This window comes from Microchirus variegatus (genome assembly GCF_963457635.1).
Source record: "Microchirus variegatus genome assembly, chromosome: 3".
Classification (NCBI taxonomy): domain Eukaryota; kingdom Metazoa; phylum Chordata; class Actinopteri; order Pleuronectiformes; family Soleidae; genus Microchirus; species Microchirus variegatus.
Window position 1 is genome coordinate 13,361,096 of NC_139804.1, and position 69,554 is coordinate 13,430,649.

The 69,554-nt window shown below is 39.8% G+C and overlaps 3 protein-coding genes across 3 annotated transcripts; all 3 read right to left on the reverse strand.

The window, feature by feature from the left end:
• Positions 1-6,609: 6,609 nt before the first annotated feature.
• On the reverse strand, positions 6,610-25,026 carry zfr (zinc finger RNA binding protein). The gene is made up of 20 exons (XM_083886155.1): positions 24,946-25,026; positions 24,695-24,776; positions 23,048-23,327; positions 20,519-20,660; positions 20,206-20,424; positions 16,397-16,638; positions 16,095-16,298; positions 15,435-15,750; positions 15,117-15,310; positions 14,905-15,024; positions 14,460-14,605; positions 14,197-14,362; positions 13,041-13,381; positions 12,786-12,936; positions 12,039-12,180; positions 10,011-10,108; positions 9,062-9,157; positions 8,399-8,510; positions 8,114-8,211; positions 6,610-7,768 (listed from the first exon to the last, which is right to left on the reverse strand). The coding sequence occupies exons 1-20, from the start codon at positions 24,980-24,982 to the stop codon at positions 7,586-7,588; spliced, it is 3,369 nt and encodes a 1,122-aa protein (XP_083742281.1). The 5' UTR covers positions 24,983-25,026; the 3' UTR covers positions 6,610-7,585.
• Positions 25,027-31,239: 6,213 nt separating this feature from the next.
• Positions 31,240-54,757, reverse strand: LOC310924966 (multiple epidermal growth factor-like domains protein 9; the record flags this gene model as incomplete). Its single annotated transcript, XM_083886832.1, has 6 exons — positions 54,286-54,757; positions 47,665-47,869; positions 36,805-36,944; positions 35,462-35,611; positions 32,019-32,288; positions 31,240-31,736 (listed from the first exon to the last, which is right to left on the reverse strand). The coding sequence occupies exons 1-6, from the start codon at positions 54,740-54,742 to the stop codon at positions 31,240-31,242; spliced, it is 1,719 nt and encodes a 572-aa protein (XP_083742958.1). The 5' UTR covers positions 54,743-54,757.
• Positions 54,758-58,378: 3,621 nt separating this feature from the next.
• Positions 58,379-68,611, reverse strand: ppp6c (protein phosphatase 6, catalytic subunit). The gene is made up of 7 exons (XM_083886118.1): positions 68,507-68,611; positions 65,573-65,668; positions 65,180-65,245; positions 64,936-65,077; positions 64,774-64,853; positions 63,544-63,753; positions 58,379-59,360 (listed from the first exon to the last, which is right to left on the reverse strand). Exons 1-7 carry the CDS (start codon positions 68,579-68,581, stop codon positions 59,112-59,114), a joined length of 918 nt encoding a protein of 305 aa, XP_083742244.1. The 5' UTR covers positions 68,582-68,611; the 3' UTR covers positions 58,379-59,111.
• Positions 68,612-69,554: the final 943 nt, after the last annotated feature.

Consider the following 69,554-nt stretch of genomic DNA (forward strand, 5'->3'; position numbering starts at 1 on the left):
AAAACACGTTTCCTTTAAATAACACAAGTGTAAACTGTAAATTGTATTATATTTATTGAAGGCTTGCACATGAAAACACGTCAATGCATAATTAAGCCAATTAAAAGATGACTAGTCTATCATCAGCACTACCAGCGCAGCTGCAGCTGAGGATTCCACTGAAAATTAAATATATACCGTCATTTCTGGACTATTGAGCACAGCGTAATATAAGACATATATATATATATATTTTAAAATTAGATGAAATAAAAAAAAATATTTTCCCCTTATCACCCCACGGGCTGGATGGGACATACAGTCAGGCTGGGTCAGGCCCGTGTGCCATAACCCTGGCATCCCTGGTCTATTGTGTAATGTATTACATAAAATATTTTTGATCGACAAAAGAAAGTGAAGCTAATAAAACTGGTACAACTCAAAACTAGAATTGAAGGAAAACTGAACTAACTAACTAAAAAAATATACTACTTTGAGTTCTACAGCTGAAAAATGTTATTGTTATGTTATTATTAGGATGTTTTTGCTGATTAAGGGTAAAACCAATAGTTAGGTTTTAAGGGGCAGGAAGATCAGTGATTCACGACTTCAACTAAAATACATAATTTGATCGGCACTCGATGTAAAGAGTGTGAGAAGTTTACGTTTTTTAACTGCGGTGAAATCAGCTTCAGGTTGGATATTCAACGGACATTCGCTCCAGATCCAACAGCACTCTCCTCCTTCTCCACCCAGAGATAGGTGCACGATCATGGCTTGTTTAATGTCCATCACTCTTAACTACTCATTTAGGGAGCATCAACAAATTACCGTTTAAATGACAATAGTTACATTAAATGGAATAAAAAGAGGTCCTAATGTTTGGCCTCAGGAACACTTCCTTGCTAAGGGTGTGTGGTTACATCTAAATATTTAACATCCTCGTTTACAAGTAGCAACATATTTTGACAAAAATGGAAGACGCTAATTGTCAAAGAATGAGCCCCAGTATTGTGCTGAAATAAATGTGCATTAAATACAGCCATACGTGTCTGTTGCGTGTGAGCTTCCCACTGACAGTTTGTTGTGGAAGGGTGGAGATACGGTGTTGTTTACATAAACAGTCTGTTTATTGTTGGCAAACAAATGAACACAGCTGTTTCTGCCGCCGTCTGCACCCCGCTTCTCTCTCTATGTCCATACCCACAATCTTATAAATTCTTTCAATACTATAAATAAATAGGTATCTAGACAATATATTATATATATATATATATATATATATATATATATATATATATATATATATATATATATGTAGTACTTGTGGGACTGTTACAGTGTTAGGAGATTTGACAGCCATAACTGACAGCTGTGGTGCAGAGGCATCTTGTATCAGCAAAAAAGCTCAGAGATGCTGATTTTGTCCACATACCGGTCACTGGCTTCCCTATTTAACGTATCCCGGTAAATTCCACATCCATTTCGGGATTTTAACATCTTTTTTCTTTATTTTCTTTCTCCCAACTCTGCATCTTCTCCTCCTTCACTTGCTGTTTTTAACATTCACGAAGCCATCAACATGGCCGCCACGTCCCAGAATGCAACGCGGCGCCCAAGTACTGGTCCGCAAGTACTGTGGTCCATGCATCGTTTACCAGTTAGCGTTAGCTGCGTTAAATAGCTGCTATTTATCACACTGGTATGAGATGTGTGAACGAAGAATAACGTCCGTGGTGGAGGTGTTTCACGAGTGACAGTGTCTTCTGACTCCGGGTCACAAAAGGGACTGCGGCGGGGAGTCGTGACGAAGCTATTTTTAAACATTGTTAAATCAATGTTTTGATAATGAGTAGCAGTGCATCCACGGTTCCAGAGGGGGGAGCTGCACTTCTGAGAGCGGGTGTGCTGATTATGTCACTTCCGGGTACTGGCCAATCACAAGACAGTTGGGAAGCCTCTATGCTGGCTGGCCAATCACAACACACTCTTTCTTCTGGGGGTGAGATTTATGTCTGAAATATCGTGGCTCAGGAGAGCGTCGGAAACGGCAAATTTCGGCTCAGCAACTAGGAGGTTTTTGACCATAAAAACAAGTTCATGTATGTAAGTAGACCTCCATAACTAACATATATGTGCAACAGGACCACTCTATGTGAGCTTTAAAAGAAGAAAAAAAAGACAGATTCAGCAGGTAAGCGACTAGGGAACCTAATATAGCAGGTAATATAAACCAGCTATGTGTATGTTGTATCAAATTACTTTTATTTAATTGTTTATTTATTTTTATTTCAGACCCACAATGGCTTCTCTTGTGAAAGGAATTTGTGCTTTTGACAAATATTGTGTTTATGAGCCCAAAAATAATAATAATGATGATGAAGATATATTTAAAATGACACACTTCTGCGTTCCTTTTGATTAGGGCTGAATAATTAATCGACATTTAATAGAAATCGCAATAGAGGGTCGTGGTGGTTCGGCTCAATGGGTGGGGCTCAGCACCCCTAAAGCTCTGACCCTAGAATTACATTTTTTTAAATACAAGGATATTACTGTGTGTGCCGTGTTGTTGTTATGTTGTACAGCCGTGGCCAGAGTCTGTCACGCTGCATACTGTTGCTTGGTTATGTTTCCCCCCCTTCACGAGACAGTTTAATTGTAACCAGAGAGGCTCCTCACCCTGCAGTCCTGGGGTCCGTTTCACAAAGCAGGTTTGGTGAAAACTCTGAGTCTGTTAACCCTGAAATATGGGAAACTCTGAGTTTTCCGTTTCACAAAGGGAGGTAAGTCAAACCAGAGAAAGAGGAGTAACTCTAGCCTGTTTCACAGAGAGAGGTAACTTAACCTCTCGGTCAGTTACCATGGTAACATGCTCTTTGAAACTAACCTGGTCGGGAGCAGGTTTTTCTCCGCAAACCTTGAGTTTCTCTCTGTCTCCGCCCTCTTTCAGACACACACGGTTTTTGATTTCCTCATTCATTCAGTCAGCAGAGTTTTAGCGTAGTATAGTTCTGCGTCTGTTCTGCGTTTACATTAGAAGTTATATTAGGTGGAGACTATTTTCACTACCATGTCCGTGGATGAAGGTGCAGCATTACTGCGCAGAGAATTCAATATTCGTCAGGAGATTATTATTTCCAGACACGGTCTCACATCACAGCAGAAACTTTGTCGCGCTGCGGTTTTTTAAATTATTTTTTTTACTTACAAATTTAAATGTTTTTCTTTTATAGAACGTCATAGATGCAGAGCACTTGAACGTGATATAAATGATGAGAAGTCATTTATGTGTGAAAACATAATTATGTTGGGGATAAAACAACTGTTCAATCAAACAGCCACTTCATATTTACTTTATGTAAAACATGATCAAAATGAGGTTAATCCCATGAGATTATACCGAGGTTTTACCTGTTTGAACAATGTTTTTATGTTTCATCTTAAACTGCTGCCAACTGCGCTTCTCCCCCGCGGGATTACAGCTAAATAAATAAATTAATAATCTACAACTCAAGCAGTTTCCCGCTGTAATATTATTGTGATTGTGCAAAGGACGACATTCAAACTTCCTCATCAGCAGCAGTGTTCTCTCCGACGTCGTCCGTCTCTCTTTTGCAGCTGTGTTACACTTCCTTCTAAAAACTTGCTCAAACTCACGCATTAATATTTTCCAACTCCAGTGGGTGAATAACGTCACCCTCCGCTTCCCCGTTGTCATGGTGACTCGTCGAAACGGAGCTCCATTCATACTGTCTTTTTATACTTGTGGCGCACGCGCTTAACTCAAGGTGAAACTACTCTGAGTTGAACAAACTAACTCAAATCAGCTGTTCTGAAACCGAAAACTCAGAGTTTCCTATCTCAGAGTAGATCAACTCAGAGTTCAGGGTTAGACTCAGAGTTTGTTGAACCTGCTTTGTGAAACGGACCCCTGGAAATAAAGTGCCGTGTTCAACGCAGGACAGGCCGTGGAAAGGTTGTAGATATCCCACAATGCACAGCGCTGACGCGGTCGCGTGTTGCTAAACTTTTGCATTTGTTTTGGAAACGTGGTGTTGTAGGTAGACCGCCTGACATCGTCTTATTGAATAGTAAGTATATGACTCGCGTGAATCCAAAGACAATGTAGTTTAAAGTGTGTTTGGAAATTAAACCGTAACTGAGGAAGGTTTGACAGACAGTCATTATAGCCGCGGTAACGTGTGTCAGGCAGATCACTCTTGTTTCTCTTCAGATCGTAAAAATCTTTCGCCTTTTACTAAAGATTTCCGTGGAGAGGAGCATTATGAGTATAACTCAATTTTTTGATGCCCTGCTCACGTGGGGCTTTCTGACTTTGTGAAAAATAAATTAATCAAACATAGAAAAACTATAGTTAATTATTAGTTGTGTCGTCCTTTTATATATGACGTTAATTATGGACAGAAAATAAAAGCCGGGTGTACATTTTGACCTGTTTGTCTCTTTATTAGTGATAAAAACATTTAAATTAAGCACGGGCCTAAAAGGCTGCAAATATAAACCATCAAATACCAGATGAAATCTAACTATCGACTGTGGGTGATGGGGACCTCTGCTGGTGCTCTTTATTTAGGCAGGGTAACAGTTTTCAACAATATGCATTCACAGACTCAAAATAATTATACCCTACATCTCATTCTCTCAAACAACCAGCTGTTATAGCTTCACTTGCCAAAAATATATGTACTACATTCCGGTGTATAACGAGAACGGAATATGTATGAAAATACGTTAGCGCTTTTATTTTGAAGGTTTTACGCGCCACTTCCGCTTCCGGTATTTCCGCCGTGATATTGATAATTAACACACGAAGAACGAAAAAAGGAATTTGCAAAAACCAAGATTGGGTCGTTTATTTGAATGAGATTTTCTCGTTTCTCGAGAAAACGAAACAAGCGTGGTATTTACGTTTCTTGTTCATTGGTTTAAATGAAAAAAACAAACGATCAAAACATACACGGACCCCTCATATCCCACAATGCACAGCGCTGACGCGGTCGTGTGTTGCTAAACTTTTGCATTTATTTTGGAAACATGGTGTTTTAGTTCAACCACCTGACATCGTCTTATTAATTAGTAAACATTTAACTCGCGTGAATCCAAAAACAATGCCCTTTAAAGTGTGTTAAATTGAACCGTAACTGAGGAAGGTCTGACAGATAGTCATAATGGCCGCGGTAACCGACGTATGGTAGATCACTCTTGTTTCTCTTCAGATCGTAAAAATCTTTCGCCTTTTACTAAAGATTTCCGTGGAGAGGAGCAATATGAGTATAACTCAATTTTTTGATGCCCTGCTAACGTGGGGCTTTCTAACTTTGTGCAAAAAAAAGAAGAAAAACTAACATTAACTGACACTTAGTAGTAATTTAACACATGCATTGCATGTGTATCCACCATCATAATGTACGTCTACATTTCAAATTTCTTTATGAATGTAGAGTAAAGGGTCAACAGTGAAACATATGGTATGTTCGCTCTGCGATATGGCACATTTTGATATTCCAGTAATTACAGAGTCAGTATTGCTGATACCTATACTTTATACTTGAAAATGCCTGATCGTTGGTCGAATGGTTTTGTACTTTTACGTTTAATTAATTGATTATGATTATGATAATAATAATAATAATAATAATAATAAAACATAGGACAATGATTTAAGCCAAGGAATACTAATCTTCCTTCAACAGATACACAAAAAGGTTATTCTATTCTGCCATATTCATACTTGGCTGGAAATCTTAATATAGTGTATATTTTTGAGTTCTAGTAAAACAATTAAGACTTATTTCAACTGACTGAATATATGATAATAGTTTAATCTCTCTGCTAAATTACATGTCTGACCACCAATTACACTTTGAAAAACATCATTAATTAATGCTGGAAATAACTTATAATGTTGTTGTTGAGGTTCTCTGTGCCAGGGGTCTGGTTTGGGTTTGGGGAGCTCCATCCTCCTCCCTCTGTTTGCTTTGCAGCTCAGCATTTACATTTGGGTGCTTGGACAGGTATGTAGTGTTACATGATCGTATAGCTTCACTGCATATGTCACAGCTAGCAGTTTCTGTCTGACACTGTAAAATAGCTCCACACAGCACTCCTCTTCCTCTCCACCATCTCACCAGTCTGTCTCTGCTCTGACTGGCAGGCAGTGGGGGAAGAGGAGAGTTGGGGAGGGGCCTAGTGGACTTGAGAGTGGACTCAGAGGTGGAGAGGAGTGCTGTGAATCACACCAACTCTGTGAAGAAATATGATTTGCTAAACTCACCATGGTATCGATACTATCACTTTTTTGGATCGATCCACCCACCCCTAATGGTATGGCAATAGTAGAGTTTCAAATCAGCCAATATTGCATCAGTGATATATGGACAGAAAACAAGCACCTCACATGTCTGAGGGAAACCAGTTTTTAGTGTACTGTTTTTTTTTTAATTCATGGCTTTCTTGCCATCATTTATGAAGCACATTGGAATAGTGCTGGATTAATAAAGTTTATTACCATTCCTGTAGAACAGGCTCAACACAGTCCTCAGCCTGAAATACTGTAGATCAGTTGTTCACCATGAGAGAAAATAAAGACAGTACTTCAATCTGGAAATGTATTTATTCTGCTAATGGAAATGTTAAAGCAGAACTCGGAGCACGGCAGTCATTCACAACAGGAAGTGATTCCTTCCACTGACAATAATAACCTGCTTTTCCTTGCGTTTTCAAATATTAAATTTAAATTAGTACCTAAACAAATTAAAAAGGCAAGCAAGCCAATACAGATCTTTAGGAACCAGGAACATTATATATTTTAAAAGCCAAAAACTGTACGCATCATGAACATGGCCATGTTTTCCACAAATCAAAGCATTTTCATCTAATTGATATACAAATACTATCTTATATATATGAAAATAAAAAGACTAAACGACACGGAGGGCGGACAACATCACTACAAACAAAGATCTAACAACAGTTACAGTTCTTCAAGTGTTGTGCAATGCCCCACATAATCTTTATCATATTCTAGCATGTTCCCCAGAGGATGAACCCCAATGACTTCAATGTTTCAAACTTTTTTTTTTTCTATTTTGTCTTTAGCATCAGGACACAAAAGCACAGCATCAACATCACTTGCGTTAAGTACAGTCATTATTTAACAGAAAAAAAAAAGGTAGGGCAAAAAAAAAAAAAGCTTCACAACAACAACACAATACCGAACACCTGTGATTGCAGCTGTACAGATGAATGAAGGCCTAATAGTCACATAGCTTTAAAGTCTGATGCTAAGTCATTTCGCCTTCCCTTGCAAACTTCAACTGAAACAAACACAGGTGAGAGGGAAGCAGTGGCACAAGCTCGTGTCAACAGTAAAGAATCAGGTTCAAGAACTGTTTCATCGTCTGTGCCTGAGAAGCCAAAAATAAGAAACCTACAACTAAAACAGTACACCGACACGTTTTCTTGTTTGTGTAACAGCAAATGAAGCTGCAATTAAAACAGAAACATTTGTAGCTTATAAAGAAGAAAAGAGACAGTGCATACAACAAGTTATTACTTTTTAGTATGTCGTGAACACAGAAGCTTACACACTGTCATAATCTTTCTTGTCTTTTTTGCCTTCGCCCTCAAAGCTGTCCGTCCCGTCGCTGTTGTCCCGGCGACGTTTGCGGCTGTTGCGGATGTTGAAGCGGGGGTTCATCTGCGGCAGGGGGTCCATGCCCAGAACTTTGTGGATCTGACGGAACGCGAGCAGCCTCAGTGCAAACTGTGGGAACACGGACACAAAGGAGTCTGTTTTTAGAGGAAGATACAGTAAATCTCCAGCAGAGGGTGATTCAGCTTTATAAGAAGAGCACAAAAACAAGGCTACTTTCTTTTCTATCATGATGGATTTTTCTCTTTTGACCAGACTAGATGCTCGTTGGCCATCTCATCCTTTGAGTACGACACCCCTGGTATAATCCTTGTTCTTACTTCATGAACTAGTTCTGCACATTCTTATTTCAGATCTGTCTGGATGCAAATTGCTTAAGCTTGAAAAAGCGGCTTTAAAGCAAACATGTAGTACTACTTGAAGGCGTCCTATAATGTATCATTCAAGAGCTTATACTTGGGCACTTGAGGTGATGTCCTCCCTCTGTTGCTCTTCCATGGGTACCAGAGTGTCCACAGCTTTCTTCTCACATGGATCGACCAATCCTGGGCCACCTGTACAAACGGAGAACACTTCATCAGATCATTCATTTCTGTGCCCCCTCTTTTCAGGCTCAATGAAAAGTGGCATTTCATGAGGTATCATGACCAAAGACTGCAGACTTCAGTTACATTTAGATAAACAACTGCATTTGTTATGTCTCAATATCATGACGGGTATAAAGACTAGACAGTGACTTACCAGGGAGTAAAATCCCAGAGGAAATACATTCAAAGATTCGTCTCAGTGCGTCGCCGGGGCTGAGCGGGGCGGAGCCGCTGCTGATGGCCTTCTCTACCAGCAGCTCCATGGCCTAGACAAAGAGTGAACAGTCCCACAACAGTACGATTAAGCATTTTCTATTCTCAGTGCAGCAGTGTTAAGATCTCATACCGCCCAGTAATATCCACCTGTTCTGCATAGGAAAAAGTGATTTTGTTTCATGTCACAACTAATGGAGGAAAACAGCTATATTGTACTAGTGATGAGACAAATGAAAACACTGACAGTCATGTGCAACCATATAAAACACATATGTATCCCAAGTGTTTCAGCCTCAAGTCTTCAGATGGTCAAACAGATTATATGAAACAAAATCTTACCAGGTGGCCTAGAAAGGGTGTAAATAAACAGAACTCCAGCAGATGGTGAAGCCTAATAAAGGTTTAACATGACCATGCTACTACGCTCAAGGCATTTTAAGAGTCTCTAAGAGCGAGTGACTGAGAATGACCTTAACACATTGAAGACGACCTAAACCTAGTGCGATCTGAGCACTCAGGATCGAAGAGGATCAACAGCTTGATCTAGAGCTCATCTTTCAATTATTTTATGAGCTAATTTGAAAAAAACACCACCACTCACCCATCCTGGAAAGGACGACCACGTAGGGACTCGTTGACAGAGGTCTCGCAGGATTCGGATGATGATCACACATGACTGAAGTCCGTTAGCTCTAGCCTTTTGGTGTAATAAAAGTTAGGTTTACAGTGCAACCAAGCAAGACAAGATGACAATGGACTTAACCAGTAAAACCAGCTCTGTTATAGAGGTCCAAACACTACTGTGAATAATGGAAGCTTGAGTATGGTTTGAAATGTGCACCATTTTGCAATCAGCTGCCATTCCCAGTAGTCTTGTACCTCATAGTTAGTAAGGGAGCTCAAAGTTTGCAAGATGCACAAGAAATGAGGACGTTTCTTGCCATCTTCTAAACCCTGAGCCCAGGTTTATCCAGGTATGTCACAAACGGGTACTTCAAAGTACAAGAGTCCACCTGAGAGGAGAGTACAGGGACTGAAAGAGCAAAGGACATCTGTGCTACTTTGCATGTGCTTCTGCTCAGTTAGCAGGATCACAGGAAACTACACAGATGGTCCTTTTTCTCTCACTCCCCATTCTACAAAAAAATATATATATAGAATATAAAAACAATACAAATGTCGAACATGAAAGCACTTTTTGATGGCACAAGTATGTGCAAAGTGTTTGTGCAGCCTTATGGAATTACATGGAATCATAGCCGTTGAAAAATTTAAAAAAGAGAATACAAGGATGCCAGTTCTTGATGAAATAACTTTTGTTCCATAAGAGCTTCAAATAGATTTAGAATCAATACATGTGATGGACATTGACCAGATTGTTGTAAGTGGCATCCTTGAATATGTTTTTTTTTCCTTCTTTAAATAATTTTTTTTTTTTTTCCTCATTATAAAACGAAAACCAAATGTGGAACACGAATAAAAAGAATAAACAAATAAGAAAGAATGCATCTCATAAGGCTACAATAAGAAAGTAAAATGATGTTCCGAACCTGGAACCACTTAGCGTGGCGCAGAGCAGCCAGAGCGTCAAGGCATTTTTGCCTTTCCAAGACGTCCGCTGGGTCTTTCACCATACCCGAGGTTACATCTAAAAATGGATTTGAAGTGTCAAAATGTTGATGGGGAATGGGTGTTTGACCAGGTCAGTGAGGCTGGCAGAGAACAAACACAATGCCACACATACCAATGTTCTTTTTGTCCTGTGACAACCAACAATTGGTTGCCCATTTCCTGATTGTAAAAGAAGATGGTTGCGTTAAAAAAAAGCTAGAAATCAACACACTGCCCAGAGTAAGAGTGTTCTGACTCAGCATTTTAGACAGTCTAAGCTAGCAAGTGTAGGTTCATAACTGTTTTGTAGCCAATACCATTTTATCAGGTAAAATTGTAGAGCTCATCATTGACAAGAACTAAAGTCATTGACATTTCAGTCGGCTTCTGTGCAGAGGAAGAAGGAACAAATGGCTCATAGTCAGAGTGACCTGATAAAAACGTGGCATGGCAATAGTAGGTGTGGCAAAGTTTTTGGGATGTGAGACAACCTTGGTCAAAAATCCTTCCGAAGCTGTTGGGCCGTTACTAAACCTCAAATGGGAGACAATGTACTGAAATTGTTTTCCTCGCTCTCTCTTTTTGTGTTCAAAGAAAAAGAGTCTGTGCTGAATAATATACATATATATATATAAATATAAATAAAAAGGAGGAAGCAATGGGTGCTAAAGAAGAGAAAACAAACATGAGAACTAACAGCAAACAAAAAGGGGTTAGGCTATCACTGCATGCATACCTAAAAACCAGTAGAGGTTGGAATAAGAGCCCAACAATCATCATATACCAGCAGCTGCACACAGGTCCAACCACAGATTCCTCAGGCAGCCATCTTACCTGAACTCTAAACAATACTCCCCTAAGAATCATTTGAAATAATCAGATTTCAAAGTCATTAATGCACATAATTCACATTGTCACATTTTAAATGATCTGTGCTCATCTTTCCATTGACAGAAATAGAAAAGATTATTATGATCTACCATTGAGCCCAATTGAGTCCTATGTGTGCAAAGAAAGAAAAATAATAAGAATAAAACAAATCAACTCAGGGGAGCACTTCAGAACAGTGGACCTCAGTATGGTGAACTGTTCACCAGTACATAAAAGGAAGATTTGTTTCCTGTGGGAACACAACATCCAATTTCCTCTGCCTCAGGTCAAATCAACGTCTTTCCACAACTAATTCCAAATTGCAATTTGAGGAATGGAAGGAAGGGTCTCCTGTTGCCCATTTCATTCATCTTCTGCAGGAAAGATCATTTGTCTGCTAATGACAAAGGGAAATTTGGAGAATGGATAACTGTAATGCAGGTCTCCTATGGATTGTAGCCAACAGTTAAAATGGAAACAGAATACCCTGGAACACAGGAAACAAAATAGAATCTCACCTGGGAATAACTAGACTTAACACAATGCAAACACTGATCATGCTGGTTTCGAAGGATAAAGATAGCATTTGAGAGGTCAAAGAGTTACAGAGCAAAAAGCACAAGAGCAATACTGCTGGCACTAAAATAATCTGCTTCACTTCATTATTGAATTTGTTGAGGGTAAAAAAAAAGTTAAAATATGAGCAGATTATCCAAATATGTTTTCATTGAATGGAAAAATCCAATCTAGTGATTTCACGCCGTTTAAGTGAAGGTGGTAGGAAGAATGACATTTCTACAGGTCACAGACTGAGCCTAACAACCTCACAGCTGATGTCCAGAAATATGAGCTTGCACTTCCTCTGTTGCCTCTTCATTTCTGATTTTGAGAAATCAAAATGAATCACGTATGAAGTGCAAGTTGCCAGAGGGGATTTGGATTTTAAGGCCCAGCATGACAATGATTGTGGAGCGCCAGCAGGACAGTGCTCTTCAGGGTGTCAACCAACATATTGAGACTGATTTCATAGAAGAGAGAGCAGAAAGACAAGTAAAGGAATGCAATGGGGAAAAAGAGGCTGTGATGGGATTCCCAACCTCCATCCCGGCCGGTATCCTCTCTGATACTGGGGGACGTCAACGTGATCGTCACTTGCATCTTTGGCTCGGTGCAGGATGTCAGGATGATGGCTGCCTCCTGGATCGATCCCTTCACCTCATATTTCTCTGGTGTTACAATCTGGAAGAAATTGTGACAGATGTCAGTCTTCTGAGTAAATAAAAATTGAAGACTGGGTAAAACTGTAGTATTTTGGGGTTGAGAGTTGAGTGTGTGTCGAATACCACTGCCTTCGCTGTTGACTGTGTATTGAAGAAACACAAAGCATGCAACAAATGAATTTAACTGATGATGTGTGCTGATGTTGATTTAACTGTCATGCCCAAAATAAACAAATCATTCAAAAGAGGAATTGTGCTGTCAGATTTTTTTTAAATGTTGGGTTTTTTTCCCCAAAAAAATTAATAATAATAATAATAATAATAATAATAAGTTGATGGGAGGAATAAGCTAGCCTTCAAAAAGCCTCAAAAGTGCTGGCTGGCATTTTTTGTTGACTTTTGTTGTCCAATGAGCAAAGAAAATACGTTAAAAAAAACTGTCATAATGAGTCTGTTATCTCACCACACCATGGCTCTGGCTACCATAGTGTAACAATAGATATAGGTCATATAGATAAAAACAGGCAAATATCATTGCAATCATATCAATAAAAATTTACAACTAAAGCAAAATAAATTAGCACAAGACCAGGAAAAGAGATGTAACATTTGTAAAGACAGTACGGTTAGTTGTTTAGGGAGATGCTCCACGATGCGGGTGAGCAGGCTCTTGGTGGGGTTTTCTGTACAGAGCAGGACCAGGTTGACATTTTTGTCCCCACGCAGGAGCAAGCCTTTAGCCAGGACGCCGACCCTCATCACTCCCTTCAGGGCTCTACACAGTAGGAAGGGGAGGAAATGTGCAAACACAAAAAAGGTTAAAACTGTGTCATAAATCATTCTGGAAAAAAATCTTACAGCCACTGCCACACATCCCACCTGTCTTTACAGGGTTCCTTCTTCTCCTTCTCCTTGTCCTTCTCCTTGTCCTTGTCCTTGTCCTTGTCCTTGTCCTTGTCCTTGTCCTTGTCCATGTCCATGTCCTTGTCCTTCTCCTTGTCCTTCTCCTTGTCCTTCTCCTTGTCCTTCTCCTTGTCCTTCTCCTTGTCCTCTTCCGTGGCCTTGTCCTGGTCTGTAATGATGTCAGAGACCAGTTTGAGGGCCCGTTCAGTAATAGACACAATCTTCTGGATGGACTGGAGCTCATCCTCTGACGGGTAGATGGCGGCGTGCTTCGTCATAACGTATCGATCGTCTGAAGAGTCAGGACGACGTGGGGGCTGTGAAGGATACAGAGGTGTTTCAGATTATATAACATTCAAAGACTTTTATTGTCAATTTTTATTATGTACAAGATACAGAAAAATCTCTGCTCTAAGGCACTGAATGCAACAATAAGGCTTTATCTATTCTCTAATGTTACTATTAATCATACTTTAACTCAAGTTATTTTTACAGTGTCACATGTTTCACATCATGTAGAGATCTTTTATTTATGAATCAAGAAAATGTGTAAATTTCATTTTTAGAGTCATTATGAAACTATAGCAGGACACATTGAAGATTTATTGGTTTTAATAGTCGGTAGTACCCCTGCTGCAATGTTCCACTCTTTATTAAAACGTGTCGATTATTTTGGCTATTTTTTTCTCAATTTTCTTCAAATTCTGATGTTCTCAAATGTCTTATATTGTCTACAAGCCATACTTTTTCCAGGCGTAATCATTTCTTTGTTTCATGGAGCAAAGAAAGCAAAAAAATATTCATTTTTAAGAAGCTGAAAAGTATTTAGGTACTTCATTAATTGTTGCTGCCCTAAAAACAAACAACTTATTTTATTACAACATATCATGTGTAAATGTCACATATTTTAAGGTGGTTAAAATGGATAGTTTATAGTATTGAGTACAGCTATTAATCTCCACTTTAACCACAGGTGTCTGTCCATGACTTACCACAGCAAATGTCTCTGCAGGGTTTGATTTCATTTTCCACTAACTAACCAATCAAGTTAACTAATGTGATAATGACGTGAGGTTTTCCTGCCAACAAATGATATTTACTTTAGTGAAATGTGGGAAAGTGAAAAACCTACCACAGGGCCCTGAGGCTGCATGCCAGGCATGCCAGGCCGCACTCCAAGTAGACCGGGAGGACCAGGAGGTCCCTGTGGATAAGCTCCATCTGGTAGACGACGACGATCATCCCAGTGGTGCTGCTCCTCCTCCATACGCCTCCAGTACATGTCTTCTTCGTAACGCCTGAAAATAAAAATGAAATCAGTTCCATCTTCAGGTTCGACTTTTGCCACACAACAAAGAATATCTATTCTTGACATGCATTAAGGAGTAACCATACCTCATCTCCATTCTCCAGCGCTCCTCTTCCTCTCTCCTTCTCCAGTATTCTTCTTTCTGCATTTGCTTTCTCATCTTTTCTTCCTGAATCTTCCGAGCTCGGATGCTGGGCTTCACCTCTACCTGCAGGTCTGGGTTCACCTTTTTCTACAATACATACAATACATAAATTGCAATACAGTTGAATGGTCCACTAAACATAGTCTAGACATAGAAAATAAAAAAAAAACTAAGGCTGGGCGATATGGCTTGCAAATAATTTATATTTTTAGGTTATAAAAACCTTAATTACATTAAATTCTAAATTTGATTATGTATAAAAAACAAAACTTATTTTATCAGTGAAAACAAAAAACCCTTTAGTCAGTTAAAAGTTCAACCGAGTTAAAAAGATAAAGACAGGTTCTTTTGCAAATTCTGTGGAGCACTAACAAGAAGTTACAGACCTTGTACTGCAGACGATGCCGTCGACCTTTAAGATGCATTTCCTTTGCATTGGGGTCATTGAAGCTACATTCACACAGCTTGCAGTGGAAACGGATGACTTTGCCTTCATCATTTCGGACCTGGTGAAGAGTTTCACATATTACACACAGACTGTTCCTTGGCTCAGTGTCGCTTGGCTCAAGTCAATGCAGAGATTTGCCAGAACACTTACTTCTTCAACATAGTCATGACCAACAGGCTGGACGTCACTCTGCAGTGCAGCCAGGGCAGAGGTGGAAAGAGAATCTGACACGTCAGTCTTGGGGTCTTGAACACCTGAAGAGGGCACTGCAGGCTTCGAAGCGTCCATTTTGCCTTCCGCTCTCGACTCCTCAATCTTAACTGTGGTCTGCAGTTTATTTCCACCTGTATTTCAGAAATTTTAAGGGTAATTTTATCTATCTAATGTACTACTATTATATTGTACTGCTATACTATACTTCTTTTAAATATACACTGCAACTACAAATATAGACAACAATGTACTAACCAACAAAATTAATCTTGGGTGTGTTGAGTTTCTTCCCAGCCAAGGCAGAGTTGGCAGCAGAGTGGTTGTTGGTTAACGTATTCTTGAGACCTGTAACACCGCTGCCGACCATGTTGACCGACTTCAGGTAGGGAGGACTGGAGCTGGTGGCAGCAGAGGAGGAAGTGGCCGCACACAGAGAGCTGCCGGTGCCGGAGCTGCTCAGGGTGACTGCGGTCTTACTGGTTGCAGCCGTGGTGGACGACGATGTCTGGGTGACCATACTGGGCTCAGTCGACGGAATAGGCTTCCCAAGTTTGGTATGGAGCTTCACCACCTAGAGCAGGCGGGAGAGAAACTGTTATTTCCATTTAACTCAACAAAATACTGTAGCTGTGGCCCACGAGAAATTCCTGTCGCTGAGATTCAGGTTTTGAAAAATGTGCATTAATCACAGGACAAACGCGCGTCTGGTGTGCAAGAGCCTGAAGATATGCAGATTAAAGCAGAACTATGCAGGATTTTACTATAACTCAACAGTTTCAGAGTCATTGTGATGGTTAAATGTCTTGTTGTAGGGAGATATCACAGCATCTTCAGCTCTGCTCCTGGATAAATGGATGCTACAGGAAATTACATCAACCACAAAGAAAAACAAGCCATTACAGGCCACACCCATACCTTCTGATGCTTGGCTCCACGGATATGAGCAGCATAGGCATCAGCGCCAGTGCAGGAAACATCACAAAGTTCACAGCGGAGCTGGTTCTGAGCACTGCGGGCCAACGCGCCTCCACCACTACTGCTGCTGCTGCTGCTCTGGGAAACCTTCAGAGCCGCTTCCTTCTTCTTGTGCTTCTGCCCTTCCAGATGCTCCTTGTACGTCTATCAAATTCAGTGGGTAGAAGCCAAATATTTGTGAGTTTTTTTACACTTACATTTTAAAAATGTAAAAGGTCATGCACTTAATGCAGAGAACTCACTTGTGGACCGGCACAGCTGATCTTACAGACATCACAATAGTGGATCTGGGGGGGTTTGGGTGGTTGCTTGGGGCGAAGCGGTTTATTTTGAAAGGTGGGTTTCTTCGTGAAAGTGTTCCCTGTCCATGCTGCCGTTGCCGCCACAGCTGCCACTGCCTGCTTCTGTTGCTGCTGCTGCTGCTGCTGGTAGTAGTTGGAGGCTGCAGAGTAAACAGCTGCTTCATAGCCAGAGTACGAGGTTCCTGTGAAGAATTCAAGGTGTATTTTAAACAGACTGATAAGACTTTTGAGAGCTTCATGAAAATGTCAAATGCACATATATAGATATATAGATATATATCTATCTATCTATCTATCTATATTAGCATAATGCTAACCATGCTCAGCATTTGTAGTTTAGCATGCAGGGATGCAGCAAATATATTGCATTATGAATTAATTTGTCATTTATTCTCTATGATTAATTGATTATTCATTTAGGTTATAAAATATTGCATAGTTGATCGTTATCAATCTGTGTTTCCCAAAAAGAATCATGATTTACTTTGTTTTATCCACAGACAAAAGATATGTTTTTTTCCGTTTCTTTGGTAAAGGGAAAAGCAAAAAAAGCAGGGCTGTAACAACGCATTATGTAATAATGTAATACATTTGCACTCCATTATGTTATAACTGCCGCTTTTTGTAATAATCTACCACATGTAATAAACTTCTTGAACGTATTATGTAATAAATGCTGCCGGATTATGTAATAAGTTATTACATATTGCGGTTGATACTACACAATGCGGGTGTCGGTGCATTATGTAATAACCAACAGAAATTGACATTAAAACAGCAAAATAATGTGTATATTACTCACACTTAATACTAAAGAGGACAGTATGTCAAACTATTGCTTAGCCAACATTGCAACAATCCATATTTTAACTTCAGTTGTGTTCATTTAAATGCACAATGTGTTCTTTTCAATTAATGACATTTGTACAGTCAGATTAGTCATGAGATCAAGTTTGGAGGCAAGTGATTCTGATTAGTAACCAAACTAGGGATGCACCGATTAATCGGCCAGTGATCGGAATCGGACGATTTTCACGTGATCGGCCAAAATCGGTGACCGGCCGATCAGTCAGAATATTCCGATTTTAATAAGCTTATCAAATGCACCTGCATCGCGCAGCATCAGCAACACACATGCACGCAGCTACACACACATGTAGTAGAGTGTTGGGCTGGGCAGTATACTGGTTCACACCGAATACCGTTTTTTTTCCCGTTATGATATGATTTTTTAATATACGGCCATACCGGTGTATTTGATTACACAACATCAGCACAGCAGCGCCGCTGCCGTCTGCTTTGCGAGTGAGCAAGCTCTGCATGTAAACGTTTCATTAATGTTTATAGATTTGTTTCAATCACTGAACGAAGCCTGTCATATTTGGGACAAGAGTCAGGACCTTAAATCACTTGCACAAAACTTTTGATCAGCATTTGTTTGTTTGTCATTTAAACCTGTGTGCGCAGAGAGCGCGAGGCATTTTGGCAGGGGGCAGGAGAGAGAGATCGAGAGAGAGAGAGAGAGAGAGAGTGAGGTCATTTACTTATTTGTGTGTAGGTACTATGTTGTGAAATATGTTTAAACTTAAATAAACTAGTGATTCGTTTTTGTATTTTTAGTTGGATATTGGATGTGAACAACATGGTTCTATAACACTGCACTTTTAAGATGTGTGTGAATATTCCACAGCATTATTTAGTTCTATTTTATAGTGGTGATCTGTTCAAAAAGTCACACTTTAAGTTATTATGTTCCATGGTAGAATGTTCAAATGTATCATGACAATTGTTTTTGTATTTTTAGTTGGATATTGGATGTTAACTGATTGTATTTCTATGTTAAAATGTTTTATTAAAGAGAAAAGATGCAAAAATATATATCTTTCTGTATGCTAAAGTGGTTTAAAAAATTGAAATCGGAATCGGCTAAAATCGGTATCGGCAGGTCAAACTTCTTGAAAAATCGGACCCAAAAATGGCAATCGGTGCAACCCTAAACCAAACTATAGAATTGTCAACTAAATCTCTGTCTTTGCTCAACCAACAGTAGTGAAAAGACATACAGCACCAAATAATTCATAAACATGGGTTGTGCACAGCAGCACCAGGTAGTCTAGCCTATTCAAAAAATGTCATGCCCCATGTAACCTTAACATTCCTTCATAATGCATATTTCCAATAAGACATACATTAATGTGGCACTGGCAGTGTCACAAAATGGTACTTAAGTATTATTCTGACACAAAATTGTAGGATAGCCTATATTATGCAACTCAATAAAAACAGGCCTTTAAAAAAATACAAATAAATTTGTTGCACTATTCCAATCAATAGATTTATATGTTGGAGAGGAAAGGAAACAGACAGAACCGTCAGAAACTTTAGAAGAGCCATACTATTGGCTAAATTAGCTGGTATTGCCAACACATAAGCTAAGCTAACACATATTATCATAAACTACTTTCTTTTCATGTTCATTGAGGATAGTACAACCAACAACATAATTCATAGATAATAAATTATGTTTCAACATTGCCTTTCCACTAGTAGGCCTAGCCTAGCCAGTGATACACACCATGAGTCCCAATCAGTAAGCTTGCAGGAAGAGCAATATCAACGAGTGGCTTAGTGGCTGAGCAGCATAAGTCAAATGGAATTCTGATAGGCAGTTCTCTGATGACAACCCCCTCCATATACCGGTAGTTTGGCTACGTGTGTGAAATGCGAGCCATGGCCTGTTTTAGGTGAAGAACACTGTTAAAATCCACTTTATTATTCTGCAGTTCCAATGTGTGATCAGTGTGTTAGGCTGTATGTTGCAGCTGGACTGTCTTTCATTTAGTTGCTTAAATACTTAATTACAGCATTAAAGATAGGCAAAGTATTTGTTTAAGTATTCATTTTGAGTTTTACTGTCAATTTCTGTTGGTATTACATAATGCACCAATTGTTAAATTTTCCTTTAAAAAAAACAAATCGCAATTACGTAGTAACAACCGCAATATGTAAAAAATGTATTACATAATGAGGCAAAATTTTCTTCCATATTGCGTTCAAGAAGTTTATTAAATAACTCGGCAGATAATTTCTAAATGCAGCAGTTATTACACAAAGGCGTTCAAATGTATTACATTATTACATAATGCTGTGTTATTACGTATGCGTTGTTACAGGGCTGCAACAATTAATCCATAATTCATCAATTACCACTAAATTAAACATCAAGGATATGGACAATCGATAAATCTTTGCGCCATATAAGAAAGAAATAATTTAAAAGGAATCATTTTGGTTTGTGAACATAACCAGACACTTAAGAACATCTGGTCTGTTCAATCGACATTTAATGCGGTTAATCGAGAAAATAAACAGATTAATGGATTGTGGGAAAAACATTGTGAGTTGCAGGCTTACAAAAAAATTAATATTTAAGAAGCTGATATATCAGAGAACTATATTTTAAGAAAAACATACACTCAAACAAATGTATCAATTATAAAACATTGCTGGCTATTAATTAATATTAATTTAATAACGAGTAATAATTGATTGCAGCTTTATCATCATATTGTGCATCTAGAGACTGATAGTAATGCTTTAGTAAGTATTTCATGCAATAATTATCAGGGTTGGCTGAGGATGTCAAACTTATTTATAAAAAAAAATAAAAAATAAATAAAATAAAAAACAGCTTCTTTGTTCTGCTAAAAACATTTTTTTAAAATCCAAAAACGCAGCAGCAAACTTACCAGAGTAGGTGACAGCATTTGTGCTGTAGGTTGGACTTTGAGAGTAAGAGGGCACCACAGAGGCTGCAGCAGCTACAGGCTGCACAGTGGAGGTTACTGGGTAGATAGAAAAAGTAGATGATGCTGGACTGGGAGCAGCAGGCTTTATCACGGTCACTTGTCGCGCCTGCTGGCTCTGGGTGTATGATGTTACCCCCTGACTATATCCTGGTTTAGGTGCTAGGAAACATAAAAAGAACATTGATGAAAAAGAAAAAAAAAAAGAAAAAATCTGATAAATCTATGTGCCCATGTTGGGTATAAAATAGTATACCTGTCTGGTAATAGGAATCTGCCACACTGGGTTGTACCTGTGCAGCAGCAGCAACAGCTGCTGTAGCAGTAGACTGCTGGTAATACTGCTTACTGTCATAAGCTACAGCTGGAGCAGTGGAGCGGACATAGGAGTAGGTTTCCTGCAAAGTAAAAGAGTAACACAAATGAGTTCCTGGTGCATGGCTTCATGGACAGCTCGTGAAGTTCTATGAGGTACTGACACATAGTCAGTAACATACACTTGATATGAGCCTGCTTAGGTCTATGATTTTTCATAGGTTGCTTTTACATCACAGCTCCTCCTTTTTTACCTCCATCATGTTATTTTGTGAATTCAGCATTTAAAATCCTTTGTTCAGATTTACCAAACATGGCCGGAACTATTTTTTTGAAACGGAATTCGGTGCAGGGAGAGCGCAGTTTACAAAACAGGACATAAAATTCTGAATTCTTGGAGGAAATGGGAGTTAAAACTACAGATCATTATGTATGTGTCATATATGGATGTGGGGATAAAACTACGCATAGAGAAATGATCCATTGTGCGTTGGATGCGCCAACTTACAGCAGCGCACAATGCAGGAGAGGGAGAAGAACAGTCAGCAGGGGCGGTGCACAGAAAAAAAAAGGCCCGCACCAGATGAGGGGCACCCTCTTTAATTGCAATGCCTTGACTTTAGTTAGGCAAGTACACACAGTCCCAGTCATATAAACAAAATTAGATTTAAAAAAAATTGTTACAAAATTTAGTTTGTTTGCTTTTTCCATTTTGAGTTACTTGCCCTTACTTCATGAAGCTTTTTTTAGGGGGGTAGTACCGGAGGGCAAGGGGGGGGGGGGACACCCTCTAAAAAAATCCTAGCTAAAAGCCTGCTTGAAATGTGTCCATTTAAAAAAAATTATACTTAGTTTTAGAGCCAACTATAACATGCCAGTCTTTGGGCATTTTTTTCCACCACTGGAAATAAAGGGAGACAAGGGACTGGGAGCTACGGCATGCTTTCATGTATGGTTCTTAGTCCAGGTTTCCAGACTAACTCTCATTGTTTGCACTGGTGCAACTTTTTTTTTGATGCATCAGCAGAAAATTTAGGTGCACCCACATTTTTCATTGCGTCGCCTTTAATGTCAAAAGGTCACCTTTTTATAGCTCTGCATAACTTTCATATAATGTGAATTTTTTTTAAACAACAATAAGGTGTAGAGAATTTTTTTTTTATTTTCAGCCTAATTTTATATATGTATTAGTGTTGTCATTTGATATTAAAAACTGTGCGATTGATTAATTGTGATCTTTTAATCTCACCTAAGAATTGCTGAGAAAAGCCCTCACATTGAGGAATTTTCATTTAAATTCATTATAACGTTACTGTGGCAGATCAAAAGATTGTTATATTACAAAAAAGTGACTTTATATTTATATTTTGACAAAGCCATTTACATTCTGCTGTGTTATTGTCAAACTCTAAATAATTCGAAAATATAAATAAAAATCAGGTCCATATAATGTGCTGTAAGTAAACATGAAAAAACAGGAAGCAGTAAGAATTTCTAAACAATACAACACTGAACTTGATTTTTCTCTGCGCCAGATAATAGAAAATAAATTAATTAATTAATCAGACCCATCAATCACAGTGCTGTAAGTTAGCACGTATGAGGCATTTATGCGGACATTCGCCCCTTCTCTAATCAGAAGGATCTAATGTCGCTCTGTAATGATCAATCAGACCGGGATTTGTCCCCAAAGTATGCTGGTAAGTGTAGTTCTTCAAATAACTTGTTTTGATACACAGCAAAGGTAAAAAAACATTTCTGCTTGTATTTTCTGAAAGTCAGTTGTTGTTTTGCTCTTATTTTGCGGCTGGATCTGTGAATCTTGGTCGTAGCGTGACAAAAATAGTACCAGTGGAATCTGTGGATTCTCCGCTGTCCAGCCCACACAATTTTTGTGTTTACATAATCACGCTGACGCTCCGGTGCCGCTTTTCAATGTGTGCGCTGTAGCGTTTTTTCCCCCGCTCCTGCTGGTTTGCTCCGTGTTTTAACTGAGTTTCTGACCTTTCTATGTCTGTGTTTATTAAAGTTAGATATGGTTTTATGACGTGTGACGCTGACGCTGCCCTCGGTACCGGCGAGCATCCGTAAAGAAGAGATTAGCGTGATAAAAAAACATAACGCGTTTTGTTATTATAGTCATAACTATGACTGTAATTAATTAATCGCAATTAACGCGATAAAGGAGAAAAGAAAAGAAAAGTGGTAAATTGGTTTAGACCACGATGCCTTCAGGCGAACATAGAGAGATGTTGCGCTTGTTTTCACCCGAGCAGTGTCAGGTGCACCAGTGCCACCTAGAATTTTTTTTAGTCGCACAATTGGTCGCACTCTGGAGCCCTGTAGTCTCAGTTGACATTGGACCCCTAATAATAGCAATAACAACGTAAGTACAAAAATGTGACGTCAAGCACCACTGGTACTGGTAGCTATGCTAAAAATGTCTCATCTGTGAAGAAATCAAGTGTACCTGGTAGTTCTGTGAGGTGACTGGCGGTGGAGGCGGAGGGACTTCAGGCTGGCGCTGAGGGTAGCCATAATCGGCTGCAGTGTGGGTCGGCTGGTACCCTCCGTACGCTGCAGCAGTTGCAGCTGCCACAGCAACAGGAGCAGGCCTAGCCACAGCTACTGTGGCTGCAGTGGGAGCATAGGCTGCTGCTACTGTGTGTGCCGCCACAGGTGCTTGATGAACGGTGTAACTGGCCACTGTGGTGGGATGTGTGTATGCAACCCCCGCAGCTGGCTGATGACTAGTGGGGTGACACAAAAGAGAGAAATATCAAAAGGACAGCTGCTGCTTTTGTGTTTCCCAATTAACAGTCAGCACCATAAGCTAAATCGTCCAACTCCCATCACTGGGGCATGGTTGGACATGAGTGTCACTGTACTGTGTTTATCACAACAATTAAATCAAATAATTCCACAGCATTTAACTTTGTTGAGGCCAATACTACTTAAAACGCTGTACACACGACTCTTTTATTGATCAATACATAATAACAACATGTGCCAATACTGCAAATGAAGCAACTTTAACACCAGGCAGTTCAGAGAGACAGAGAGGATGCTCCGACTGTGTGTTCTACTACTACTCAGCATACACTGGAAACCTAAAAGAAAGTTTTAAAGATGTACAGAATGCCTACAGGCATCTGTTGTGTATGAAACAAGGAGCTCCAGGCAGAGAGCTGTGATTCTGAAACCTGTGAATGGAACACAATGAAACTGGTTTGCCAGCCTACTGTAGTTTCAAGTCATTGACAATTTTGACTTCATTTCTATCTGTTGTCATTCAGCAAGTGACAAGGGCCAGCAATAATGATAATAATAAATGTGTATTTAATTATTTTTAAATGGTCAAAAGCAGTCCAATAGTATTCAACCAATACTGGCTATCAGATAAGAAGAAAATGAACACTGATTAAATGAGATTGGTAACTCACAGGTGAAAGAAAATATAAAAAATAATAAGAAAATGAACCCATGGTTGTTGTTTTTCTACCTCCATCTCTAATTCTCTCTCTTCTTAAAAATCAATAAATGTCAGCTCATGAGGCTTGTTGATGATGATTATCATAACATGAAGAGATCCAAAAGTTAAAAACCAATGTGTTTTGACTCCTGGCTTAGTCAGGGCACACGTTAAACACTCACACAAGTTGCTCTAATGAAAACTGAAGATATCCACAAGATATGGTCACAAGTCTTTTTAGTCTCAAATTCTATGATTCTTGACATTTGGATTGTAATGGTCTTATATTAGCAAGCTGTCAGTGAGTTTAACTCCCATGACATATAAACCTGGCATAAAATACCCTCCCAGCAGATATTTGTCAACATTAAATAGTAGAACCAACTGGTTCTACCGGTAACATAAATTAGGGTTAGGGAACACACACAGCCTGTATGGTTCACTGACGCAGTGCCGTGTACAGTCTGGGCGGCCGCTTCCATCCAACTGCCGCAGCAGAGGGATAAGCGCCCCCTCCCCCAGTCTGAACAATGGAGACTGTCTGCATATACCTGAACAACATACACACACCAAGCTAACATTTGAGCTAAATAACGCTACGGCACGACGTGTAGTCAAACACCAGAGCACACACACAAATCTTACCTGTACTGGGCGGCAGCGCCATGGGTAAATCCAAAATAATTGCCGGTGGCCATTTTGGCATCTTCACCAAGCCGGCTGGGCACTGCAGAGGACAGACATACAGGATCATGCTAAGCTAACCGTTAGCAGCAAGCTACAGTGAGCTGTTCAAGGATTACCCACTATTATCACCGATGTTATGTCACTTAAACGCTTTTTAAAGCAATTGCATCTGAGTGTAAAACGTCCAGCACGTTTTAAACAACACTTACCATAGGTGAAGGAGACAACAGGACATATGGGAATCATTGGTTTCGTATGTTATACCGACGCCCGAGTTCTACACCAGCCTATTTATATTACATGTCGCACCCGGAAATGCCACCGCGGCGCATGCGTGAAAACAATCAAAGAGTGAACGTCAGGGTGCGGTCCGGGTTCGTGCAGTGGTCCAGTCCAGGATGAAAGTTGTTTGTTGTTGGACTGTTTGCTTAATAGTCCTTGAACAAACAACATTTAACGCACAATAGTAGACCAACACAAATTAAATACCGCAATTTCAGACATTTACTTTATATATTTTCAGTTTTTTTGGTCCTTTTGTGTCTTTAATAAAATATGTACTACTACAACTACTCCTAATAACAACAATAATAATAATTAGACGACCTAGACCAATACAGTGTGCAGTACACATTACACTGTCTTAGCTCAGTTTTACAGCTCATTAGTAAACCTATCATTGCTAATAATTAAATAAATAACTACAAATATATTAGTGGTATAGCCTGCGATGCTTCTTCTCCGGCAGCTTCACCGAGAATCAGTTGTATTTTTAAATATTTACAAGTACAAAAAATACTTAAATATTTTTTGTTGTTGTTTTGTAAAACTCTTTTGTTGTCTATTGTTGAGGAAAAGATTGTAGTGGAACTGTCTCAAATTGGTACAAAATTGGCATATTTAACAAAATAAGAGTTTGATAATAGTTTGAGAGAAATACAGAGTCTCTCAGGTTGGTGTGGGGGAATACCAGTGTTACTATACTCCCACAGAGCAGCTCAGGAGCATCATGGTTTCTGATAACATCCAAGGCCAAATTAAAACAGGCTCCTGTGTTGTTTTGTTTTTTTGAAGTCTGTGAAACCAGCTGATGGGAATAGTGAAAAACTCTTCATGAGACAGAGACAGGAGAAGTGTGTATATCTGAGAACTGTCATACTGAAATGCTTCATTACAACCAAAAGTTTTAATGTCTTCATAATGAATGTGTGTACCAAGTTTGTATCATGTAGGGACAGATGGGTGAAAGTCATAATCAAGCCAAGATGAAAAAATGCGGTATCAGCCTTATATAAAATGAGACAATTAAATGTGTAATAAAACTTGAGAGTATGGTAGCTCACCTCTTGCTCTTGCTCTCCTCTTGCTTCTACTGCACACCTGGTGAGTGAACAGATCAAACACACTCCCAAATTCACCTCTGATTGGCTCACCATAGAATTTTACTCACCCTAAATCGTCATCACTTTTGCGACTGTCTCGTGCCCCCACCCTCACCAAGGACAAGGAGGAACAAGTCATTTCTCTGTCGCTCAGCTCAGAGGTCTGATGGAAAACAACTGCCTTCAATATAGTAATGCAACACATTGTTTGGCAGTAACGGTAACGGCGTTATAGTAAGAGTAATCAATTAGATTACTTGTTACTGAAAAAAGTATTTATATTAAGTATTTATAACACCGTTATTCCCATCACTGCCAGGGATGGTTTGATATCACTTTCGTCATGACTGATACGATATCAGTCTGATAGTCATCTTAAAACTTGAAAACTATGACGCACTTACAATCTCAGGCTTTTTTGAGCGGGCCATACTGTATAAAATACATTCCCCCAAATGAAACTAAGTGGTAAACATGATGTTTTGGCAAATGGAATACTGCATGTTATTGTTTGCGCCAGCCCTTTACACAGAGTTCCTACACATATTCCATTTAAAAATTCCATACTTTTCAGAGGATTTTTCTGTCAATTTTAAACATCTACAACAGACAGGCAGACAAACAACACCCCATTTGTAAGAGCAGGACAACTCTCAGCAAAGCCATCTGCAGGAGTGGCAGCAACCCTCCTGCCTGAGACTGGAGAATGCAGGTTGACTGAGAGCAGAGACTCACCTTTCCGCCTGAGATCTTTACAACTAACCTCAGGATGGACCTGGTCTTGTGGTCAACCTCTCAGAAGTTGCTTTTCATTGTGGAACTAACTGTACCATGGGAAGCTGCTGCTGGTGAAGCGTATGAGAGACTGAAGTACTCCGACATAGCAAGATGGTGATTGATGCAGATGGAACTTGGCAGTTTCAAGAAAGATGGGAAGGTGAATACATGTTTGTGCTTCAAGGAGAAAAAAGCTATGTCTTTTGTGTTATCAGGTGGTGTCAGTCGTCAAAGAGTATGATCTTTGTCGCATTTTGATACCAAACAAGGAGCCAAGTATGCCAAAGTTAGCCTTCAAGAAAAACAGCAAATTGTCAAAGAATTAAAAGGCAAACTGCGATCACAGCAGAATGTGTTCACAAAAGCCACAACCAAAAACGATGTGGCAGTGAAAGCTATAGCTTTATTGTGGCTGAAGAAATCACCCGTGTTTCAGTCTTTTTCTGAGGGTGTGTTTACTTTAAGTTACATTTATTCTGTCTTACAGTTACATCTGGGCCTTTGAGGGCAACCCTTATGCTGATGTGGCTCTCAGTGAAAATGAGTTTGACACCCCTGTTGTAAACGAACCAAAATAGACTGCAAAGACCATCGGTACCGGAGCCGGACTTATCCCCGATTTCCACCGGAAATCTCACCGGAACTGATCACTGCCACTCTAATCAATGTGAGCATTTCCACCGGGCACGCCGCGGCTTCTTCTGTGAATACAGCTGACTTGCAAGGCAGCGCTGTGCAGCCATAACACGCCCTGTCGGGATTGAAGCTGGGCAGAGAACGGCTGACACGCGCGGTGGAAATCTGGAGTTATCCCATACCTCATATACCCATTAGGCATTAAACTAGACTGTTTCGTCTCATTTGGTTTGGTTGCTTTCACACCAGAGGAACTGTACCAAAGCGGTCCGAGACCTGATTACATTCACACCTACGCAAACAAACCGAGCCACGGCACCACGGCATTTGGTGCGCACCAACACGTTTGGTCTAGACAAGTTAATGATTAAAATGTTTTGAATCCTAAACACACCGCCCGGGCAACGTGGGTAATGTGGCCTTAATTTAGCGCATTGTGACGTCCCAATGAGCGCAGAAGTCAACATCGCATGTTTTATCTCCTGTATTTAGACTGAGGAGGACCACAAAAACATGAATGAGTCATCTTTTTTCACACTTTAGCGACTGGTAGGACATCCAGAGTCCCAAATATAAGGATTAAAATGATTACAAGATTTTGCATAATATGGGACCTTTAAGTGCACATATTTATCCTTTCTATACAAAATGAATACTCGAAAGTGCGCCTGCGTGCTCAATTGAGAGCAAACTATGTCATCAACATGTATGTATTATAAAATCTGAATAGAGCACCCCCTCCCCACGGTGGCCACTCTGGTTACTGCAACAAAAAATACTCATGGGCCCAAAGCAATTTTCCCATTGACCACAATATTAAAAGAGACGCCTGTAAAAGTGTCCACAGGACACCTTGAGACATGGACACAGGCTTTTATAGGTCTTAATATTCTATATGTTTAATTCATGGTGTTTCATATTTGAAAAATCTTCCTAAATGCCATATGCTCATGCTTTATCATATTTTGGCCACTAGATGTCAGTATAAGTGGAACTCCTTCACTGTGACGACTAACTATAGGCCTTAATACGGTCTTTGACCCGAGCATTGGTGTCGTTATTTAGGAGACAACAAAACAACTACCATATCAGAACATCTATCATTTAAAATAATAATAATAGTACATGACCGGTTTAATCCACTTTTACAAAATAATCTCTCTATTTTACCACATTCTTCACTAGGATATCGTCTACAGTTGTTAGACATTTTGTGATATAGTCCAGAGGTCCAGGCAGTTCTAATGATGACATTCGTTTTGGTAGCAATAAATAAATAAATAAATAAATAAATAAATAAAAATCATAAACAAGTATCAGACAGACGACGCCCTAAAGAACTCTGATCTTTTTCTACCGCCAAACCTTATGTTTATTTGTTTGATATATATTACTTGAATGTTCATATTGTTTTCTCCTTAACAGATTAATGCAAAAACATTAGCAGTTAAAATTAAATAATGTCTATTTATTTACCTTATTGATGTGTCAAGAACAATTGTTTGTGGAGGAGATGTTTAAAGATGTGTCAGTGAGCTCGAGACACACCAAAGCCAACAGTTAAACCCCACTTTTATTTGAGAGTCAACGCTCAAGGGTAATATTTACATCATTTCATTTGTCTGCTCCAGGTTCAAGGTGGTGTTTTGTCATCCTCGTGCTTGCATATATGGCAAAGTCCAGCAATATTAAGCAATAAAAAATACAAAAAAAGCTGTGGGCCGACAGCAGCAGCATCAAACCCTCGACGTTGAAAGGTTGAGAGCTTGTTGAGTGACAGTGTATGTATGCACGCACGCACGCACACACACACACACGCACACACACACACACTTTACTAACTGTACATTAATAATGCTACTATTCACATCCATCTGTACACTATTTATATTTACAGTGATCACATTAGGGAAAAAGCCATTACCTGAGGAGATAATTCCATAATTAGCATTTACTCATTCATTGTGGTAAGAGAGAAGGAAAAAAAAAAAGAAAAAAAAAAGCACACTCTTTCATTGAAAACTAAAATAACACACACACATAAAATAAAAAATAAATTAAAAAAACACAAGATCTATGTCCAATATCAGGCGTGAGGCTCAATGTGGAAGTTGAACTTTACTGTAACTGATAATAATGACCAATGTTTGCTGTTGTAGCACTACTTCCTGTTTTGCACTGTTTATATCCAAGACAATAGGGAATGAGTCACAGAGCCCAGCCTCTATATTTTCACTCACACACGCGCAGCATTCATAGTAAGGACACTCAGACAATGCATTCCGCAGCTCCTTATAGTAACCTTAACCATTAAAACTAAATGCCTAACCTAAACCTAATTCTAAGTCTTAAGCCTCAAAAAGCCCTTTTAAGGGGTGACAGAATGTGAGGACCAGCCAAAATGTCCTCACTTCCTATGGTTTTTAAGTGTTTTGGTCCTCACAAAGATATCCATACAAGAACACACGCACACAGGTGAAATATTTCTGGTTTTGTTGAGGTAGGCAGCAAAGAGCAGTCCAGATTCCACATGGTGAGTTTGCGTTTTGCAGTCATGCTGAACGTGAATGTTTATCATCATGTCAGATCTTTTAAAGAAACGCTCCTCTTAGATACTCCAGGTGAGCTGGCACAGGTTAAGGGGATTGTTCAGGTGTTTGACGTGCGGTTACAAGGATGTGTCGACTCATTTTTTCTTGCCGTTTTAAAGTTTGAGCCACTCAAACAAACTCACTCTCCCACACCAAAGTCCATATAGAAAATCAGCAATTTTACATCACAGCACACAGTTATTGATCAAATATGTAATTATGACAGGATTTCACTTACTGCAAGCTAAAAATGCTGTTTTTCTCTATGGATCTATGTGTAAGCGAGCGAAAGGTTTACAAACTTGATTTTCAAGCTGCAAAAGACCATGTAATGCAAAATAAAGCAGTAAAATAAGTATTATACTAAAGCTGACGTAGATTTTATTAGGTGAGCCTTTTATTTAAATCAGCTTTTCCTTGTGTTCCCACTGGCAGCCATGTTGTGAGCTCAAAGCTGATTCTCGTCACAACCACACTCAAAAACCCAGAACTATCCCTTTAACATAAAGGAAGCTATTAACAAAAGATGAGGTTGTTACCAGCAGCCTTCATCTTCCCCTTATACTGTCCGTCTGTCTCTCTCGCCAAAAATGCATAAACTATACATGAGAACATACTGGCCATTCAGCACATTAAAATAAAACACCTGTGTAGCATTTCTCCAGAAAATGAAATGTTAACCAATAAATAAGAACAGAATAAAACTCAATTAAATAACAATCATTGTCTCACTATTGGACCACTGCTCCACGTGATCCAGTCATAACTTAAACAGTCTCGTTTTAAAAAGTTCTGAAATGCTCGGCTCCCACCAGTTCTCCGACTGCTGAACGGATAATCTGCAAAACAGTGCCGCCTGCAGGCAGAGTTCAAACCAAACACGTTTTTTTTTTTATTCTTTGGATCCTGTTCACTGATTCCACAAAAAGAGTCATATTATTAAAAAAAGCGAAAAAATGTTTCACTTCTGATCACATTTGTAAATAATGTAGCAGAGCAGGTTAAGAACAAGCAGTCGTACATGAGGGAGCTTTGGATTTGGTACTTTTTCCAGCAGCGTTTTTTGTCATCCATACATCTGGGTGTGTGTGTGCAGCTTGACGGGGTGGATGGAACGCTAGACCTTGTAGCAGTTGTTCTGCGTGGTGAGCGCCAGTTGGCCATTGGGCGCCACCTCGTTGGCCTCGTCCTCCAGCAGGCCGGACACGTCGGCGTTGGGGATGCTGTCGTGGTAGCTGCTGAAGCTGATGTTGTCCTCTTTCAGCTCAATGGTCCAGAAGGGGGCGTTGAGCTTGCGGTTCTGGTACTCTCTGTACGTATACACGCCACCGACAAAGCCCAGAAGCACCACCACCACCAGGATGATGACGGCAAGGATGATGATGTTGAACTGCGTCCATGAGACATCGGTCAGCGCCGCTGTGGTGTTGTCGGTGGGGCTGCTCAGGCTGGTCAGCAGGGCCTGGGTGGTGGATGTGGCCGTGGTGCTCGGCGCCGTGCTGGTGTTGCTGCTCGACGTGGTGGCTGTGGGGGAGGTTAGAGTGGAGCTGGTGGTGGACGTGGAGGGGGACGACACGGCTGATGTGGTTGTAGCTGAGGGAAGGATCCGGGGAGCTGTGGAGAAAGAAGACGATAAAAGATCACTGAAAGTGTCCAGATACGCAGACAGCGTTCAATGCAATATTTGCAAGGCAAAATGCAAGGCGGGCCGGGGAAACGCATCAAACACCTGATGAAGCACCTGGTCAAAACGGGATTTATTCAAAAGCTGAAGAATGTACTATAATGTTTTTGACTCATGGAAAGTGATGACTGCTGCATCAGCTCCCAACGCTAGCAGCCCTACTACTAGCTTATCTATCAGCAGGGAAGAGGAGTTAGCGTTCCAGTCTTTACCTAGAAGTGTGCAGTTATGTGCTTGGGCATCGCCGGTGTATCCAGAAGCACAGAGCTGGCACTGGTTCCCAGTGGTGTGGTTGACACAACGGAGGCAGTGGCCTGTGTCAGGGTGACAGAGCTGGGCGGGGCCTCGGGGGTCTGCGTTACCGCTGCAGTCACAGGGAACACAGGACCCAGATGATTTGTAGAAGCCAGCGTTGCACTTCTTGCACTGTGGGCCACCGTACGGCGGAAGACACTGGTCACACACTTGGGAGCCACTGGAGTCTGTATATGGAGACAGAGACACAAACCAAACCTTAAAGTGGAACTAAACCACCTTTTCAGGCGTAAATATCACCATCCATCCATCATCTACCACTTTATCCTCCACCGGAGGGTCACGGGGGGTACTGTGCCTATCTCAGCTGACATAGGGCGATTGGCGGGGTACACCCTGGACAGTTCGTTTTTCAATCAATAATTCATTTAATATGGACACTATTGACTAAAAGCCTTAATAACAGCCTCTATATGAGAAAATTGCCAAAATTAAAGATTAGATTTTGTCTCATGTCATGTCACAAATATATGTATATACTGTTCATGTTAGTATAACAATATCAACAACAACAGACCCTTGCTAACCAGGCTGCTCTGTCTCTCTGGGTGTTGAATGGGTGTTGAATGATTTAGACACAGATCAGTGATGTGTGCAGTGGCCTAGATGTTGCTCTCTCTCTCTCCCTCCCTCTCTTGTGGTCATGTGACTGTGTTGTATTCCAGCTCTGAGGAAGGCTGCTCCTTTAACCTCTGCTTGCTGCTGGAGAGGGTTACATAACATTATATACATTATAACATTATATATATATATATATATATATATATATATATATATATATATATATATATATATATATATATATATATATATATATATATATATATATATATATATAAATACATATATATATATATATAAATACATATATATAATCAGGAGGAAACACGAGCTGTACTACTGTTCACCAGGCCAGACCTCCTAGTTTACCCATCATCCTTCACTTTGCTATGATCACACGCATCTAGTACAGACACTGTTCCAGATATTGCCATTAATCTATGTGCACTGTGGGGGTCAAAGTGTCTTGCCCAAGGACACATCAGTATAGCAGTGAAGGGAATTGAACCCATAACCTTCCAGTCGAAAGATTACATGCTGTACTACCGTATGTACAGTGTGCACATGTGACGGTGCCTCGGTTTATTCTGCAGCAGTCACTTTTCCATTGTAACTTGAGGGAAAGTTCAAAATTACTTCAGTGGTCCAGCAGAGGGCGGTGTGAGAGCTGCTTGACCATAGATCCCCTTTGAATCGATGTCCTGAATTTCATCACCAAGAGGCTAAACCCTACCCTCGAAGTATGACTGTTGATTTAAGCTCTGATCAAAACTCTCTTTCACACAACCCAAGTGAAAGACGCTTCCTTAGTTCAGAGCCTAATCCATGCCTTAGCCGCAGTGAAAAGGCTAACAGAGAGTGGGATGTTTCCACACACCTCAGCCAGTCTTGTTGCTGCCCGACATCTCAGCTCAACTCAACTCAGCTGAGTCTGGTTCACCCGCCCCCCCTTTCCCCATTGCACAACCTCCGCTGCTTGCCCCAGGCAGGGCTGAGCAAACATGACCCGACAGCCTGAGCGCATCTATACGTGGCTGTTGCCATGCGGAGCCACCGCCAATGGAAGCGTCAGCGTATGCCGTCGCAGTCCATGAACGGCTGAGCACGGGGGAAGATGTTAGGCGAGAGGATGTGATGAGGTGTGAGCACAGCAGTGATGCAATGCTGGATGCAGTTTGCCGGCACACTCTAAGTGACCTTAGCCACTCACTTTTCCTGTGCCAAAGTCCATTGAGAAAATGTGTTTTTAGCTCACTGGGACACAGGAGTAATCACCAACGTCACAAAATAACACAAAATTTCCAACTGAGGCAGCAATGGATCAATAACTCCTGTGTGCTGTGATGTAAAATCAGGGATGTTTTCCATGGAGTTTGGTGTGGGAGAGTGAGTATTTAAAGTGACTGTCATTCAACATTCAAATTGTCTTTAAAGTGACAGAAGGACATGAGATTTACCTGTCCACAGCACTCATTTTGACTTTGGAGTGCAGTATCTGTTTCAAATGCTAGAGGTCGCCATTGTACCTATTTGACATGCATTAACCTTTAAATGAAAAGAAGAGCTATGAAAGTGACAAGTCAAGACAAGACAAGACAGAAATGGGGTGTGGTGTATTTGTCATGCCTATTAAAACATATATAATGCACCTTTAAAAAAAAAAATACACACAAAATGAGAGAAGTGAAATTATTTTAGGCCAAGCTGAGCATCATTTCACACAGAGCTGTAGAGGGCGTAGCAGAGGCTTCTGAGGTACTGGGACAGAAATGTGCAGAATTCTGTTGTGACATACCAGTGGCAGGCCAGAACACGAGTTCCTCCTAACATTACACAACACAAGAGGGTGGTGTCATGATCTGGGAGATATATTTTCTAAGTTCCACTCGAACCTTCCACATGCCTGTTAAACCAGTCAGTGTTTTCCTTTCATTATGGGCATTTCATCTGTTTTTAAAGGTTTAGAAAATATGAGCCAGACTGTAGTTTAAGCCGTATATCAGGTCAGAGACCTCTGGCTGTGCTGTGCTGTGTTGTGTAACTGGGTCAGGAGCAGCCTGGAGGTGAGAGAAGTGGAATCACACAGGAAATTAAATCACAGACTGCACTCCAGTCTACAGTTCTGCAAATTTGAACATTATTGTTCTTACCACAAAAAACCAAACCTCATTATGCATGTACATTATAAAACACAAAGAAAGATAAAGCCCCAGGAATCACCATTCATCATAGAACATGTGACCCCATTTCAGACCTGGTATTAACACCCGTGGACTGTGTTTTGAATGCATCTTCAAATCAGATTAAAAAAAAACAAATACAGTCAGCGGTGGCTTGGGGACAAACGAGGTCACGTTCTTGTACAAGTCTGAATGCAAATTCATCCTCAGGACACTTTGAATACGGCCTCCTCAGCGGACCTGTGACCTGCTGCACTTTCACAGTCATTCTTCTCCTCAAAGATTCTAAATTAAACAACAACATCGCTTCACTTTTGATTAGCATAACTGGTTTCATTTCAAAACACGTGTCCTGACATGTAGTTGAAAACAAAGGCTTCAGTTAGGTATCTCACCCTCACATCATTCTTTCAGGTCATGACAACAGAACATGAATTAGCAATCGAAGGATTCAAATTAAATCCTCTACTCCTCATTGTCCGTATCACTGACGTCATGGTGTGTGTGTGTGTGTGTGTGTGTGTGTGTGTGTGTGTGTGTGTGTGTGTGTGTGTGTGTGTGTGTGTGTGTGTGTGTGTGTGAGCAGCAGGGACACTGACCAGTGTGACAGGTGCCGCTGGAGGTGGTGTTGGAGCAGGGACACGGGGAACAAGCCTCCGTCAGCGTGGCTCCGGGGCTGCGGTAGAACGTGGGCTTACACTCCTCACAGTTGGATCCCTGGGTGTTTTCCTCACAGTTCAAACAAACTCCTAGAGAATAGAACAAAGGTCAAATGATCAGGTTATTGTTGTAAATTTTAAATTAATTAATCAGAATTTGTGTTTGGTTTCTCGTCTACAACAGCATAATTTTGGAATACAGATATTATTGTGATGACCTTAAACATGCCGTTTGTAGTCGGGTCAGTGTGTGTGTGTGTGTGTGTGTGTGTGTGTGTGTTGTGCCTCCATGATCTCATGGATAGAGGTTACAGATACCCGACTAAACCTGTGTAAAGGCTGCCAGGAGCTATATATTATCTGTCGGGGCGTTTCCTCCAAACATTAACCTGCCGTATGTCAACAAAGAAGCGACTTATGTCAGTGGAACAGTGATGGTGAGAAAAAAGAGCTGTCAAACAGCAGCTGTTGATAAATCATTTTCATACTTCATAAATCTGTTGATTCTTTTATTTTATTTATTATAAACTACTGCATACAAATATGAAAAACTATTTCAGATACCAGATGGACTTTGCGCTGCATTCCATTTGCATTGGAACTCGGAACAAGGAAAAAAAACACACGCAACTTAAACATCACATCTAGCTCACCAGCATACAGACCTAGTGATTTATTTTAGAATATGCCACTATGGGGTGCTGCATCTTACCTCATGACTTTTTATGATCTTATTAAATTGATTATTTTCCTCAAAAAAAAAAAAAATGATGATATCGTGAATCGCAATGACACAAATGAATCCATACACTGTTTGGGCAACACCATTACTTTGCATTTGCACAATGTCTTGTGTAAGCAGCTCTGTGGGTGGGAGGGGGGAGAGAGGGAGAGAGAGGGAGAGACAGACAGACAAGAGTAAGAGCGAGAGAGCAGGGTCAGGATATAACCATGCTAATCCACGGCACTGTGTGTGAACACACTGGGGCCCAGGCCACAGCATTCACTCCATCTGGCCCTGCTTTATAATGACACAACATATGGCTTCTAAAAGCAAACCCCCCCCCCCCTCCACCAACACCACCTAGGCTCCTTCTCGTGCCTGGCTGTCACTGTAGCTGTAGGTCTTTAAGTCTTTTAAGCTGAGCCTGCTGGGCTGCTGAGCTTTTAAATGTGATCAAGGACACAGAGGAGGAGAAATTGACCTTAAATCACACACAGGGGAGAACACACACTGGACATTGGTGATATGGTGTCATATGATCCATGCTGAGCAGACTCACCGGACTGTGGGTGGCAGTAGCTGGTGTGGTTGTGACACTGGCAGGGTCGACAGCCAGTGTTGCTGAAGTGGAAGAAACCCGGGTGACACTCGTCACACTTGGGACCGTACACTCCCGTCTTGCACACGCATGTTCCTGAGCTGGAAGAGGCAGAACAGAAGATTTAAAAAAATATATTATATCTCATTTATGAAGAATCCCTTTACCACTTTATCTCTAGACAGTCTTTTCTGATAGTAAACTAAAGTTTGGGTTGCTTGTAAGTCACTCAGAGGTAACTATTTTATTTAATATAATTATTGTTATTTTCTGGTCTCAAGCAAATGCCTGGTACTTTCAAACTGAATCATTAGAATCAGCAAATTTAAAAATGGTCGACATCATCCCATCCAAACCCGGACCTTTTTCCATACGTCATTGATAAGTGCCAGGATTTGACAGAGTCTGTCACAACACTTACAAAGAAAATAAGCACGTTACCGTTCCGGTTCCTGAAAAAACAAGTAGTGGAGTTTAATGCAAATGCAGACATGAAATGTGCTGTGACAGCCTGCTATGAGCATAATTATCTCTTAAACACACACACACACACATGCAGGCTGTAACTGATACCGATATTGTATCGGCTCATCATGGACTGACTGTTGAGGCCGGCGTGATCCAGGCCTTATTGACTTCATGTGTTTTACAGTACGATTGCTCTCAGCTGACTGCATATCGGTGGAGATAATACCCTCAGGAATGTTCTGGCGAATTAATCAAACCGGATTTGAACCCTTTCGCAGTAACACACACACACACACACACACACACTCACCCTCCTACACAAATGACACACAGCACTTTGTTTGTCCGTGTGTGTCCTCAGCACTCTAATCATTCTGTGTGGCTGACTGCTGCATGCTCATTAATGCATGAGGGTTAGAGCGAGAGGCTTCAGTTGTCGGTTCTTTCCCTGACCCCACACAAATTCAAGGCAACTTCTTAGAAGAAGCACTAAGCAGAGCCTAAGCTGGCCGCAGAAACCCAGACAATGGACTCACAAACCTAATCTGGGGACAATGACTAAAAACAATTGAAGTAAATCAGGAGTGACTCGGAAGTGCTTTCCCAAAGCGTGTGCCTGTGTTCATACAAACAGTGCTTTGTTAAAGCAAGTGCACTTAATGCAAATGAAGTAGCTCAGGGGCCCTGATCAGTGAGGCGTGAGCACTGCTGAAGACGATGAACAATCCTCACCTCTCTGGCTAAACATGCAAACACACTGGAAAATAAACATTTTAGCCACCTTGCAATAGGCTGACCTAAAAATATGTACTGTACAACTTTAGTAGGGTTGGGTACCAAAAGGTGGTACTTTTTGTACTAGTTACCGATTCCCGTCAGTACTACCGAGTATTGGTTCACTTTTAATGAATCGGTGCCAAATTTCAGTACTTTAATTTGCGAACTACGCGTTGCAAGGCTACGAGAGCTAAAGAATTTATTTGTAAATTATGGTGGAAAATAAGTATTTGGTCACCTACAAACAAGCAAGATCTCTGGCTCTCACAGAACTGTAACTTCTGTGAGACCAAATACATATTTTTCCACCATAATTTACAAATAAATTCTTTAAAAATCCTACAATGTGATTTCCAGGCTTTGTTTTCACATTCTGTCTCTCACAGTGTAAGTGTACCTATGATGAAAATTACAGATCTCTGTCATCATTTTAAGTGGGAGAAGTTGCACAATCGGTGGCTCATTAAATACTTTTTTGCCCCACTGTATATGGTCATGTAGGAAGTGCTGAACGATTCTGTGAACAAATCTGTGAATGCCGAAAACAACGGCTTTGTCAGTAAGCGCTAAAACTGTATAATGGCAAAGTGCCATTTATCAGCTTTGCCATTATCCAGAAACAGTTTGAAAATACCAGGCATTTGCCTGTTTGCAGGCTGCCAAATCTGCACCGTGGTGTCTTGCACAAGAATAAAGGAGGCTTATCCCCAACTAGTGTAGAAATTGGGGTGGAACTTGCTAGGTGTCGACACATGCTGTATATAAAAGTAATGATGTGATAATTAATCATATTAATTCTACATTGATATATCACAAAATATGCTCATATATATATATATAAATATATATATATATATATATATATATATATATAAATATATATATATATATATATATATATAAATATATATATATATATATATATATATATATATAAATATATATATAAATATATATATATAAATATATATATAAATATATATATATATATATATATATATAAATATATATATATATATATATATATATTTAACTGATGCTGGCATATTGATAATAATTTCTCATGAGTCAGGATGATTATTTATCTATTTATGGAAAACTTGATAGGGACAGATACAGTGTACAAGGACAAACTGATGTGTGCAATGCAAGTTTCAGTGATTACAGCAAAATTCAAAAACAGCCTCCTACAAAAGGCTTTGATGAAAATAGACAAATGAGATTGAATTTAAAAATAGAAAAATAAAATCTCCATGGGTGTATTTTTTCCAAAGCTTTTCTATACTGCAGCAGGAAAATACTGCCAGTGTCGACCACTATCAGCTGCTTGTGTGATGACAAATCAAAGTATAATGTGTTATAGAAAGGATTCTGCTGAGCATATGACAGAGACCAGTGATATTAATGCTGTATGATGTGTATTTTATTGCTTTAAGGGTAGTTCAGTATAGCACAGTCACTGGTAAATGGATGATATTTACACCAAACTTTCCTTATATTAATGGCCATTCCATGAGTTTTAAACTACAGTTTTACCACACAACATCTTCAGTACTTTCAGCAATTGACTCTACCTCTCAAGTCACAGCCTGCCCAAAAGTCTGTAAAAATGTATAAAGAACACAGTGTGGAAACTATTCGATTAGGGTTAGGGCAGTTGTATTTACTTCATAATATATGTGAAAATATTTAACACATTTCACTGGAAACCAAGGAAAGAAACAAAAATCGAAATCCTGAGCAATGAAAATAGCAACAGAGTTTGTGATGAGCTCGTTCTGTGGAAGATTTTTCATGATCTGCCAAATGTTTGGCTGGTCAGCAGCAACAGGAGCCGTTTGTGTATCCTCCACCTCCGGGTGCTAACATACAGTTGTTTAAGCTCACATAGAGTGGTCCTGTTGCACATATATGTTAGTTATGGAGTAGGGCTGGGCAATATGGCCTCAAATCAATCTCACGATATATTGAGCAGCTCACCTCGATAACGATAAATGAACGATAAGTTCGAAGTTGCTAAATGACGTCATCTGTCCGTATTGAAGCTCTGGTCAGCCGCACTGTTTCAGACAGAAATCTCGCCCGAGAAGACAGACTGTGTTGTGATTGGCCAGCCAGCGTAGAGCCTTCCCAACTGTCTTGTGATTGGCCAATACCGGGAAGTGACATATCAGCACACCCGCTCTCAGAAACGCAGCTCCCCCTCTGGAACGGTGGATGCACTGCTACTCATTATCAAAACATTGTTTTAACAGTGTTTAAAAATAGCTTCTTCACGACTCCCCGCCGCAGTCCCTTTTATGACTTTGACCCGGAGTCAGAAGACACTGTCGCTCGTGAAACACCTCCACAATGGACGTTATTCTTCTTCTGTGGTTCAATGTACGCAACCGGATGTGCCCAGACAAGTGCACGGAGCAGGACGATCTGCTTTTCAGGAGAAATGCTGTTTACGTAACCGGACCGGGTTTTTTCAGAGATCTTGCTGAGCCCGAGATTACAATAAAACACAGTGTTCTCAGCAGTGGCTGAACTGTTTGTTTAGAACCTTCAGGGCTTCGTAAACAAGGTAATGACGCAGATACACACTAAAAAACAGCGTTAATTGGAACTTCCGGTCTAGGTCCGCTTTAAAGCTTACAAGGTGACACACACATTGAAACTATGACATTTAACCAGTTGTATTGGTATTGGTAAAAGCATATTGAACGTAATAATGCAGTCATGCACACGTTGGCACCCGTACCATCAACTGAGCATAGTGTAAAAACTTTTTCTTCATTAAATCTCCCAATTCATAATCGATTCATAGTCTTTTAAATAATTTTTATATTGAAATGTCGTATTCTAGTCGAACGGGGAGAGCCTCTGCCTTGCAACTCCTCAAAATGTGCTTGCTTGTCGTTAGTCTACCGTCTGTGGTTAGCGTTAGCCGTGTGGCTAACAATTGGCCAGTTAGCTCACAGTCCACAGCTAATTGTTTGTGACAAGAGACAAAGGCATTTGTTGTGGAAGAGCGAGGTCTTGTTGTTGTTGCTGACCTGGTTCTAAATGTTCTATATTTATTTCTAACTAACATTTATTTATGTTTATTTATTTACTGTTCTTAAAGGTGCCATATGTAAGAATGTAGCCAAAGACGGTTACTACATTCAAAATACAGAGGTCTTTTGGGTTACGTTTTCTGACGTAACTGGCAACCCGTGGTTGTTCGGCAGCTGAGACTCTACTGACTGCAATGATTGGTAGACAGCGGTAGGCGGCGCCACATGCCAAAACATGATTTCAAAACATAAACATGATTTGCAGTCTGCAAAAGAATTTTTTTAATGCAAATATTGTGTTTGTACTGTTGTTGTTGGTGAGTGAGGTCAGTATGTTAAATGAATATTATTCCTGAGTCTCTGTGACATTAGGAGGATTTTATGGTCAGTTGCTTTAGATTTATTACATAATGCACATTTAATAAATCTTAATAAAAAACGGAGAAACTTTATCTTACAAGTGAAAAACTTTTTAAAAGTACCGAAATAAGGTACACAGGAAAAGCCTATATGAGGTGACTGAAAGAGATAATCAGAGGCTGTGAGCAGCCACAGATGAGAGCCGTCTTCTGAACGTAGCAGTCAATCCTGAGTCAGACGTGGCTCTACGCACTTCACTGCCATTTTCTGATAACAGCAGGACACCACAGTGAATCAGCTCACTGCTTCCTCTACAGCTCCGTTCGGAACTGGTCTTAACACCTGTCCTCTGTGATCCGATTGCACACGGACAGTGTGAAGCATGACTATTAAAATGCCTCCTGGGTGGCCTCCTCTAACCAAATGAGACTCAATCTGGCTTCCCTGCCATTGATTCAAATACACGTTGACATAACTGTTTGCCAGTGCATATTTTTAATGAGCAGAAAAAGAGTCCGGAGAAGCTCAAGTGCTCAAGTTTTGCTTATACAGTTCTTATTGTATTTATGAAATGTTTTCATAATAAATATGATGATTATGATGAGATCTTGTCTCATGTCCCAATACACAATACATAGATATATATGCCCAGCCCTACTGAAAAACACTTGAATTGATGTACTTTTCATTGCCACTAGAGATGATGTAAAGACACTCTGGCAGCTCTGGTGCATCCACTGCAGTGACACATGATGCAAAGGCGGAAACATCTGCATCCACAATCAATATTTCATCACAGACAGTGGCGCCTTCCATGCACCACTGTGCACAGAAATGTCTTGTGAATGATGCCCTCAGGAGCTGACCCAAATACAGTGGAACTGCAACAACATCAATACACATTTGTCAAATATTGGCATCATGAGCTCAACCAACAAATTGGGCAACAATGTGCAGGCTGGTCATTTTCTTAAAATGTAAAAATGCAGAATTTCACACCGTGAGTGAACAAGAGGAGGAAACATGATGCTGGTTAAAGTCCTTATGAAGTGTGAAAAAATATCTCTTCTTACTTTACCTCACAGGAAAATGTGTTAGTGACCACCTTTGCCAAATATGAATGATTAAAAACAGTGGCTGAGCGTTTAAAATTTTGGTTTGAAATCAGGTCAAATTCTCACACTAGGACACTAAGGGGCGTGTCCACTGTAGGAGCCAATCACAAACATACTGGTCTACTTTCTGGACCAGTGAGGATGTATTTGGGGAATCAAGTTTTTTAAGTGTGTTTTTGTGTAGAAGGTTGCACCTTAAAGTGGGACTGTGCAAGTATGCGTATTTGCCTCTTTTATACGGAGCAGAGTACATATTTTATGACACCACCAGCATAAACATCCATCCACCCACCCATTGTCTACCGCTATATCAACCCTTCCCCTCTCCCGGCCAAGTGCATTTGTTTTCAACAGAGCTGGTTAACCCTTCCGTTTGCATCCTGTCATCGCGGGATTTGGCATGTGTACATCTTATTATCGTAACTCCTAGACCGTTTTTGTGAGATCGAGAAAATTCAAAAACTTTAGATTGGCGATGTCCTCCAAGGATGGTTTTCCGCTAAAAGATGGTAGAGGGGAGTGGAGACAGCCCCCAATCTCTACATAACAAACCATTTAACCCTCACAATGACTACTAAGCTAACATATTAGGGTAAAAATCCTGCGTAGTTCCGCTTTAAGCATGTAAATGTTGAAGATATGTCGATAATATATCGTTACAGCATTTGAGGTGGAGTTATGGTAACTATAATAACTTTTAGACATGCCTAAAAAAATCCTGAACAGAAGACTGGAGAGAAAGTTTTGTATCTTATTTGTTGAAATACTCTTTATGTCCTGGTAGCCAATGATAAAGAACCTCTAGTTCCAACATCAAAATCCACATCAACACTGATTGTTGCTGAATCACCTTTATCTTCAGCCTAGTGCGACACAAAAATGCAATCAGATAGGGACCTGAAAACTGCAGCTGTTAAGATCAGGTGCGACTGTGAACAGATCACCTGGCTCTTGTGTCGATGACAGTCCCAGTGATAAAACTAAATGATGTGTTTCCACGGTGTGTGGAATACGTCACAAGGTCACACCACAAACCGAGTCATGGAGTGAGCGAGTCGTGGCCAGCAATGCAAGTAAAAGGTGAGTTAATCAACAACCTGAGGCCCTAAAAAAAGAGCTAAGTCAAGTTAGAGCTGAAGGATGGCAGGTTCCCCATTTCATGTTCCCAGCAGAACCACACTGCTTAAGAGCAACAGATGGTTGAGCAGCCTCAGGTTTAAAACCTAACATTGGGACTTAACTCGTGTTTTTGGATTGTCCAAAGGTTTTAGATTTCTGGACCGTACCATGATGCAAACTCAGCATGAGAGTCCTGCTTCTAATGGCAAGGAAAATGATGTCAATTTCTTGGGTGGAACTACAATCGCCCACAACAGTGATTTAAAAAAAATGTTTTATCAGATTGGTGTCACAAAAATATGTAATCCTACATCAGATACGGTATATTTCCAATACGTAGCCATGTGACGAGTGAGAACTGCCAATCAAACAACAACAACAACAGAGAAGAGTGCGCACGTGCTGTTTCAGAAGATGAAGATGTTCACGACATGAAAGTCAGATGCAAAACACTGCAAAAAGCTATGAGCTGTCAAATCTGATCTGGATTTGAAAAAATCATGGTGGCAATCAAGCTGATTTAAAAACACAACAATTACATTTGATGGTCTGGGAAACACCGATCAACATGTTTTAACATTTTCTGAACCAAAGGATTAATCAAGAAAATAATTGATGAATATGAAAAATAATATGAAAGTCCTAGAAACATCGCAATTTGATATTCATGCTTTCAGCCTCAAACTGAACTGACTGTTCTTGATATAAGATACACCCTTTTTATGGTTTTGCATTGCAACGAATAAAAAATAGGCCTTTTATTACATTCAGTCCAAATCTTTCTGTGAAAAAAACAAGCAAAGTGCAGGACTGTGTCAAAATTGTAGTCATGAGCACAAATCCTGACCTTGGGGTTTTACATCAAAAGACAATGTTTTAGGAAACAACAATCCCAGACTTTGAGCCATGTACTGCACTGCACTTACATAATGCAGCCTCAGATACACTGTAAGGCTGCTTCCTCTCTCCAACACTCCATAATAGCATCAAAGTGGTTGGTTTTGTTATTCTGCACAAATGACGAAGCTTCTACACTTCAGGTAACAGGAATTAAACCTTTCAAATACTCTGAATAGCAGATGGGTTATAAACAAATAGACAAGTGAATGTGGCTAGCATCTTTAGACAGTCTTAACCTGACACCAGATGCCATTCATTTCTGGACAAGGCAGTAGCAGTGAGATCGGCTTTAGATGCTGCGCTCACAGCCACATGTGAGGAACGCACTGAAACGACTGCAGCTGCCCCGAAGTTCTGTGAGCAAAGCCCTTGTCACAGGGCCACGGCAAACATGCAAATCCATATTTGCACTAAGCCAGAGGGTGTGAGCCTTGCCAGACGTCAGCAAACAATGGAGAACAAGATGATGCAAGTTTGATGTTAGACCTGCCGGGTCCAGTTCTCCAGGCATTTTTCTTCTTTGGTTGTTGATTATAACAACTTACCAGTGGAAATTGTTCAGTCATTTTGCATGAAAGGACCATCCCGACTTGTAAAAAAATTCAATTTGTACAAATTTCTGACCCGGTAGTCGTTCAAATATATTTGATATATATTTTTTAGTGCTGGACATGTGTACGCCGCATTTGACGTTGGGCGCTTTTCCATGACGACTGACCGGAAAAAGATGTGTGTGACGTCATGTTAACATGTGTGATGTCATGTTAACGTGAGTCTCTAAAGTAAAGCTAAACTTTAAAAACAGAGGCACACATACGCAGTACACACTAGGTACACTGGTTATTTGTAGCACTGCTCTTTTTGTTTAATAAACAGACCTCTCCAGTTCAACTGTAGGCGCGCTAACGGTGCTAAAGGAGCTAAAGCAGCTAACGGAGCTAACTGGTAAAGGGTCCCTGGACTTCAGTGCCGCAGCACGAAAAACTGTGCGACTTTAGAGACGAATTTTAACAATCGGGAGTGATGTAAACATGACGTCACGCGCATCTTTTTCCTGTCAGTCGTCATGCACTAATGTTGAAGCCGTTAAAATGCCCAGCACTAATATTTTTTATTTATGTTTATTTTCGTTTCATAGTAACTTTAGTCGTACACATAGTCTTTCATTTTTAACTATAGACATGTTGCTAAGCTGTTTATACGCAAAATACCATGTGGGCTTTTGTTATCAAGTAAATTGCTAGTAAATTGAACTGAAGGGTCAGTTTAGTTCAGTTCAGTAAACTATACACTATTATTTTGTTTTAATGGTGAAAGGTTTGGAGGAGTTACCAAAATCAGTACATTGTAGATCTTGGCCCCCACTGTTGTAGTATATAGCACAGTGGTCTGTCAGCTAAAGGGTGGGGCTAGCAAACACACTACAGTCTCTTGATTGGTGGCTAGAGAATCGCCACAGAAACAAAAGGAATGGAATGGGAAAACGACAAAACCAGCCTTTTTTAAATGATACCTCGTACTACAACAGAAAGGGAGTTTGTTTGCCTTTCTTTTTAGTCAAATTACTCCACGTAGAATATATGTGCTACACTGCGTCACACTAGCATGGCATGCTATTTACGTAGCTAATTTGGCTGACACACCCCAAGGTGGAAAAGCCAGATCAATGTTTACCAATAGAAAACTGTGACGTGGGGAAAATGACTGCACTTTACAATGGTGATTCAGATGCTAATCTTTGTCTTTGTTAATGCTTGACCTTTGTGTGAAAAGACAACTCTAAAATAGAATGTTTTTTTTGTTGCAGAAGAACTCAACACTGCGTCGTGTCCTCCTGACCTCATTCCTCTCCAGTCCATGCAGAATAAACCAGAACACATACCGTCAGTCAGCTCTTATCACACAGCATCCACTGCTGGCTGCATTACAGGTATGTTGTTGCTGACAGAAGCTGCTGCGCAAGTTTCTCTTTGTAAAGAAAGCACAGTGAAATTCAGCTTTCCGTGGTGCCGTTTGGAACGGTTCACCCTGACCTGTCTTGGGTTTTCAAAAAGGGGCTTTGTTTTACATAACAATTCACATAATATGCACAAGCTATAGCATCACATCATAGCAGCGAGACACAGCGCAGCTCGCCAATAAATACCAAACAGAAGAAGAATGCGATAACGTAAACAACAATGTAGGACATCCACCTTTCTGTCTGCACCTTCACCTACGTCACTGAGCTCTTACAACATGACAGGCACATCCTGTCTCTATCCAAGAACAATTTCTGTTAGTATTTGGACTATGTAAGTCTACAGTGTCTATTTTTTGGCCTTGAATTGAAGGAGTAAGCACAGACGGCACATGTGTAGCCTTCTGGGCGGCCTGCGGGACAGTGGTTTTGGCTAAATGGGGGGAATAATGAGTCTGCAGACCATGTTGTTAGCAGAGCCGAGCTGAGCTCCAGTCTGAGTCTGCAGCAGATAAAACACACACACTCATTCACAGCAGTTTGTGTAAGGGACTTGGCACAGCACAGCACTTCTGCTGCTAAAGATAGTTCTTCTGAAAGCTGCAGCTTGTGAGCAGATATATCACACATTTTTCAGAGGCATTAGCTTGTTTTTGTCATTAAAAACATAAAGTAATGTTGTTTGCTCCACATGAGAGAGTTCTAGGAGCAATGAAACACTATTTTTTGGAGAGGGAAAATCTCAAAATGCAGAGATGGGTATCCATAAAAAACAATGTTGTCGAGTGTGAAGATGATACAGGATGATGTAGCCTGACAATGATCTGTTTTTGTTGACAAATCAACAAAAACGCCAACTGACCGCTGAACTCTGACGTGCAGTGGGTTTACCAGAGCCCCATACAACCATAACACTGAGTACAGAGCAGCTGAATCACTCTACAGAGCTGGAGAAGAGACAGAAAATGTACAGATATCACTCTTTGATCCAATGTTTACATGAAAACATTGTACATTGCGGCTGCAACTACTGATTATGTTCATAATCGATTAGAGGGAGCAGTGAAAGTAGCCTGACCTGTCACACAGAGGGTTGACGGCACCGAATGAGTCGCAGCTGCAGGGCAGGCAGCCGCTGGTGCCGTTGGTGAAGAAGCCCTCCTCACACTCCTCACACTGCGGGCCTGTGTATCCCGACACACACCGACACTGACCGGTGCTCTGGTCACACTCGTCCGGGTCAAGGATCCCTTCGGCGCCGCTGGTGCAGTTACATGGGCTCTCTAAAGACAAGAGAAACAAAACAGTGTGCTTAATATACACTTATTATAATTCAATTATGATGGAACATCAGGAAGCTTCCAAAGCTGAAAATAAAAATGCTCTCACTTCTTGTTTTTTGTCCTTAAACCAAGATGATTCAGTTTTAATGATTTATTTGTTATATTAAGAAACCAGAAAATATTATGTAAAAAGCTGAAAAATCTGAAAACTGGTTTTAATTATTTATTTTTTTAATCATCAAAATAACTGAAGATTAATTTAAAAATTTTAATTCATTCCATGTAATTATTAAAATTGGCATTAAAAACAGACCAACTAAAACGCTTTGTGTAGCGATTACACAACTTTTTCTCACAATAAAACTCTCCCACACCAAAGCCTATAGAGAAAATCTGTGTTTTATCTGGTTATCATTGATCGCAGCGTGCTATACTTGAACTATCCCTTTAAGAAAGTACAGGACGGATATGATGACAGGCGTGAGGATGACCCCGAGAAGCAGAGAGCGGCCATCTATTATTAATCTGATCTCAGGTTAGGTGTGGCATTATTGTACTGACTGACTGTTGATCTCAGCTCAGCAGTTTACACCAAGACAACAAGCAGATAAGAGAGAGCACGAGATAGGATACTGCTGTTCATGCCCTGGCGTCATACCACTCACATTATTCTGCTCCCCCACTGTGGCTTCAGCACTTTTATGTACCTAAGAAGAGGCCTGTATTTATGAAAGTGTATGAATGTACGGCCACTGAAGAGCTGTCAGTCTATATCACGCCTCACAATGTCTGAGGTCTGGGTGATCACCACACACACAACATTCACGTCTATTCATTTGGACAACCTAACCAAATCTATTGTCATTTGTGTCAAGCCAAAATCAACCTGGATAGCACAGAAGTTATGAAGATAATAAAGTGTAACTAAACGCCCTCTTCTGCAGTTAGTATTGTAATTATGGGAAACTCCGTTGGTAAATATTAATATAATCTTGGCTAAAACAATCAGATCTGATGTACACATAATTAATTTTAATTAAGTTTTAATAAAGGACTCTTTCAGTATTTTTGCATACCTGGGCATGTTCCTCATATTGCTTCTTATATAGATATACATTTTAACCTTAAAGACACAGTGGGCAAGTTTTTTTTGTGTGTGTTACTGATCATTAATTACATATTACCAGTGCTGGGCACGTTAACGGCGTCAACGTTAACAAATGAAGCGTTTCCATGATGACTGACCGGAAAAAAACACGCGTGACGTCATGTTTACGTGACGCCCCGATTGTTAAAATGAGTCTCTGAAGTAACGCTAAACTTTAAAACTGAGGCACATTATTAATGATTATTAATCGATTACTAAATTAACCGGCAACTATTTTGATAATCGATAATCTGTTTGAAGCTTTTTTCATGATTAAAACAAGATTTCTGATTGTTTTAGATTCTTAAATGTGAATATTTTCTTCGTTTCTTTGCTCCACATAAAGAAATCATTAAAACCCCAAAATCATTTTTGTTTGTGGACAAAACAAGACATTAGAGAACATCGTAATTTCCAGGATTGACGAACACTGATCAACGTTTTTTAACATTTTCTGACATTTTATGGACCAAACGATTAATCGATTAATCGAGAAAATAATAGACAGATTAATCGATTACGAAAATAATCGTCAGTTGCAGCTCTAATTGAAATATCCACAAATGATCCCAAAACCACGAAGAGAAAGATTGATGCAGATGGGAGGCAGTTTCAAGAAAGATGGGAAGGCGAATACATGTTTGTGCTTCAAGGACAAAAACCGGTATGTCTTTTGTGTTATGAGGCAGTGTCAGTCGTCAAAGAGTATGATCTATGTCGCATTTTGACACCAAACAGGGAACCAAGTGTGCCAAAGTTAGCCTTCAAGAAAACAACAAATTGTCAAAGAATTAAAAGGCAAACTGCGATCACAGCAGAATGTGTTCACAAAAGCCACAACCAAAAACGATGTGGCAGTGAAAGCTATAGCTTTATTGTGGCTGAAGAAATCACCCGTGCTTCAAAGTCTTTTTCTGAAGGTGCGTTTATATTTAGTTTCATTTATTCTGTCTTACAGTTACATCTGGGCCTTTGAGGGCAACCATTATGCTGATGTGGCTCTCAGTGAAAATGAGTTTGACACCCCTGCTCTAAGCAAACAAAACTGTGTTCCGTTATAACAGAAAGATTAGAGTGGTGAGCACAGCAGACTCTTTATGACTGCACATGCTCCCACTAACACAATCATTTCCAGTCCAGTTGGTGGCTCCCTCTTGTTTTGGTCAAAATAGACAATGAAGCGGAGGGTAAACACACAGATGCTTGAGTGAGACTATACGAGCAAGAAATCCTGTAAAGTTCTGCTTTAAAGTCTCCCAGTAGGTTTGATGTCGATTGGACTGGACCTGTGAGATGTGGCGAGGGAATGGGTGACACCCATTCAACACCGCTCTCTCTCTCTCTCTATGCCTCTGCTGTAAAACAGTGTGACAGCATAGGTTATCTCAGATCCAGTCACGCCCTCAAATCTCTCTTACTTGACTCAATGCTCGTCGTCTGTCTGCGTCTGTGCTGCTACAGAAGAAAACACTAGCACTCCTACAGGGGAATAATTAACCTTCTTTCTATTCCATTCTCATTTCATCACAACTCATGATCAATTTATATTGGAGACATTTTAGGCGTGACATATAAAGGGCCCTACCTTTTCTGCAATGCAGTAATTAATTCCTTCATTCATTCATTCATTGTATACCACCTTATCCTCTACATGAGAGATGCTGGAGCCAAACGTTAGAGTCACAACCCTAACCCTCTCATGTTCACACTTACTGTTGATTTAAAGTGTCCAATTAACCTCTAAATGTTTTTGGACTGTGTGAAGAAACCAGAGAACCTGGAGAAAAGCTACAAACACACAGGGATTTCTGTTATTTCTCGTGAAATTGTGCAAACATAGAGGGGCTGTGAAAATAACAGAATTTAAGAAACAATAAAACTAACTCCATATGGCTCTATATCTGCACAATAATGAAAGGATGTGGAGAAGCATTTACTACAGCGGGATGATGATCCAACACAGATGTCAAAGACTCTCTATAGATTCAATTAACAGAAATAAATGACAGTGAAGGGATATGCCAAAAACCTGCCACCATTTTAGCTCCAGTCATGAACACGTCAACAACAAGGCTGCTGCTGATGATTATTTTTTAAATCATCAATTAACCCGTTCGCCATTTTCCCCCATTTATTATTTGGGCTGATGTCAATAAAATATAGAGAAATGTCATTCACACTCATCTTCAACTACCACACAGAACAAAGGAAAACAGTGGCTGATGATCAGCCAGATACAAACGTTTTAGGGCTGGACGAGGTCCAATTGTGTTTTTTACTGATATACATTGTGTATATAAAATGTATACATTTTGATCTACCTGCAGGTGTTAAAGGTCAAAGAATTTAATTAAAGGATTTGATAATCGGGGCCCACGGTTGGTGTAGTGGTTAGCACTCTTGCCTTTGCAGCAAGAAGACCCGGGTTCCTGGGTTCGAGCCCCGTTTGGAACAACTTTGGAACAAGGGCCTTTCTGCAAGTTGCATGTTCTCCCCGTGTGTGCGTGGGTTTTCTCCGGGTTCTCCGGCTTCCTCCCACAGTCCAAAAACATGCGATATGGGGATTAGGTGAATCGACCACTCTTAATTGACCGTAGGTGTGAGTGTGTGAGTGAATGGTTGTTTGTCTCTATGTGGTCCTGCGATGGACTGGCGAACTGTCCAGGGCGTACCCCGCCTATCGCCCAATGTCTGCTGAGATAGGCACAGCACCCCCCGCGACCCTCTGGTGGAGGAAAAAGCGGTAGATGATGGATGGATGGATTTGATAATCCATATTTAGTGTCACATTATTTCATCCTTTTCAGCGTCTACAAGTCAAGGCTTTCTCTAAATACCTGAAAAACTAAAACAAAAACTAAACTAAAATGACCAAATCTTTTTTTTTTTTTTTAATTAACTAAAACTAAACTGAAATAAAAAAGCAAATTGAAAAACTACATAAAAAATAAAAAATAATGAAAATTTCAAAACTATAATGACCTCGGTTCAGTGCACTAAACCCAGCAATAAAGAACCATGACCATTCTCGAGCATCATTGTCCCTTCATGCTTACATTACACAAGGTGACTTGCATGTGATTGCTTATAGTTTTATAGGCTTGTTAAATTGTTAATTTAAAAAAAAAAAAAGTTTTATTTTATTTTTTATTAAATGGTGGCACCAAGGATTACATTTCGTTGTTCCATCCAGTAACAATAACGATATTCTATTGTATTCTTAAAACAAGATGAATCATGTGACCATCCATCAAAATGTAACTATTTTTGCTCAAAGGTAAGAATTTAATTGGTTCTAACATTTGTGTATAGTGTTATTTTTTTTAAATTGGTATGCAAAAGAGAACAAGCATGACTTAGCTTCAACGTTTTTGTCCTCATTCATTCTTCTTCATTGGTTCAGAAAGGTGGGCCTACTGCCCCCAGCACTTCCTGTAGTGCACTGCAGTTAATTAATGTGATTGGCCAGAGGCAGTGTTTTAATCAACGTCATCAATAATGTTGACTAATCGTAACAGCCCTAGAAAACCACTAATCACACAGCCCTCAACTGTTTGAGTTTTTTCTTCACCAAACTAACAGTAAACAGTAAAATGTATTAAAAATCAACACGATCAGAACTCTGGAGTGGTTTCTTTGACCTGCTGATATATAACAATCAACCCATTCAGACTGTAGCTGCCATCTTGACTTTGTTCTAATCCTTCACTGAGATTAATCCAGACAGCAAAGAACAGTGAGGTGAACAAAGGGTCAGTGACTGGACGCCCTGATGTAGGGAGCCAATATCTGCCAGAATATGAATTTAAACACTGAGTTATTGTTATTAGGGCTGCAACTAATGATTACTTTTCATTCATTACAATCATAAAAAGTGATACATTATCAATGAATTTTTCAAATATTTTCCAAATCACTAAATGGGAAAATGTTAGAAAATGGTGAAAATTGTTGATTAGTTTTGCCAAACCTCAGACTAATGTACTGATATAGAAGAGGAAAAATAAAAGAAAATATTCACACTTAAAGAGGTGAAATTCACAGAATTATCATTATTATTATTTTTTACTTCTTCATACAGTTTAATTGTTTGTTTTTGATCATTCTATATATTATACACTTCAGCATACTATACTTCACATCAATATATTAGGTCATAGTATTTAATATTTAGATCATATTGGCATATCCCCTGTGGTAAATGCTCCATCTCATCAACGTAAACACTGAAATGAAACTCATATCGTGATAAGGTATCTGTGATGAATTTTCCTGGTTTTAAAGGCTCTTGAATTGATCATCTTCATATTTATTATGTTGAATACATATGTGAAATACACCTTTTTTTTTATACATATGTATATTTACACATACATATGTATATATATATATATGTGTACATGTGTATGTGTGTGTATGTGTGTGTGTGTGTGTGTGTGTGTGTGTGTGTGTGTGTGTGTGTGTGTGTGTGTGTGTGTGTGTGTGTGTGTGTGTGTGTGTGTGTGTGTTTGTGTGTGTGTGTTATAGAGCCTGTGCTGGAAAACAACATGTCCACATGTGGATACTGGGAATACTGGGAATGTGTCTTGTGCGAGGTGTGAGGAGGAGGAGCTCCTTGCTCATTCATGGCACTGCCTGCCTGTGTCTGTCTGGCCATTTTGGTTGGATGAGCCCTGCTCTGTAGGTTTTGAAGTGACTGCCTTGCATGCAAACAAACAATGGAGAAGCAGATATTTAAAGATGTTTGAGGATTCTATGTGGGACTAAACATGTCTGACCTCAGTCTCGCACACACAGAGCATCATCATGGGCCTGATGTGTGGATGCTATGGCAACTGAGGGATTGGATAAATTCCCTGAACAAAAACAGGGATCAACCTCCCCCCACACCCGCCCCCTCAAGCCTCCCATATGTGACACACATCCATGTACACACAAATACACACCGTTATATAGTATAAATAAATACATATATACTGTATGTATAATATATATTATATCCATTTTAAGGTTTGTGGTGCACATTGTAGGTGATGAATAGCACTGTATTTGACTGCTAACAGTGGGCTGTGTTGATTGTTACGCACCATCATCATCCATTGTTGTAAATAATGTGGTTTATGCGTCAAAGCCTCAGCCTGTGTCACACTAAATAGGCGCCATTCAAAACAGAAACTAAAAGGTTCCGTGCTCATGTGTGATGATGCTTTGAAGTGCATTTTATTTATAACAGACGGTAGAATGAAGAGAGTCACTCTCACTCACTCACCTTGACTGGTCTCCTGTGAGCCTGTATGATCCGCAGCCCAGGCGTCGTTGACGGAGCGCTGGGAAACCATGGACACCATGCTCTGCAACGTCTTCGTGTCCGGGGCGAACACCGACGTCTGCGCGTCCGTTGACCGTTTACGAGCTGCGGATAATCTCGAAATGGCCGCTGAGGTTATTCCAGAGTGACGCTGGAGGATGCTCGGCCCGGGCGACGGTGCTGCGAGAGGCCCGACACCCGGCGGCCTGTTGTCGGGGAGAGCAGGAGGAGGAGGAGGAGGAGGCATGTCGGTGTGGAAGGTGTCCCAGGTGTCGGCGGCGGCTGAGCCGGGCTTCCTGGTGATTGGCGACGCATCGTAAAGGCTGACGCGAGGCGCAGCTTCGGAAAATCCACCGTATACATAGAAAAGGAGAGTGAGCAGCGCAGATATGTACATCATTGAGGAGGTGGAGCTCATATTGGCTCTCAGCTCTCCATGTAAGCCGCAGTGCTGGTCTCTGTCAGACCGTTTCTCCCTGAATGGCTGCGCGGCTCCACCATTGATGTGTGCGTGTGTGTGAGTCGGCGGTGTGAACGCTGCTACTGCTGCTCTGCCCCACAGTCATCAACACTTCACCTGCTCTGCAACCGAACGTCAGCTCACTGGTGACTGACGCGTCCTTCAGCCAATGGGACAGCAGCACTCACGTGGGTCGGCGCTCGCTCATTGGCTGCTGCCTCAGAGGCTGTCACGCCCCCATATGGAGAAACAATACGTTGTAAATCATAAAAAAAACAACCGTGTCGCTCATGTGAAGAAAATCTACAACACGTTTCATTCATAAACTAAAACAACTGACAACAGCTGTACAGCACAATTATATCAAACTGCCTGCTCTACATGTTTACCAAATATCCACCTGTTCTTATGATTGACAAAATTCAATACAAAAGTGACAAAAATAGTAATATAATAAACAATAACATGGGATAAATGTCAATCATTCAAACGCAACATCGAAAAAGAATAATACATACAATATAATATGGATAATATACAGTTATATGAGAGAATATTTAAAGATATTATTAAAAAATTAATACAATTAAATACAATATGGGCCTTTTAAAGTGTATAATCATAATTACTGCACTACATTACAATTCATCTTTGACAAATAGCATCAAGTCAAGTTTGTCTCTGAGCTGATGTTTCTCAGCTATTTGGACAGAGTGTGTGCCCTATTTGCCAGTATAATACAAGATGAAAGGACATAATACATTTTATCAATATGGCTGATTCTGGAGTGAAAACAAAGACAAGTAAAATGGGGAAATGAAATGATATATATATATATATTACAAACTACTACATATGTACACACTACACACAAAAAGTTAGGGATTTTCAGCTTTTGGGTGAAATTTCAGGATGAACCTAAACCTACACTATAACCTTTACAGGTGAACTTAATGTGACCTTCTTTAAACTTTTGAATGTCCTACTTTTCAATGTTTCAGTACTTTTTGCACAACTTGCTGTTCTCTAACAAGGAGCGCAACAGCAAAATTCACAACAGGTATTTGATCCATGAATCAACCAATAAATGTCCTGGTTCAATAAGAATTGGTATTTAAACAGTCCTCCTCCAGCATGATGCTGCTCACATTTTGACATCTTGAGACTAAGACGACACCTAACAATTTGTTAACAGTACATCGCCATTGTGAGGCTTCAGTGGCCACTGAGCGAGTGTCATCAGAAGTGGGCGTCCTTTGACCCTATCCCACACTGATGACCGCTTCAATGTGAACAGTGCCCTGCAGAACCGGACGATGAATGCCACATAACTCCAGGCAGGTGAGAGGCACCCAAGTGTCATGTCAGACTATTCAAAACCATTTACATCAGCGTGGTCTGCGTGCTAGACAACCTGCAAGTGTACCTGACCACACCACCAGACACAGGCATCATCGTCTTGCATGGGCCAGGGAGCATTCACGCTGGACGAGGGACCAGTGGGCCTCTATGCATCAGACAGTCTGTTGTCACCAGACGAGCCTTTTGTGGTGTTACAGTGTGGTCAGGTGTGTCTAGTCAGTACAGAACTGCCTTACACCCATACTACCTGAATAACGTCATTAATCCAGTCATTGTGCCTCTGCATGAACAACACAGGCCTAATTTCACCTTTATGGACGGCAATGCTCCAGCTCATCAAGGTCGCATCATTAAGGAACGGCTGCTGGAGACTGGGGTACCTCGAATGGAGGGACCTGCACTTTATCCAGACCTGAATCCCATAGAAAACCTATGAGATCAGCTGAGTCACCGTGTAGAGGCTTGTAACTATACCCAAGAGTGGGATGCCATGTCTCAGCAGAAAATAAGTAACAACATATATTACAGTATATCTATCTATATATACAAGCAACAGAGGTAGTTCTAATCTAAATCTTTAAGGTCATAAACGTAAAAGACAAAAACTGTTGTTCATTACTATATTGACAATGTTAACACAAATAATGAAAACTAAGGTGGAAGATGAGATATGTGCTACTCAGCCATGTCAGCAGCAACTGTAAGCTGCACCTACAGCCATACATGTCTATTCACGATTTCAGCACTTCATCATTGTTTTTGTTTCATTTCTACTGAAACGTTCTTATCTCATCAGTTGGGTGAATTTCCTCACAATGAAGTGTTAGTGTTTTAGTGCAACCAGCAGGGGGCTTCACAGCTACTTCCACTGTGAAGCTTCACCACATCAGCCTCAGTAACAGTGGTGCAGGTGGAGAAGCAGAATCGAAGGAGTGCCACACTGTGTGTGTTTGAGAATTTAGAAGTTTGAAGAACTCTTTCTTTTTACGACATTATTTTTTTCTTTAGTTTGATAAAAGTCGACTGATACATTTTAACCTGCAAATGCTATTATTTTTCATTTTTCATTCACATTGAATGTCATTCCTTCTTTAATAATTAATTATCGATATGTATAGCTAATTGCATTTTCTTTCTTCTTTGTATTGTTTTGCATGAATGAAAACTTCCATAAAAAAACCTAAACACTTTTTTTACCTTGTCTTAACCTTTTAAATGCCTTATATGCTGTTTTGTTTCTATTTTTCGCTTTTTTATGTCTATGTGCAGCATCTTAAATGTGCTTTTTGTGTAAAATAAATACATTAATAAAATTACTACACAATACAAAAATAAAGCTTTTTCACAGTTTTTACATACTTGTCAGATGTGATTATTTAACTTTATATATTATTTATAAACCATTTTTATTACCTTGATCCAGGTGCCTCTGTTGATTTATTATTATTATTATTTGTTTATTTTATTTAATGTTGTGTTTTTTACATATAAAAGTCAAATCTTTGTATTACAGTAGTGTATTTTGAACACCCCTAAATCAGATTTTTCTTAGGGCCCCATGAAGGCTTGGGCCGGCCCTGAAGTCACACATACACACACTTTATCCCACATGAATTATCTACTTCATAGCTGAACAAATGTGTATTAATTTATAAATGAAAATGGACCAAAGTGAAGATAATTAAACTTCAAAGGGCCTTTATTATTGCTGATGTTATTTTATTGTTATTACTGTTTGCTCTTATTTTACTCTTTTTCATCAAATTAATTTGTTTATTATGTCTTTATAGAATAATAATAATATACAATAGTAATAATATTATAATTTAGGGTTGGATCTCTTACAATGTATAACGTTTAACCCTGTGACTCTATAACTCATTGATTGTATAAATCAGTATATCATGTGATCAGACATTTCAAAATAAGGTACCGTTGGCCTGTCATGAGTATTGATCCCCCTCTTGTGGCCACAAAATGTAATGACATCTGTTAAGCTTCATTTGGACTCGAAAAAAAAAAAAGATCCAGCTCGGCAAAAACATCAGAAAGGATTCTTGTTTCTGACCCATTTCATGAAATTTGACCGCACAAATGACTAAAGGACTGCCGTTTCTACCGTTTTTAAGTTCTTTATTTAAAAGCACCGACACACTGAAGAATTATTCTAGATATTTACATTTACATTTTACTGTAGAGAAATTAAGAAATATAAACCTTCAATTCTGATATTGCTTATTTATAGTCTGTAATGCACCCTGTCACCCTGCCATGTTTTAAGAAATTTGGATAAAATTTAAACCATGGAGACTGAAATCTGTTTTACCATTTAATGGTTTATTCCTGACCTCAAGCAATTTGCCAATAGAAATGACTCAAGGACTGCCCTTTGACTTTCTACCATTTTTAAATTTCTTTATTTAAAAAGAACGACACAGAAAAAAATAATAATTACAAGAGTGTATTGAAAATCTGAGGAGTACAGAGGATTATTTCACCACCAAGTTCACAAATCCTCAAACGTCTAACGGCTATAGTTTGCACTTTGACACATCAATAGTCAGGTTCACATGTGGAGCAGTCAGCAGTCTCTGCTCTTCATCTCACACACAGCCTCAGTATATGACTGGGATAAAATGACACACTGTGATACTGACATTTGCTGAGCAGAGAGAATTTCATTGCAAAGTAAGATTTGGGGGATTATGATCATTTTTCATGTGACTTGTTTACCTTCCTTTCCAAGCATTTCAACTGCACAGCAATGCAACAGCGCTACCTTACGACACTGCAACGGCCTCACTGTGAGCTCAAATGCTCAGGAATGGATTTATATGCACAGACTGGGAATAAGCGAATTTACAGTCAAGAAATGCACTGTAAAATGCTCTACTATATAGAATTTACATAATGTCCTGGTTCGCATCTGTGCACTAAACAAGAGGGCTGTGTTGCTGTTGGGTCTTTACAGGAAATATGGGGTGGTCGTTCGGGGCGGGATGACTCTCTCAGAGTCGGGCACTGCTCGGAACAGTTTGGGCTCTCTTGTGTTGGCGTCTTTGAAAACCATTATGGACGCTATGTTGCCACAGCGGTAGCAGTAGTTAGGCGCCGACCACACCGTGACCAGCTTCTCGTCGAACATGAACTTGTAGCCCTCGTGGACGAGCTGATGCGCCCGGCAGATCAGCTTCAGGTTGTTAATGTGGACAAACTGCAATTGGAGAGAAGAAAGAGAAAGGTCATTGTGGATTATCCATTTTTAATCAATTACTAAATGAAATCATTATGGTTGGTTTGTGGACAACATACATGTTGAGTTTTGAGAAAACACTGGTTGATATTTTGTCACATTTTATGCACCAAACCATTCATTGATTTTAAAATATAACTCCTTATATCAACCCATGCTATTTTTGAGGATCAAAGCACAACAATGCTTAGTATTGGTCCGATACTGGTCAAAATCACTCAATCGTATGATTGTAAAAATGTAAATAAAAATCATGTTGTGGGCTGTTTATTACTTCTTCACTGGAGCAAAATGTGTCACATTCACACCAGGATAGTAAGGACGACAGCAGACCAATGTCAAAAGTGTAGCTTAAAACAGCTGCACATTTGGGGGCGGGAATCTGAAACGAGCACCATTTACAAATAAAGCATGAGGGAGAAGAAATCATGGGGTCTGTTTCACAAATCAGGTTCAACAAACTCTGAGTCTAACCCTGAGTTGATCTACTCTGAGATAAGAAACTTATCTCAGAAGTTTTTGCTTCCACAACAGCTGATTTGAGTTAGTTTGTTCAACTCTGAGTAGTTTTACCTCAAGTTAAGCGTGTGCACCACAAGTATAAAAAGACAGCATCAATGGAGCCCAGACTGAAGAGTCACCATGACAACGGGGAAGCGGAGGGCTACGCTCTTCACCCCACTGGAGTTGGAAATATTAATGCGCTTGGGTCAATGCGTAAGTTTAAGTGTAGTCCTTTGCACAATCACAATAATATGACAGGGGGAAACTGCTTGAGTGGTAGACTATTAATTTATTTAATTTAGGTGCAATGCCGTGGGGGAGAAGCACACTTGGCAGCAGTTTAAGATGAACCATAAAAACATTGTTCAAACAGGTAAGACCTCGGCATAATCTCATGGGGGTACCTCATTTTGATCATGTTTTACATAAAGTACATATGAAGTGGCTGTTTGACTGTACAGTTGTTTTATCCCCAACATAATTCTGTTTTCACACACATAAATTACTTCTCATTTATATCATGTTCAAGTGCTCTGCTTCTCCAACGTCTAACCCTCATTTCAGGGTTAACAGACTCTGAGTTTTCGCTAAACCTGCTTTGTGAAATGGACCCCTGGAGGAAATCCATCCTCCTCAATCAGCACAAAAACAAACAATGGAGTCTTGGGGTTTCTGTTTTTCGTTTGGTGTTCAAACCTAAAGAAGTATGAGCAGCAGGCGAGGCAGCGAGCTATCCTCACTTCCTCTCTTTGGTTTCGCATGTTTGCATTTCCTACTGTAAGCAAACTGAGACCCACCTTTTCGGACCAGAGTTCGGAATTTGAAATGGCTGTAGGTGGGGAATGCATCAGCACAAATGTGTTAACAGCTTCATAGTCTAAAAAGGTGTAAACAAAAAGAAATGTCTGCAGAGGATTAATATCGATAGATACTCAAGGCTGTAACATCAACCATAAAAAGTTGCTGACTGCAATGTGTGCACCCCCTGCTGTTCCCCTGCACCAATAACCTGCTTGAGACACAGAGGACGGCTGTTAGGTATCAGCATCAACATATTATCATAAGAGATAAAAACTTACTTAAAGGGATAGTCTGGATTTTTGGACATTAACCTCTTCACGGTTGCTCCCAGTACCGGGGGCAGCGTCACACGCAGCGACAAAGGCGTCACAAAACCATATCTAACTTTAACAAATACAGACATGCTGCATACCCACAGAAAGGTCAGAAACTCAGCTAAAAGCTCATATAAACCATTCTTATGTTCACGAAACACAATTAAAACACAGATGGATCAAACCAGCAGGAGCTACAGCGCACACATTGAAAAGCGGCACCGGAGCGTCAGCTTGATTATGTAAACAAAAAAAAACACTTGTCGACTGGACAGCAGAGTATCCACAGTTTCCAGTGGTACCATTTTTATCACTCTATGACCAAGATTCACGGATCCAGCCCCAAAATAAGAGCAAAGCAACCACTGACTTTCAAGAAATACAAGCAGAAATGTTGTCTTACCTTTGCCGTTTATCAAAACAAGTTATTTCCACCGGAACAAAACCACTACTAATGAAGAACTACACTTTCCAGCACGCTTTTGGGACTAATCCCGGTCTGATTGATCATTACAGAGCAACATTAGATCGTTCTGATTAGAGAAAGGCGAATGTCCGCACGAATGTATTTATGTCCTTTTGACTCGCTAATGAAGTGATTCACACGCATTCGGAAACTGGGGTCTGATTATACAGGTATAGAGGTTTAAAACGAGCTGTCAATCACCCTAATTGACCAAGGTAAGTCAGAGCTATGGCACTGCGTAACTGAAGAAGCTGAGTTATTACGCACCTCAAAGGGAGCATCCATTTACAGCAAGTTATCATACTTGTTTTCTTTCTCAAAACAAGTTCTTTTTAGACCAATAGTGACATGTAAATAAAATTAAATGGGTTTTAATAATTTGGTACCTAAGAAATCTCAAATGGCACAGATGGTGCCAAACTGTGCCAAAAGAGAGAACGCCTAGACATCTCTTTACTGACACTTCTGTCATTTTACTTTGCTTCAGTACAGCAGCATCAGACTTTGTTTAAGCTCCTACTGCATATTTTAAAGGTGATATTTGCTTTAAAATGCAATATTTTTTTAGTCGAGAGAAAAAAATCCTTCATTTATGCTGTGTTCCATGTACATTTACTCTGACACAGTGGCATCTACAGTGAAACTTACACCTCTGGTGGAATCTCACAAGTGTTATCTTTATTTCGATGCCAAGATAATCCACATAGAGCTTGTAACTGTTGAGATTTAATCTATTTAGTTTGGGCATGTAATTTTCGACCAGGGACTCCAAAAAGAGGGTCAGGGTAGAAGAGGTTAAAGTTGTATTCACACCTAATAGTCCGATAGACTGGGTACGATTGGGGTACGACGCTGAATCAAGAATTACAGAAGGAGAAGACAAGACAGCAATGAAAGCGGTCGAATGTTAGACGCAGATGGCACTCAATGTAATATTTGTGAAGCAAAATGCAAGGAGGGCTGGGGGAAGCACCTCAACCCTGATGAAGCACCTGGTCAAACACAGGATTTAGGCTATGACATCATTTTTGTCGTGCCAGGCACACTACGGCAAGTATAAACCTAGCTTTAGCCTGCCATCTGTGGCTAGCTCTAGCCTTGTGGCTAACTTTCAGATGATTGTGACAACAGTTGTTTGTGACAAGAGACAAAGGACAGAGAAAAAAGAAGAAGCGTTATTTGTGGAAGAGAGAGGTCTTGTTCCAGGCGCGTAGCCACGTAAGGGCCAACGTGGGCCGAGATTACGCATCTCTACTGGCGGTGGCAGTAGTAATTCTCCATGTGGCACAAGGTAAGATATCACGGTCATGTGTTTGTGCACTTCTTTTTCCTTCTCCTTCCCCGGCTCATGCGCTCTGACTGCGGCCAAAGCTCCTTTTGGTTTCGTTCGGTTAAAGTTCTTAACTGTCTGATGTGATGAAACACATCAGACAGTTTAATTTAGTTTAATTGTTTAATTTCAGGACAATTGCTGTAGGCCTGCTGACTATAACGTGATTTTTTTTAATGTAAAAAAAAAAGAAAAGAAAAAAAAGAGTAAAAATAGTGGCCCACCCTACTTTGCAAAAGTTCACCCTATTGAAAAATCCTGGCTACGCCACTCTCTTGTTCTATACTTATTATATAACTAACATTTATTTACTGGTCTTCAATCTTCTTAATAAAAAAACTGAAACAGTGAAACTTTGTACCAACTGAAAAACATTTTAAAAGTACCGAAATAAGGTACCGCTTGGAATTCCAGAAACCGATCCCGGTATAGTATTGGTTCAATTATGAACGGTACCCAACAACCCTAATCTCCACATAAGAGCAAGACTGGAGCTGCATCAAATACGGCACATATAAACGCTGCAACAATGGACTCAGACATTTCTCCTGGGTATCCTTCTACACGATTGTATGTTATGGTTCCGTTTACCCACAATGCCCTGCGCTTGCTTCCTTGCTATTGCATGTTTAGTAACATTAAACAAGTACTTTTACACAGAAATACTTCTACTTCTATGAATAACAGTGATGATTGGGACTGAATATAACTTTGATCAGTGCTTCTTACCTCGTTTGTGACCTTTGCGCCAAAGAGCCAGCCTGCTCCTCTGGGACTGATGGCCCAGGTGTCAACATCTTCAGGGTCTGACCACACCAGATCACAAAACGCTCCTTTGTGAGGGATCTCCTGGTTACGCTCAATGGTTCGAATCTGATCTAGTGTTTTGATGTCTGGGGAGAGGCCGCCGTGGACGCACAGGATCTGCTCATCCATCAGCTGAAAGAAAAGAACACAAGTCGCACATCACACAAACACCTCGTCTCTCTATTAATGCAAGGAACGTCAACAAATTTGGCTAATTGTCCGTATTTATGCAAAAACATGTTACATGTACCACCATTATCACCAACATTAAAATCCAGTGGTGTAAATAGGCCGAGCAAAGTCAGCTATGGGCTTTTCACAGGAGGCAGATTTATTCAAAATAAGATTATATGGTCTCTCGTCATCCTCCTCTTCCTCAAACAAGCAAACACAGAAGCAAAACATAACTCACTTCTCTATGGATCACACTGCAGAGATCGTTTAGCCAATGCTAAATGCGCTGAGCCGAGCAGTGCGACTATGGTGCGTTCAAGGACATTGGCAGGGTGGGAATTCACATGTGAAGCAATTATAAACAATGAACGAAACATGCACAGAGGGAAGATCTTTTGTTGGAGCTTCAGTTTTGTCCCGTCTCATGAGAGTGTTGTTATTGTTGCCGAACTTTAATACCTACACCTTTATCTTGTGGGAAGAAATAACTTTGGGGGTTGTTGGATGTTCTAACGATCTGTTTGGAACGCTGGAGCTTAACTCGCAGGAAGGTGCTACACGGACGCACGCATACAAGTCACATGCAACACATCACACATGAGGCGTGTGAGGTTCCCCGTCCACGCTATAGAGGCACCTTTAAATGTGGTCTCCTGTTTTGCGAGTCACTGAACCTGCTCCTACACAACAGTCTTTGTTTTGCTAGCTAGCTGAGATGTCTTCGCCTTACCTGGATGTAAAAACACACTGTGACACTTTATCTTATGTCCCTGACTCCTGCTGTGAGGCTGCAGGTGCTGCTGATAAAGAAAGAGGAGGAGAGAGAGAGTGTAGCACTGCTGCTAATCTAGTTCTGGTGACAAAGTAAAAAGTGATATTTGTATCACTTCACAGGGACTTTCTAATAAAATTCAAGTGAAAATGTGTGCATAGAACTGTGTGAACACCAGACTTAATAGTCATAGATTGAATACTTACAGCTGCAACTGTTAACATGTCGAACACTTTGGTGCAATAACGCCATGCGTTTGCGTTGCCATACTTGGTCTGACACTCATCTGTAAGACCAAAATTGAGAATGTACATTAGTGACGATGAAGTCTGATGATGAACATCATCATCTTTCATGTGTCACGTCACCATAGAAGCCATAAACTTGTGTGATCTGTCTGCTCTCGTGGTTCCCACGGAGCAGCGTGATGCGGTCGGGCCATTTGGCTTTCAGCACCAGTAGGTAGGTGAACGTCTCCAGACTGTAGTATCCTCGGTCAACAAAGTCGCCCTGCATACAACACAAGACACCTTACCAAACATTGCAGTTAACGCTAAACCATTAATGTAGATTATTTTGTGTGTGTGAGCTAAAAATAATCAGTATACAAACCATAAATATGTAATTTGTGTCTGGAACCTGGCCGCCAGTTCGAAACAGTTCGCAGAGATCATAGAACTATGACATGGAGAGAGAGGTTCAGATCTTACATGCTGTGTAAACATTAAAATGTGTTCAATAGATTTTATTTTGTAAATGGTTTAAATAATTACAACAAAGCCTCTTGTTTCTTTGCTTCATATAACAAAATAAATAATTTTAAGCCAACATTTTCTGACATTTCATGCAGGGTTTTAGCTAGGATTTTTAGAGGGTGTCCCCCCTTGCCCTCCGGTACCACCCCCCACAAAAAAAAAAAATAGCGGGGCATGTGAAGCTTTTGAAAAGAATCGACACATTCATCGATTATGGAAATAATGGTTGTGTTTCTAGTTGAGTATTCACCTGTCCGTGTATGTCCCCACATACTGTTACTGGAGTCGAGACGGGCTGGACGTTAGATTCCTCCAGCAGGAGATCACACACGTAGTCACATAACCTCTGTACAGGTGAAAAACAAAGACACCTTCACTTTATAACTGTGTACTTTTTTTGCGAACTTCTGAAAAATCTGCAGAAATGTAGTTTATTCACAAGACACACAAACCAGGAAAAAAGAATTACAAGCTTTATGTTCTGGATTTCCATGAATGTCTGTGATGTGACTAGGGTGACAACAATTCATTGACAAATAACCAAATACTAAATGATTCGCCTTAATTAAAATTGTAATTATGAGACAGTGTTGAATTTTATATTTCACTAACCCTCCCCCACACACAAAAAAAACTTTCAATGTTTATCAATATACTTGAACATTTTTTTCATTTATTTGAGCTTACTAAGTAATCAACTAATAATAAGTAGTGCGAGACTCTATGTTGCGGTCAGCGTTTGCAAAGAGCCAGGGGATGAGACGGCAGTGAAGCCACAGTTGCACACTTTATAATAACTTAATAATAATATCGTGATCATTAAAATAATAAAAAAAAATCGATAATTGGCAAAATGCCAAATACTGGGCCCAGTAATCGGCCAGAGCGATAACTTGTCGACCCCTGAAGTCTTCAGCTTTAAATGTAAATATTGTCTGGTTTCATTAATGCATATAAAAAAAGACATCATGAAAATGTTTGAGACCAATATAATTTTGAGCCAGTGGTACATGAGCTTCCTCTGGTTGGCTCCGATGTCAATCACTGCATAGCAAATGCCAACCAAGCCCATGGAAACCAACCCCAGCAGCATTACGCTTTCCATTAGAGTTTAAGAACTAATCACGACACCCAATCCTTTTTACTTGTTTGAATAACATAAAATACATCAATACAAACATAAAATGTACATTCCCACTTGCCAAAAAGTGATTGCAGCTCCTACCTTGTAACCTAAACATTTCCTCTGCCCTAAAATCACTTGATTTCAATCATGAGGGTAATATTTGGCAGATTATACCTCACCTATTCCTTTTTGTTTGTTTGATTAACTTTAAATATGTCAGTACAATCCATAAAATGCTCATTTGCTCTTGTCATAAAGTAATTTCAGCTCCTACCTTTTGACGTAAAGTTTTTGTTTTCCCTCAAAATCACTTGATTTCATTCTGCACCAACCCCCAGCTTGGTCGCTGCTCTCCCTCGTCATTAACATTACGCTAAAATAATAAAAAAAAAACATATACGCAAACGTATTATCCATATTAATCAGCAACTATTTTGTTAACTGATTCATCTGTTTGAGTGGTTTTAAGCTTCTTCAATATGAATATTTTCTGGTTTCTTTGCTCCATGTAATGAAGATTCATTTTGATTTTGGTCTGTGGAAAAAACAAGACGTTTAAGAACATCATCCTTTCCAGGTTTAGCAGTAAGTAAGTTATCAGAGTAATTGATTATGAAAATAATTGTTAGTTGCAGCCCTACATTATATCATTCAATGTCGATATATATCACAATATAAATCATATTAATATTTCTGTAAGGCTGGTTGTTTGTCAGGACTCATTTCTTTTGTGAGGTTTGTGCTTCTCAAAATGAGAGTGACAATACACTGTAAATTCTTCTTACAGAATCCTTATTACAGGATTTTAAAATCCAGTTATTACCTATTCTTTGGCTTTTACTGTTAAATGAAGGTTATTTACATGTGTTAGAAACAATAAAATTGCCTATAAATATAGTCCAAGACTTTTTAAAATATAATTTAGTTGATTCCATGGCTTTTTTTAAACAATATTTATAATATTTAGTGCATTTCAGTAATGTATTCAATACACAATATACGATGATTATCAGACACAGATACGTTGTCACAATTTGAAGATATCCACAATCTAAGACCATATCTTGTGACATGTTAAGATATGGCTATAATATCTACATATTGCCCAGTGCTATAGAGCGAAGTGTTTCCAAATCTTCCAGTGACAAATACCATTCCCATTCAATGTGTATGGGTTTTTTGTTATTACAGACATATTAAATCCGTTGTAGAGAGTGGGTAGTTAAATAATCTCATATCATGATAAGGTATCTGTGATGACTTTTCCTCATTTTAAAGGCTTTTTTACACTAAATAGTATACATTAAATATCAAATAATCACAAAAAACACAGGGAATTGACTATTATTTTAAGTCACTTAATAACATTTCTTTAATTTTAGGCCCGATTATTTTGTTATAGTAAAATTTGACCATATTCATAAGCAATAACATTGTTTCAAACAAACATAAATACCCTTCATTTAACTTTAAGAGTAGGGCTGCAACTCACTATTATTTTAATTAAATTATTGACATCAGTATATTTCTTTATCGTCTAAATCTTGAATTAGGTTTAATTAGTATAGAATTGTGACCAGTCAAAATATTTTGAACACAGAATATACCGACGTCATAATTTAAGATATCTCTTATCTAATTCTAAATATCTTCTAGTTATCTGAATTACAGATGGCTCAAATTAGTCAAACTTCATCTCTAGATATTTGACTGTCATTGTGTCAAAATGAAATTACGACTAGTCATAGTTCTGGCGTTTAAATGTATGTAACGTTACTTCAGGACATTTAATCATTAAAATGTTAAAAGGTCATTTCTTGCTGCTGTGCCATGTCGTATCAGCGCTGCACTAGTATTCGGCTGACCTAAAACTCGTGATTTAATGAACTGTGTTGACTTCCTGAATGAAGAAATGAAATCAGCGGGCTAGCTAGCTGAAGCTACCCAGTGTTGCTAACGGTGGCTAAAGACGTCACATAAAACGGCAACGAGCTAACATGGCTATAATAATCGGACACCATAACTTCGTCAAAATGAGTTGGATGAAACCACATTTACCTTAAGGTCGTTCTCTGGCAGGTATTTACATTGTTTGGCGATCTCTGCATATTTATCCAGGTCCAGAGGCGCCATGGTACCGACTCGAGCTGGTCTTCATTCGCAACTTCCTGCAAGACTTCAATCAAGGCGGTGTCATTACCCCACACTGCCACCTGTCGTCCAACTACTACTACTACACCATTTGAAAAGTTTGAATAACAATATTATATTAATTTATTTAGATATCAATGTAGATGGAAAACCCAGATTTGGAATACACTTAAACAGTCAAAGTAAAACATATTCAGGCACAGAAACAAGAAAACACCAATATCACAAAAGTCAGAATAGCAAATGTCAAAATAATAATAATAATAATTCCAGGAACACCCATATGTCTGTCTGTGAATATGTATGTCTGTCTGTAGATATGTCTGTCTATACATTTGTACTTTGATGACTTTGAACAAAAATGCTATAACAGTGTGCTGAATGAGAAGGAGCTTGACGTCATCATCCTTCTCCTTCTGTTAATCACATCACTGTCCAAAAGATAGAAGACACCACCCAAAAAGCAGGAAAAAAAAAATATATATATATGGACGATAAAAGGACAGCATTGCAGTGTAGTTTTGTAATTCCAGAAGATGGCAATAATGCAACATAATAGAAGCAAACTGTCGCTAAGCCCCACAGAAAAAAGAAAGGATTCTAAGACTTCATTTTAAACGTTTCTGTAGAATCTGCAAGCCTTACTCCTCAGGTAGATCATTCCAGAGTTTAGGGGCCCAGATGGTGAAAGCACAATCTCCTTATGAGGCTCAGCTTTGGGACAGACAAAAGAGCCCCCACACTGATCTCTAAACATCGTATAATAAATTCTAAACAGTCACAGGGAGCCAGTGAAGCCAGGATTAGATTGAAGTGATGTTGTCTGTTAAAACCAGGGAAAGGACAGTGATTTGTGACTAATACCAGAAAGAAGTGAATTACAGTAATCCAATTAAAAGAAAATGAAGATTGTGGCATCACTGATCTTAACTGAAGGACTGTATTTTTTTAATAT

What these genes read in the sequence shown, in the direction of transcription:
- zfr (XM_083886155.1), bottom strand. Translation starts at nt 24,982, where the DNA reads ATGATTCCCATATGTCCTGTTGTCTCCTTCACCTATG. An exon ending in GGCGCTGCCGCCCAGTACAG is followed by an intron (nt 23,328 to 24,694) that starts GTAAGATTTGTG and finishes TCACCCCACTAG; the next exon opens with TCATCAGCCAGCTGCGGGGG. An exon ending in TCAGCTGTGCCGGTCCACAA is followed by an intron (nt 16,299 to 16,396) that starts GTGAGTTCTCTG and finishes TGAATTTGATAG; the next exon opens with ACGTACAAGGAGCATCTGGA.
- ppp6c (XM_083886118.1), bottom strand. Translation starts at nt 68,581, where the DNA reads ATGGCGCCTCTGGACCTGGATAAATATGCAGAGATCGCCAAACAATGT. An exon ending in GTGGGGACATACACGGACAG is followed by an intron (nt 65,246 to 65,572) that starts GTGAATACTCAA and finishes TCCATGTCATAG; the next exon opens with TTCTATGATCTCTGCGAACT. An exon ending in ACATGTTAACAGTTGCAGCT is followed by an intron (nt 63,754 to 64,773) that starts GTAAGTATTCAA and finishes CTTTTCTTTCAG; the next exon opens with CTGATGGATGAGCAGATCCT.